The sequence below is a fragment of the Hibiscus syriacus genome, unplaced genomic scaffold (genome assembly GCF_006381635.1).
Source record: "Hibiscus syriacus cultivar Baekdansim isolate YM2019G1 unplaced genomic scaffold, ASM638163v2 tig00006570_pilon, whole genome shotgun sequence".
Lineage (NCBI taxonomy): Eukaryota > Viridiplantae > Streptophyta > Magnoliopsida > Malvales > Malvaceae > Hibiscus > Hibiscus syriacus.
In genome coordinates, this window is record NW_024062102.1 from 142,561 (window position 1) to 214,649 (window position 72,089).

A 72,089-nucleotide genomic window follows, 5' to 3' on the forward strand; every position below is an offset into this window, starting at 1 on the left:
ATTTGACTTTTTCGATCAAAGTGAACGGGTCAAGATGACTCTGTCCGAGTTGACTCAACGGGTTTACTCGACTGACTTGGTCAACTCGACCGAGTTGACTCAACTTTCCAGAAGTATCGAATGGGAAGGAAGCCCCACGCGCATACAGTAATACGTGGTAGTGCGTGGCAACGGTGACGACCTCGGGGTGGTCGGTCGATTACCTCCTGTTCAGGTACTTGACAAAATCAATCCAGACATCATCATCATTAAGCCAAAATCCAACGAAAATAAAAATGAGATGACCGAAACGCTTACCCACACCAGCGGTCGACGAAACCGACGACGTTGACCCGACCCACTAGTCGGGTTTTGAGCAGATGGAGGTGAGGAGTGCATTGATGGCAATCGTGAGCCAAACCAGTGTTTAAACTGACTGGAATCTGGTGTAAACTAGCGACGACGCTAGGGATATGGTGAACTGAGGCGAGCTCCCCATACGACAAACGGCGAAAGCTAACACCGAACGACCTTAGGGCTTTTGGTCGGACGACCACGGTGCTTCAAGTGGAGGTGGCGATGACGCTCACCAGCGGCCAGAGCAAGGCATATCGAAGGAGGGAGACAACGTGGATTTTTAGCAAATTTTCTCCTAATTCACTACAGACGACAACTGCTTTGAGCGATCTCAGGATTAGGTTGAGGTCGTCGGTCGATGGCAAACTCTGAGGGCGTGACGGCGCGCTCCAAAGGCGACCAGACGACGTTAGTTCGACGGAGTGACGGATGCTAGGTTAGGGAAATATTTGGGGATTTTGGTTCTTACCAATATAGGGGAAAAGGTTTTTATTTTTCACCATTAACAAAAAAATGGGCAAATTCAGGACTAAGTCCCTGAATTTCTTGCACTTTCTAAAAATGTTCATAAGTTTCAGGAACTCATAATTTGACCCCTAATTTTGGGGTGTTACAGTGACGAGTTCCATAAAATATATTTAAAAAATAAAACTTGTTATATGGACCAAAAGAAAATTTTATGACACTTGTCATGCTCTCATGACGAATTCTATTTTTTAAATATATTTTATAAAACTCATCACTCCCTCATGATAAGTTCCACGTGCTATGTAGTAAATGACCTTAATCTTATAATAATTCTCAAACACCTGTATTTTTTATTAAAAAAACCGCTTGTATCATTTAACCAATGAAGTCAATAAAATGATATATGTTTTATTCTCCTTTTGTACCATACCATATTAGTTAATTATCACCTTTGATAATAATTTAATAGTTTAATATAAGCTTTCCTTCTTCAATAGACCATCTCTATATCTCATAAAATAATTTCTATTTTCAAAATAGTATTTGACATAAAATATTATAAAATAAAATTACTCACAGCTAAAATTCTTGTTATGTAATTAAATTTAATTGAGATCACTTAGGCGGCAAACTTTAGTTAACTTTAAAAGAACTTTTTTTAATTAAAAAACGAATTAGTATGAAACACAAACTCTTAAATAAATAATATTCATTCAAAAGAGATATGCAGATACAAATCTTTAACTCCTTTTATTTATGACACGATTAAAAGGATTTTTTCTTAAGAAGAGACTAAGAGAATTCTAAAATTTTATATTTAAGTTTCATAAATTTAAAAGAATTTAAAATATTTATTTTATTAAATATATATAATTATTAAATTTCCTAACTTATGATATAATTGTAAAGTAAAAAGAAAGAAACAAGAATACAGTCAGACGATTGGAGTTGAATGGAATTGTAATTATTGAGGGACAAAAGGAAGCAAAGACTTAAACATTCAACCCCCCCGTCTCCATGAAAAAAACAAAAAAGAAGTCTTTCCTTCAATCCCTTTAACCACATCCCTTCACTCGTTAATTACTCAAAGCACCAGAATTGCATGGAAAAACCTTCATTTTATCTCATCTCGCATCGCATGATGTGACTCATATACGTACTATCTATTTGATATTATCAAATTTTAATATAATTAATTCATTTTTTGTTTTTATTTACTAAAATATGAATAAAATAAATTATATCGTACCAATATGAAATCTTAACTTTTATTTTAAAATATAAACTAACATAACAAAAAAATTAAAATATAGTCTTAATAGAAAACGAATGTATTCTCTTTCGAAACACCAAACCACCCACGCAGCTTCGAAACCTCTATCCGGAATGTTGGCTTAGATTGAAAGCTCGGTTGGAGGAGAGGATGATGACAAACAGGGTTCTGACACTTTCTAATCTAAACAATCAGTGTTAGTTAATAAAGACAGGGGATAATCCCAATATCGTCACACCTCAAGCCTTCTTCCTTACCCCTCTTGTTGTTCACCGAATACCCATAGTCAATAATTATCACTAGCAGGGATAGACCAAAGAGATTGACGAGGGTGATATCGTTTTAAAAATTATATTTTTATTAATAATCTATTTTTATTTTTTTAAATTTCTTAAGTTTATCTCCTAAAATTTTATAAATTTATCCTCATAACATAAAATCTTGTATTTGTATCGTTCGAGAGGGAGAGAGGCAAACATAATATAAAAAGAGAAAAAGAGGTTCTTGAAGCCTTATGCTTCTTTTTTCTTTGAGGTTTCTTCCCAAAGACGAAGCATTCTCCTTCTTTCCTCATATCATCTTTTTCTTTATCATCATCGTACAACAACTTTTCACTCACATTAAAAGAATGAACCGTGATTGATCGGTCAACTCGCTATCATCGTCTCATCAAACCACTATCTCACTTGCTATACATCAGCATCGATATGATGAACGTAGACTCATTCTTGACCAAAAGCATCAATAGGAATGACAAGCCTCGAGCAAACCCAGTAGCATCTTTTGCAAGACCAAGTAATTTAGAATTTGTAGCAAAAAACAAACCAAAACCATGATCCACCAAGTATCCTCAACTCCCTTATGACCCTGAACCATCTCCAAATCCTTAATGTGGTACATTTAGCTAGTGATCACGACCAAATGATCTCCTCGGAAACGACATGCCTTTCAAACCTATTCTAAATTCTTTTATGAAATTCATTTGTAACCATTGTCTCAACAAGTGTCCCCCAAAGATCCAACCCTTTCCATCCCACTTCTTTGTAGGAGAAAGTTAGGCAATTACAACAGCAATCCAGGGCCTTCCAACAATAACTATTTGAGCAGCAGTGACGAGGCCATGTAGAAGGTTTTCGATGAGCTCTTTTCAGCCAAGCACAAAAATACTAGAGCCCCAAAAGCTTCGTGAAAATATCTAATTTTGAAATATTGGCCCGAATCCAATCAACATCGTCTTGACTTCAGCACCTCAATCAAATCAACAGCGTCTTGCCCATTAGGAATATCTTATTGCTCCAAGCCCACATCACTAAACTCAATCCTGTGAGATTCAAGCCTGAATTACAACTCGCATCCCCACAAAACTCAGCAAATCCCTTAAACATGGGACACATCCTATCCCAATAGTTGTTCATTTCCACAGTTCAAAGTGGAACATTCATTCCATTTGTTATCCTAAGATTAAAATGTCGGATACAAATACTGTAGTAATTGAATGTCTCCACCACCCACAAATTCACTCTAAACTAAAAAAACATTGATAATTAAAGCCTGCATGGATTTCAATTATTGCTATGATCCCTAAAGCATGACCTCTTCTCATCCTCTACTTGTGTTTCTTTTTCTTACCCCCTTCCTCCTTAACCTACCTCACGCGCGTGGGACCACTTCCACCTCTCTTATCCTTCAAGTTTCTTTTTTTAAAAAATTTATTTTACTTTGATTTTTATTTAATTTAATTTCTATAATATTTTTCAAATAAATAAATAAATATTTTTATATTATTAAACATAAAAAACTATAAAAAAGTAAAAAATAATTATTAAAAAAATATTTTTTATTAGTTTATTTAATTTAATAAAAATTTAAAAGAACAAATAATTTTTAAATGTTGAAGGTTAAAATTCTTGTTCTCTCTTCTAAATAAATCAATAGATTCAAATTCATTAAGTAATTTTAGTGATAAAGAGAGAGTAATTCTTTTCCGAGATCTCAAATTCAAATAGATATAATTATAAAGTGTATACATTCTAAGTGATTAAAAAAAATCTGAATAATTACTATATTGTAATCACTTCATACTATATAAAAATTAAAAAATACAATCATTATTACCTCGTCTCGTACCTTGTGATTTGGAACGTTTTCTCCCCTCTTTGGATACCCAATTTGTGTTTTATTTAATTTTTGCTTAAAAGACCAAAAAAGAAAGAACAGTGGCCCTTGGTTTTTATTATTATTCTGATTGTTACACAAATATTATATGAGGAATAGTGAAAGATGGTCTCCTTGTCTACTTGGATTGATCATAATAGAAAGTTGTTTTTTTTTGGGTATAAAAATTGATGTTTATCTTCTTATCCCATGTCTCAACATCTTTTTTTTATCATTATATCTATTCATTTAATAAACAAGAATTTATAACAAAATCATACATGTTTATATTTAAATAATTATGAATTGTTATCTTATTCTCAGTTAGTCAAATTTTCCAAGTACGATAGTAAAATTTAAAAAATAAATAAATATTGTTTGATAATTCTACTTTGTTGGTTTTCAGTCTGTCTTTTTTTTCAAAAGAGAAAAAGATAATTAATAAATAATGGAAAGAAATTAGCAGGAGAAAGAAGATAATGAAATTAAACAAAACTTCTATAACGCTCGTCAAGCTTGGATGAATACCGTTAAATTAATTTATAAAACTTTAAATTATAAAGTATTAAACGTATAATTATAAATTAATTAAAAATCTAAATATAATTTAATTAAAATATAATATTTATAAAACATTAGTTTTTATAATCTTATTTTAATTATAATTAGATCAAATATTAATTTTGAAAATTTATAAACTCTAATTTATTTTTATAGCTTTGAAGTCACCACCGCCGTCGTCAGTATCATCTTTCGCCGTCGATTTAGTCTTTATCATTCATCGACAGTGAAAGATAATACCGGTGGCAGCGACGGTGGCAACGGTGATGATGAATTCAAACTTATGAAATAAATTAGGGTTTATAAATTTTTCAAATTAATATTTGATCTAATTATAATTAAAATAAGATTATAAAAACTAATGTTTAATAAATATTGTATTTTAATTAAATTACATTTTAATTTTTAACCAATCTATAATTATACGATTAGTACTTTATAATTTAACATTTTATAATTTAATTTAATAGTGCTCATCATTAACCGAGTTCATCCGTACTCGTCGAGCGTAGTAGTATCATCCAAAATTAAAGTACTACATTTTTTTTGGATAAATTAAATTCTTTTATTACCCAAAGAAGCAAATTCTGCTACAAAATCAAATAAATGTGATCAAATCCAATCCGATCCAATAAAATAACCGAAAACCAATCCAAAAAATGATTACCGAAAAAAACTGAAACCGATAAAAAATCGAACTGAACCGATAGATGGCGTGCCCACACCTTAACTGAAGACTTCTTCTGCGATATCTCAGGATGAATAAGCCGTGCTCACGCCTTAACTAAAGACTTCCTCGAGGAATAACCGAATATATTTGTGATAAAATATATTTGAGCTTTTCCAACACAATGGTTAGTTAAAATATTTAGTTTTTAATAACAAAGTATACGGAAATAATCACTAACTATTACTTAGTTGAATGAGATGAAGCACTGCATCTTTATGGAAGATCATGAATTTAAATTTGAATGTTGTAAATGAAGTAGATTAAGTTAAAAATTATCTTGTACTAAATAGAAGTAATAAATATATCAATTATCAATAATTAATTAAAAAATTAATATTAAAAAACCTGATTGATAATGACAATAATAAGTTAAATAATAATTTATGAATGTTTCTTAAACGCATGAAACTTAGGTGAAAAAGTAGGGGTTTTGTGATAATTGGATTCAACCCAAGTGGTCAATGCCACCTTGGATTGGAAGAAAGCGGTAAAAAAAATGATGGTTGGTGAGTCAGCTTCGGGTTCATCGGCGTGACCCATCTACTTTTATTTTGAATTACGTCATTGGAAGAAATGCTAATTGAGTAGTCGGAAACAACAAATCTGGGATTAAATTAATCGGCTATCATTTGAAAACAAACAAGCACTGCCATTACCATATAATTAATTGTATTCGGTGAACAACACATTTTAATCATTATATTTCTTTCATCGTCATCACTATAATAATGCTCGAAATAGTCACTTATTAATTTTTAATTGTTTAAAATTCATTATAAATAAAAATTAAAATATTAGAAAATGAATTTAAAAACAATAAATGAAAACTTTTCTAGAGAAAGAAAGTTGATCCAAAGGGTATAGAAAAAGGAAGATTTGATGATCGCTTTCCCTGCCGTTGGATGAGAAATCATTTTCTCATGGTGGGATGATGATGAAGATGAGGCCCCCTTGTTTGGTGAGAAGACAATAACTCATTAACATCGTGAAGTTTATAGTCGCATTAATTAACAAAATCTTCCCCACCAAACATTTAATAATAGATGGGGCTATGCCCATGGATTACATTACATACATTCTTAATTGAAAACACAATAACAAAACCTGCCGTGTGTTTTCTCATCGCTCATCTCCTTCTTCCACTTTCCTTTTCATTTCTCTAAAAACAATTCAAATTCCATCGTTTTTAATACAAACATCTTTGCTTTATCGTTTACAAAAACAAGATATCTCTCTCTTTCTTGTGTATATATTTATATAGATTCACGTGCGTTTGTCAGCCTGGATTTGTCGGTCAATCTCTCCCACGAAGCCAAAAGCAAATAAAAAGGAGTGTTGTAGAGGAAGAAGAGGGTCGAGGATTGTGAGTTTACATTAAAACAAGATTGAATAAGTCATCTTGTTCTTCTTCAGCTCATCTCTCTCTCTCTCTTTCTTCATCAAATCAAACTAGAGGAAAAAAAGGTTGATGGAGTTAGCTTTGAGCTTGGGTGATCCCCCAAAGCTATCAAGCAATGATCTAGGGTTTTGCATAGAAGCTACTAGAGATGGAGACTACAAAAGGGTTTCTTCAGATCTTCGTCTTCTTCCTTTCTCTCCTCTTCGTCGTGCGCCACCTTCTCAGCTTCGCCTTCCTTGGCACACTGATAATCGTTAGTATATTTTAATTTTATTCCCGTTAGTTTAATCCAAGCTACATGTTAGTTTAATCCAAGCTACATGTTTTCTTCCCTGTTCTTGATAAGGTTTAGGACAAAGAACATTGAAGTCTGAATTTCTTTTACTTCTTTCTTCAACCTTTAATGCTATTTTATGGGATATTTTGATTTATCTGGGTAGCCTTGGATTTTGATTTTATTTTTATTATTATGATATTATCTGACTTGGAGAAAATATTAACTTTTGTACTGTAACATTAGTGCACGAAACGGGTTCATCAGAAGGATTGGTAAGAGGATTAGACGTGAACCGGCTACCGCTGGTGGCGTTAGGGGATGAAACGGAGGAAGGGGCGGCGCAGTCTTCTCCGAACAGCGCGGTGTCGTCCTTTCGGATGGATTTTGGGATTACACACGGAGGCAGAAGAGGCAAGAGAGACAACATGGAAGGTGAAACCGAAAGGGGTAGCTCAAGAGCCAGTGAAGATGAAGAGAACGGTTCAACCCGGAAGAAACTGCGGCTCTCTAAAGAACAGTCGGCTTTTCTGGAAGAAAGTTTCAAAGAACACAACACCCTAAATCCCGTGAGTCAAAACAAAAACCGAACCACTTCTTCTAATTTACCTCCCTAGTTTTAGGGTTCATGTAATAAATATTTTGTTTAATAAAAAAAAAAACGTTGGTACAGAAACAAAAGCTTGCTTTGGCGAAGCAGTTAAATCTCCGCCCTCGACAAGTGGAAGTTTGGTTTCAGAATAGAAGAGCAAGGTATAAATAAAATATTAATTAGTTTCATGGCTGTTAGGTTTAAGAATTGCCAAAAATATGTGAATTTTTTGTTGTTTATTGATTTTGAATAAAATGGTATGAAAACAGGACGAAATTAAAGCAGACGGAGGTAGATTGTGAGTATTTAAAGAGATGGTGCGAAACACTCAGAGATGAAAATAGAAGGTTACAAAAAGAACTGCAGGAGTTAAGAGCTTTAAAGATTTCTGAACCATTTTACATGCACTTACCTGCCACTACCCTAACTATGTGTCCTTCATGTGAGCGTGTCGCCACCGCCGACGGCGGTTCAAAAAATGGAGGGCACCCGTTTTCGCCACCGCAAACACATGTGTCCCAGAGCCAGCCCCCGGCCGACCAGGCTGCTTCGTGAAATCATTAGACGTGACCAGTCAAAAGATGTTATCATCTCTTTTTGGTCGGTTTTTGTACATAATTTTCGCTTCAAAAAATGTTTTTATATTCATTTGTTGATTTTTTTAATTTGTTTCTTATATCTTGCAGTTTTCTTGGTGATAGAAATTTAGAAAGGGTTAAGGAAAACGAGATTTGATTTTTTCGATAGATTTGATTTTGTTTAGAGTGGAACTCTTGAATGGAAGATGTTGAAGAAATGTCGTAAGAACAGCTGCCTGTTGTGTTTGACAAGGGAAAAAAATTAATGGTTCAACTACATGTATAGTCACTTAATTACAACAGTGGATCTAATTTAATCAATTTTTCCTCATGAAGATGGTGGATCCGCCATAGTATTCTTGGGTTGGAAATCAATTTTGAATTAGACTAAAAATCATCACAAAATACTCTACCCAATTCTTCACATATTCTTACAGCATGTTATAAACAAGAGCATCAGCAAATGCTGCAATTACCTCAACATCAACAGCAACTCCATGCTCAGCACACTAGTTTGATGGAATACCAAGGAATTTTCTCTTTTGCAGCTCTTTTTGCAAACAAATCTTGGATAATAGATTATGGAGTCTCAGACGACGATTTGATCTAACTGATACCGTTTAATCGAATATCTCCCTTTCTGGCATCGTATGACCTATATTTCCCGAAGTGGCACCCTTTCGGTTGAGGTGGCGAAAGACGCATCCCCGGGGACGCGCTTTACTCGGGTTAATGCTGAGTTGGCTGCCACGTGTGGAAGGCGCATCCCCGGGGACGCGCCTTTCATTAAATGTCTTAAATGCCCATCCAATTTTTCCCTAACTACCCCTCCTCCTCCCCTATATAAACTCCCTCAACCCCCCTCATTCTTCACACCAAAATCATCTCCTCCTCTCTTATATAACTCAAATTCTCCAAATATTTGAGTTTTAAATTTCTTATTAGTGGTAATAAATTTATTTTTAAGTTAGTATTTTTTAAAAATAGTTATTATATTTTATATTAATATAATTATATAAATATTATTTTTTATTAAATAATATTTATAATAATTATTTTTTAAAATTTTATTAATTATTTTTCGTGCTAATTATTTTTTTGTCTACAGTTATAATGGAAAGTGAAATGCTGATGCGATTGGATGCTGACCATATCTACAGTATAATTAAATGTGTAATTATACTGATTTTATTAAATTATGCATCAATATTTTCGTTAAATATTGATAAGAGGTGACTATATTGATAACATTTAAATAATTAACTGATAAAATTAATAGATCGATAATCACAACAAAAAATAATAATATAACCATATGTGTAATATTATAATTTCATACATTTTTCCTATAACTACAATAAAATCAAAACTGATTTTCATCTATTGTTTTATCAGATTAATGTGGATAATCCACTCCACCTTTAACACACATTAAAAAAATACATTTGATAATTCGTACATTATAATCGAAACACTTTACATAATATATTACTAATTTTTAATAATAATAAAAATTAAATATTTATTATTAAAAAAAATACCAGCGTGGTATCCGAATCAGTAATACCCAATGAAGGCGCATCCCCGGGGATGTACCTTCTACACGTGACAACCAACTCAACATTAACTCGGGTAAAGCGCGTCCCCGAGATACGCCTTTCGCCACCTTAACTGAAAGGGTGCTACTTCGAAAAATATAGATCAAACTGTATCAGAAAATGAGATATTCGGTTAAACGGTATTATGTCAATTCGCCGTCTCAGACCACATGACAGGTGATGTTAGTGTTTCTCAAAGTCAGAACAACATATGACACTCTCTCCAAAGCGAAAAGAATTAGGCAACATCAAATGACCTCACACTAATTTATACTTTTATGTCTCTAGATTAGCTTACAGTATCATTTTTATTAGTAAATTTTGTGATGAATTAAACTGTGTTACTAAATTGATTACAATCTTTGTGAGTTTCAAGCACTGGATTCAGAAAAAAAATATTAGCAGTGCTAATCAAAGGGAAACCTCCAAGACGAGTTCAATCAAGTTACTAGAGTAGAAAAATAGTTCTTTTTTTTAAATTCTAAATCTAATCATAATCCTATTTAGAGTGAGGAAGGAGGCCCACTACAATAAAACTGTACATTTGCGGCGTTTTTTGACATATAGCGGCGTTTTTAAGCGCCGCAGAAAACACCCGCGGCGTTATGACAAATGCCGCAAAAAGCGCCGTTAAAGTTCGCGGCGTTTGGTAACAAAAAACGCCACAATAGGTAACGATATATAGCGACAAACGCCGCAATAAGTGTTGATATTTAGCGGCGTTTTTCCCACAAACGCCGCAATATGTCTTGAGATTTAGCGGCGTTTTTGAAACAAACGCCGCAATAGGTCTTGAGATTTAGCGATGTTTTTCCCACAAACGCCGCAAAAGATCTGGTATATAGCGGCGTTTTTTAGAACAAACGCCGCAAAATGTCATATCTATAGCGGCGTTTTAAGATGCAAACGCCGCTAATTACCTCTCTATAGCTAAGAGAAATTGATTTTGCAAATTAAAACTAATTTGTCAAATGTTGTTTTCTACTCTTTTAATACCCAAATTTAACCTGTAGCATTTTCCAATAAACTTGACATCCATAAACAACAAACTTAAAATCCATAACAAGAAAATTGAAATCCATAATAATAAATCAAAGTTTACATTAACGTAAAATATAATGTAGTTCAACATTATTAACTATAATAAACAATAATAACATCTAAGATATTTTGCTTCTAATCTTACACATTCTTCACTACTCTTCGTCACAATGAGACGCTTAAATTCAAAGAGATAAATCCAGTTTATATGGGAAAACAATGATGCAGAGCTAGTATTGTCCTGTCATTTGTTGCACAGATATGTTGCTTCATGAGGTCTTACTCCAATTTGCAACTCACATTTTCAGCAGTACAAAGATCAAATAAAGATTCAAATAGAGCCTACAGCTACAACATTCTACTACTGATCTGCAACATGGAAATAAATCAATCAGTACAGAAACCATTAACTCTAACTGCCAATATGTTGCCTTAATGGTTGTATAAGATAATGCATTTTCCTGATTCAGAACAAGATTGGGAAAGTAAAATAGAATGTCTAATACTAATACAATGGGAGTAATTGTAAAACCTAATGTGAGTTGGTCAAATGTAATGGCACCAAAAGACAGTAAAAAATGCAAAGCAAAAAATAGGCCACTCTCAAGATAGAGCCACATATGGTGTAGAAATGTAATACTGTGTAAAAAAAACTCTTTCTATATCAGCTTAAATCGCTTGAAATAAGGTAAATCATAGGTTTAAAATCTAGTAATAGAAAGATTAAAGAACATGAGTATGAATTCCAAGAACAATAAAAAATTTGATTGCTTTGGACTAAGTTACAACCGCAAGAGAAAGCTTAAAAGTAACCGAGACACAATGAGATTCAGCAACAACAAACACACTGGAATAGTGCATACGAATGAGATAACAACACAACAAACATAGTAAGAAACAACCTTACTTTTAGTAATAATTGCTTTGTTTGAGCACATAAAGCTCAAATAGATGTCGAGGGTTTGGCCCAAGCACATCACCAATCACCATCCACTGCAATAGGAGTAAGGTAAGCTTATAGCTTGCCAATAAAATTCAAGGTTCTAATAGAAGGTTCTATACATTGTTCAAAAAATAATAATAATAATAATAGAAGGTTATGAAGGGGAAGAACACTCTACAGAGTATTAAGAACTAAACATAAATTTTGATGAAGGTTTGAATTATGGTTTTTCCTTATTTCCTGTTTACGACAAAGTTTCCTAATGTTATGTCTAAACAATGTTATCTTAACAAATAAATACTCACCTCTGAATGGGTGAAGTAATCAGTAACCATGTGTATTTTAGCTTCTTGTAGGGTCCAACCAAATGTCTGCAAAAATCAAACAAATTGTAATGACAGTAAAAATTTGGCATCACTTAATTATATAATATAAAGAGTGAAATGGGTGATCAAAGTTGTTCATAATTTCTAGATTTAAGGTGAAAAGACACTAATTAAATACCAACAGAATGAAACACACAGAACCATCATACATGTGTATATACATTCATAATACAAACCAACATGCTTTAAGGGTGCTTGTTTCAATGTGTTCGTGTGTGTACAAGAATGTGCATGTGACATGAGTATCATAGATAATTTTTTGAATACCTCACCAGAGATGAATATATCTGGAAACCCGAAATCCATGAAAGCTTGATATGAATAGTAGCTGAGAAAATTTGTATTTGATAAAACTAAGAGTTGCATCTCAGTTGTCACTATCTCCACGGATACAAGTATTGTAAAGCACTAAAGTTATAATTATGAAAATTTTAAACATCTCTTGAGTTGTTGCAATACATACCTGAACTACTGAGCTTAACAGAAGTCTAAATCAGATAATTGAGGAAAATTGAAAAGTCTAAACTCGAACTGAAACTTGCACAAAATTGAAACATTTAGCATAGAATAAACAACATGGCTTGATATCTTAACCTATCTAATGTCACAAGTATAAGAGGTAGGCATCGTTCATTTGCTCCTAAAGCAATTATTCTCCAAATCAAACTGTCATGGTACATTGATCCACACACCGTTGTCTCTTCCGTCAAAATTGCATTCTGAAGAATCTCAACATTATTTATGACCATTTTCTGAAAATGGTCCAATGTTCAGTAAGCAACCAAAGATGTATAAAACAGAGAGTCTAAACCAGAAAAATGCAAGAAAAAAATGGAGATACCTACGGCACAACCATTAGCATCACAAGAAAGCTTGTAAATAAGGATGACTGATGCAACCGCACTGTGAGCTGGTTGAAGCATGCTTAATTCTCGTCGAACCAACCTTCAAGCAAAAGAACAAAAAACCAGGGGCATTCGGTTCTGGAAACGAAAAAGGGGACGAAAAAAGAACAAAAAAAGAGAGAATAAAATCGGGGTAGGAGATTTTAGAGAGCAATAAAGAAAAACAACAACAAAATCAGTACACTACTTTCATTCATCAACACAAAACGACCATCACCACTCATCCATGAAAATAAAAAAGAGAGCACCTTTCGAACATCAACCCAGAAAATGAATATTAGCCACAAATAAGAGAGAAAATAGAGAGAAAACCTAAAAAGGACCTACCTTTCGTCGAAGCCACCATCGTTCCTCTTGGACCTAAGCCAAAGCCTTCAAGATTTGAAGGTATTTTCTTTTTTTTTTTTAAAAAAAACCCTTTAGATGTAAAGGTTGCATATAAGCTTCTAGGTTTAGGGGGTTATTTTTGCGTTAAAATGGGAGAGCTTTGGAGGTTACCCCATCATCGGCACCCGATTTACGGTGGCCGTGGGTTGCTTTTCTTCTACCTCATCGAAGAAAAAAAGGAGCTGAAACACTCTGGTAACATATATGCGACAAGGGAAAAAAAAGAAATGGGAAAGTAGGGAAAGTAGGCTTTTGCTTAAATCTCCTTTTCGAGCTGAAGAGATAAATTGTTAAAATTTGCGGCGTTTTTTAACCCAAACGCCACAAACATACCAAACTATTGCGGCTTTTGTATAAAAACGCCGCTAAAGTACTACTTTATTGTGGCGTTTGTTGAAAAAATGCCACTACAGATGAACCCTATTGCGGCGTTTGTATAAAAAGCGCCGCTAAAGTACTACTCTATTGCGGCATTTCTTGAAAATGCCACTAAAGATGAACCCTATTATGGCATTTTTATAAAAATGCCACTAAAGTACTACTCTATTACGGTGTTTGTTGAAAAAAATGCCACTACAGATGAACCCTATTGAGACGTTTGTATAAAAACGCCGCTAAAGTAATACTCTATTGAGGCATTTGTATAAAAACGCCGCTAAAGTACTACTCTGTTGCAGCGTTTGTATAAAAACGCCCCAAAAGTACTACTCTATCGCAGCGTTTGTATAAAAACACCGCTAAGTACTACTCTTTTGCGGCGTTTGTTAAAAAAACGGCACTATAGATTACCCTATTACGGCGTTTTTGTATTAAAGTTACCATTTTGTGGCGTTTGTTATGTAAATGCCGCTACATGTTTAAAGTTAGTGGCGTTTACTCTCAAAACGCCGCTAAAAACGCCGCTGTATAACAATTTTATTGTAGTGAGGAGACTCTAGGAGAAGGAATGTGAGTGCTCCTATTGGGTCTAGAGCCTATGACCTAAAAGAATATAAGGGTACAAAGATGAGCAGTTTGACCAACATGTCAAATGTAAATACTTTCCAAAAACACTAGGTTCTTATCTTAAAGAAAAATACATAATTCATGTAAGTTCATGTATTGATACACCACAACAAAATAAGATAACTGAACCAAAAAAAATAAACATCATCGTTAATGTTTTCCATGAGTGTTCTTAAACATTTGTGGGGGAATCCATTTTATCTACCACTTATCTTATAAACTGAATGCCTAGTAGAATGTTACACTTTAAAAAAAGTCTTGTGAGGTTCTTTTTCAATACTTTCTCCATTTTAAGACTATTTTTTCAATCTCCCTTTAAAAGTATTTAGTTGTTCAGCATTTGTTCACGTTCACCAGCAATTTAAAATCAAATTTGATCCTAAATTCATAAAATATTTTTTACCTTTGAATATATATATACATATAATATGTGTTTGAATATATTTTGTAGTGAAACGCCAGTTTATTTAAAGAAAATATATGGGGACTTTTTTGGTCATAAAACTTCTTTTATAACACAGAAAAAGGAAGAAAGCGTACGATTTTGAAAGACTAGAGATTCCCTAAAACATTGAATTAGAAGGGGATAAAAAAAGGACATATAGAGAAACAATAGATACATATTAAGATCAAATTAAGTGGTAGAAAATTTAAATTTTAAATATTCTCATCAAATCAAGGTTTAAAAAGTTAAAAAATATATAATTAAATAAAATTTAAAAAATTAGATATTAAGATAAGGGAATTTAAATTTAAAATCTATTTTTAAAAGAAATTTGAATTCAAATTTTATAATGAAAACATTACATTTATCAAATATAAACATGGGTGGATCAAGGGGACGAAAAAGAATTCTCCTGAAAATTTAAAATTACTATACATTTTGGATTTTTATTTATTTATTTTTCATTAAAAATCTAATTTCGTCCCTTGACATTTTATAAGTTCATCATTTTTTAAAATTTTAAAAGTTCGTCCCAATATAAAATCTTGATTCCATCCCTAAAAAAATAGATTAAATGTATTTTATAATTTAAATTTCAACTTCAATATCCTCATATCATGATATCATAAAATAAAAAGATTTTTAACCATGTAAACACCTCGAAATTATGATTTTATTTAAAATTAATTTTTAAATATTTTATATACAAATTTCTAAATTATGGCTAGATACTAAATCAACCTTAAAATTTTAAACATTTTATATAAATCTTTAAATTGTCCTAATTCTAATCTTTTGAAAATTTAGAAAATTGTCATGACATTTTGAAACTATTAATTAATTTATTTTAAAAATTATTGAAAATCCAACGCATAACGTTTTAAAGTATATATATTATTTCTAAATGTGTTAAAATTGAATTTATGACCCAGAAAATAATATATTTATAAAAGATCACAAATTTAATTTTTAATATTTTTTGAATTAAACTTTTTAATCAATAAAATTAATAACATATAATAAGATGATCAAAATAAATGAGATTGATAATTTACGAAGTGATATAAAATATTTTAAATTGTAAAAATCAATTTATTTTAAAGATTGATATAAAAAATTTTAAAATTTAGAAAATACTTTTAGAATAAAATATAAATATAAATTAAGAATATCATGTGCAATTATCTAACAAAAAAACTGCCGGTAGCATACTATCATTGAGAGGAGAGAGAATAACCTACCAAACGAGAACAAAAAAATTTAGGAGTATTTTAAAGAGGAAAAGGCTTAATAACTTGAAATATTAGTTCTTAAATGTTACATGAATAGGTTAAATATTTTTTCTAAAATAATAATTATTGCATTCATTCTAAAACTATTTCTATTAGAAATTATTCAAAATGTCAGATTTATTGGCTTATTTTTTTGCAATAATGCAATTGAAAAAAAAATTGTTCGCACCTTTAATAGCTTATTTATATATTAAAAGTATAAACTTGCGTAATACTAAAACAGAATCCATCCACTATATTACCTCATCCGAGTAGTTATGCAGTACGACAACTACCTAAAACACTACCGAAAATATTATTATTTTTTAAATATTTTCGATAAAACGTTATTTAAAATTTTATTTTACTATCAGAAATATTAATTTTGCTATTTAAAAATCGATAAAAAAATAATATTTTAAGTAACACCCCATATTAACATTTTAAGTAGAAAAATAATGTTTTAAGTAATGGTTTACCGAAAATGTTAAAAAAATAATAACATTTCTAATAACGTTTTTCCTTACTCGTATATTAAGATTGTCGTACCTAAGACATTGACAACACACGGCAACACTCACCCCGCATCCCAGACAGCTACTTGAACACAGGACTTTTAAAGAGAATACATTTTTTTTTTACTACTGAAATCATAGTAATCGAGGAGTTCCACTATATTTATTTTTTTAAAATTAAAAGAATATATCATTACAACCCACAAAGAAATTTTGAGACTTCAGAAAAGTGCTTGATTCACCTCCAAATCTTACCAATCAAAATCATATTCTCAATTTTCTATAAACAAGGAAAATTTATTACCATGAAAAGAGCTCAATGTAATCTACAATCTTCCTTTTTTTCAGATTTTAATCTACTCTCTTACTTCTCTTTCTTTGTTTCTACTATTTCAAAGTGTAAGGGAAACAATAAATAAAATAACCTAAGTTCGTAAGTTTTAATTTTTTACCTAGCTCTCCTTTTATGTTGTCGCATCTTGTTTTCTTTTACGAGGAGCTCGGCATAGAGAAGCTCGTTCCACGAATCCGGTACGCCAGGAAGGCACCAATGGCTGCAGTCTTGGTATTTTAGAGGTGCTTTTCTTTCGTCCTCACTCAGTTTCTGCTTTGGGTGCTTTCGGTAAACTGATGGGTGGCCATCCTTTCGGAAATCAGTCAACCGAGTAATGTTGAGATAGCTGACATGCGTTTTCATCCCCTTCAGCACCGACTCTAACACCAACATCTTCGACGAATATGCCGTTAAATATGTCTCGTTCTTGATCGGCTCGGTTTCACTATCACATGCTCCTCCTGAATTCCACTGCCCCCCACTGAAGAAAGATTCAAGCAACCATAAAACCTTTAGTAAATGCCTGCATAATTCTCAATGTGCTACAAGGTAGTAACTTGTTACCCTGCTGGTTTATTCAATTTCAAAACCAGATGGCATATGAAGGAACAGATAGTATCGACATCCAAAAACGACGACAAAATCTGTCCCCTTTACCTGAAATGAGAAGCAGAATAACCCCGGAAGAACACCATAGTCTTCATTGGATTTACATTGGCATCAATCCATCTAGCCCACGTTGTCAATGCTTTCCTAAACGCCTCAAGAACATTGAGTTCATCATAAACATGACTACCTTCTTGGTAATAATCTTTCCTATTGTTTGAGAACGGAAATATCGTTAAAACCAATTGATTACAATAACAGCAATGAAAGTAAAAAGGAAAAAAATATAATCAACCAACCCTTTGGAAGTTTTCTCATGAGTCCACCAATGCCCCGTATTGAAGATGAGGATATAAGCCGATTTATATTGATTAGACGATTTTCCAACAAGATCAAGCCGCAATGTCTCCTTCTTTGCTCCATTTTTGTCCGGCATTTCCCATTCTCGGACCAAGAATGGAGATACAAAGAACTCCAAAGTGCAGTTATAATCCTATTCATCATCAAAGCCAGACCCAAAAAGGTAAACAAATCAAGTTCCATTAGATCTCAAGGATACAATTGATCAATTTTAATGAATGCCGTCAACAGGAAATATGAAAACCTACTTTGAATATGAACGAATACGAAGCTTCCCCTCGAAAGTAGCTTCTTCCATGAGCTTCATAAACATTTTGTGGTGTTTTTGCGGCATTTCTCAGAATGCAAACTAGAGATTCCCACATGTTCCTATTCAGTGAGTCGCCGACAAAAACGAGACGCTTCCCCCTCAATAACTCCAACATGTGAACACCATTCAATCTTCAAAAACAACCAATTCTTATAAGTTAGCTTAATAAAAAAGTAAACAAATTCCATGTAGCTTCTGAATGCAGGATCAATTCCAATGTAAATTCCCTATAAGCTAAAATCAAAGATCAAGATATACCCAAAAATTGCTAAATTAATCTAATCAACAGTTGAACTGAAGAAAACCTCAAAAATACCTTGGCAAAGTGCAGCCTTTAGGCTTCCATTTCAGTTTCTGATAATCTTTATCAGGCCTTCCATTGATAATACAATTAAACTGTTCATCAATAAATGAACAAGAGCCTGGTTTGTAAAGCGGATACGAATTATCCCTCACCCATCCTCCATCAAACAAATCGCAATTCATCAAAGATTCAATCAAACTCTCAATCCCCTGTTTAGCTGACAGCTCTGAACCACTCCCGTCACCCTCTTTTTTCTCGTTCCACTGTTTCTTCGTCGGTGAAGCCGTGATATTTGTCGCCACTCCTTTTTTAGCTGCACTTTTCTCAGATTTGGCCGGAGAATTACTGCTCACGTTAGCGAGCACCGGAGTTTTTTTAGTCACTGTTACAGTCTGATTAATCTTGTCGGACGAATCAGATTTGGCCGGAGAATTTCTACTCCGGTTAGCTACAGCTACCGCCGGCGTTTTTTCATTGACTGTTGTAGTCTGATTCACCTGCAAAACTTGATGTTTATCGGAATTCTCTTTCTTCTCAGCCTGGTTGCTTGTGATAGGTGGATTTCCATTAAGATTGGGAGAAGCAGCTTTGGTCTGATTTGCATGCAAAACTGAACTTTGGGTTTTGTTTGAACTTGTGTTGGGAGGCAAAAAAGTTGTGTTTCTCGAACTAGGGAGTAGATTGTTTTCGCTGAAAGACCGGGTTTCATTAAAAGATTTGGTATGGTTATTAGAAGTGAAGTTAATGCTTTGTTGTTGAAGTGGAGAAGAAGTGTTGGGAGAAAAGAAATTAAAGAGGGAAGGAAATTGAGATCTATGAGAGCCGGCAGTTGTAGAAGTGGATGAACTAGCAGAAAAGATGCTGGAAACCCAAGGAGAAGAAGAGTTTGAAGAAGGGCAAAAGGCTAAGAAAACAGTGAAACCGACAAAGGCAAACATGAAGAAAGCCACGGTTTTTCTCGTTTTGATGATCGAAAAGAGGTTCTTACAGTCAGTAGCGACGGCTGTTCCGCCATTGATGGGCATGTACTTTGCTATATCCGCCATAGGATTGAAAGGCCAATGCCTGATGGCAACTCACAAGCAGATGGAAAAGTCTGGAAAGGGAAGGGAAAATGGCGTTTGGGGAGAGAGAAAATGTGGGAAGTGGGATACGAGCTTTCAAAAGTGAAAAAGGAATGTGCAGGAGGAAGAGAAAGCTGTGAATGCAGAGACTGAGAGGACTCCTTTATGACTTGTGAGAGAAGAAGCCCAAAGACATAGAGAAAAGAAAATTGAAAAAAAAAAGTTAAAAGAAAAGGAAGAATATATGGTTAAAGGAAAAACCAAAGGTCTCCGTTTCTCTGCAATTAACATTTCTGCCATTGAAGAAGTTATTTTCGTCCATAACCCTATCTTTTCTATCTTGGGTAAACTACCTAAATGGTCACTTTAGTTTCATAAATATTCATTTTTATCCATCAAGTTTAGAAAACACATAAATTCAGATAAAATATTAAGTTCATCTTTAAATATTATATAAAATATCAATTTAACTCTTAAATTTTAAATAAAATATTAAAATTATATTCAACTGCCAACAACTTTAAAATTATTATAACATTCATTATATTTTCTAAATAATTCTACATGACTATATGTTCTTTCTAATTTTATTTTCTCAATCACAACAGTCTCTAAATTTAATCCATATTTGACTGAGTCTAATAGCATATAATACTATAAAATTAAATTATTATAAGTAATAGGTAATACGATAAGAGTATTCAAATCCTTCTATTTTTAATTCTTATCTTTTAACTTTACACTTTTATTAATATATTTTTCTTGTTAGTTTTGCATTTTCTTTTGATCTTTTTCATGTTCAATCTGTAATTTATTTTCAAAAAATTATAATTATTACCCTCAATAGAAGTAAAACATGACTTACCGCCAACCTCTTTTAAGATACCTATATAAATTTATTTGTCAACCAAATCTATGTTTTTCCTTTCTCTTTTATTATAAAAATATTTTAATTCATTTTTTATGAAGTAGAAAATAAGAATAAGCTACATTACATAGCCACCGTCATGGGAAAACGACCGAATTCAAATCATCATGAAGAGTCCAAAGGACCTCAATGTAACGATCTTTTAGAAAAATTTAAAAAATATTAATATAAAATTCTTATGACGAAAATAAATTATTAATAAAAATATAAAAAAAAAATTAAATTTTTTTTCATAAATAATTATTCTTATGATCTCTCTCGATCCATTCTTATTTCATTAGACTTGTTGAACTCTAACCAGCCAGGAGCGCCTCAAAAGTTGGATGATATTCCGAAGCTAGGCATTATGGATAACACAATTCGGCCCCTTTGAGATAACTTGAAACCTTGCATTACTGACCTGCTCTAATCAAAGTAGATACGATTGAGGGAAACTGTAAAATTATTATTATTATTATTATATATATATATATTTATTAAAATTTTAATTTTTTTATCTGAAAATTTATAAATTTGATTATTCTTAAAAATTTAGAAGTTCGTCATTAACTTAAAATTTTATATCTGTTCTAAATGAACGTATAAGTTGCATGTAAATTTCTAATAAAAATACAAGTTAAAATATTAAGTAGTTGAGATTCAGGAATTTGAGCTTGTAAGGTCAACTTCGAATCATACTACTGTCACTCTGGGTGAGTAATCTGTAAATTCCTATATAAATTTTAATTGAGTCTTAGGTATGCTATTATCTTGAAAAAAATAAAAAATAGATTTGGTTAGTTAAATTTTATGAATATATACAGTTTAATTATGAAAATAAATCAATATCTTACGTAATTCGTTTCCAAATTAATCAACCGATTGAATGCTTTACTGTTTTATAGTGGACTTTAATTAGTGTTTTTCAATTGAACTGACGTTGCATGCATGGCTGTGTAGACTTTACATGTGGAAGTATAGTATATTATATTATCTATTGAATCTTTTATTTAAATTATTTTTAAACGTAGTATAAGAAGACTTGCGACAATCTCTTACCAAATTAAGAGTATCAGAAAATTTTATTTATTCGATTTCAAATGATTAAATTTGCTTAATTAATAATGGTTAATATTCTAATAAATCTTTTTAAACTTAAATAATTCTTCAACTTTAATTGCTATTCAAATATGTAATGTTTAATTGTCTATGATGGTTAAATTTTCTTGATTGAGTAATAAAAGTTTTCCAATGGAACTTAAAAAATAAATCAATTTATCAAAAATCAGTTGATCTAGTAAGATGAAGTACTGAATTTTCTAGTTTAAGTCAAGAGTTCGAACCCTAATATTTTTGAATGAAACAAATTAAGTTGAAAGGTCGTCATCTTAATCATTGGTGGATCTTCTTGGGGGCCAAGTCCCTATCAATTTTTTAATTATTAACTAATATTGAAAATTTATATTTTTGAAAAATAAATAAAGAAAAATTTATCCGCCCTCAATTAAAAAAATTTATATTTATGAAAAATAAAAAATATTTTAAACTCCGCCTTAATAAATTTCTGATTCTACTCCTACTCTTAGTGGACCTCTCTAAAACTCAGGCTGAATCAATCGATTAATAGATTGAATATTTATGATTAATTAAAATAACCAATCAACTTAGAAAATACTAATAATGGCAGAAGTTGTAATATTGATCACTATCCCTTAAATAAACGTGTATGTACTCTTTAGATTCAATTATTTTGAAAATTAAAAATCAACTTACCTAAAAAAAATAATTATTGTTCTTATGGATCATGAGTATCAACGACGGCAAAAGTGATTGGTCTTTTATTGTTAAATAGTTAAAAATATTTAAAATATATATTATTTTATAATCATCTTAATTTAATAAAAAATTAAAGAAAAAAAACGATTTTAATAAGATTTTTCAACTCTTATCCGTTTTAAAAAAAATAAGCATCAAAGTTTAATAAAATAATAATAATAAGCATCAAAGTGGGACCCTTTATAACTGTTTCCTTTATTTATTTATATCTTTTATGTTATTTTTAAGGTTATTTATTTTTGGGTAAACTAACAACTTAATCACTTAATTATTACTGCATTTCTATTTTTCAAATAAATACTAAAATTTTTATTTGTAATCACTAACGTCATGTTTCCATTCTCTCTGTTTGAAATTTATTACGGATAATTTTCTAAAGAAATTGGATTACCCTCAAAAATTAAAATTTAATAATTTGGACAAATCAGTAAACACATGTTATGGGTATTATGAGAATAAGTATAAGTACCCTAAACAAGATTCAATGAGAAGGAGTTAATAATGGAAAACGATAATTTTTTAATTGTAAATGAAATGGAAGAGTGATCGAAGGGATTGGACTAAAAAGGAATGTTCCAAAGGAAGAATATAAAATATTATGCGATAAAAATGAGTTACTTTTAAATATATATTTTTAGAATTGGGATTAAATTTGTTAAATTATTTAGATTTAAGATCAAATTAAAATAATGTGAATGCATTGTGGAAAACATATGTTATAATACCGATTAAGAAAATGCCTTGTTAAAGTGGGTAAAATGAAAAGTCGAGTACTTGAGTAACTAAAACAAAAATTACAGCAGTGGTTGGTTGGATGAGTAAAGAAGTTCCTTTTTCTGTTAAAAACTTAGTGAGAAGAACAATGTTTTAACCGTACGTGTAAAAACATGTACGGCCGCTAGATGGGAAAAAATATATTACTAATAGAAACATGGGGTTGAGATGGAAAGGAGAACCGACGGCCGAAGCTCAGGGCGACTAGATGAGGGTGTGACGCGTTTCCATCGGAGGAGGGCCCATGTCACAGATAAAGAGGGTCTACATCTTTCAAATAATTAATGGTCACCGTCCAAAACCAGATGTGCTTGCACTTGCACCACTGCCTTTGTCGTTTTGGGGGTGAAGGATGCAATTGTTTTCAAGTTTGAGCCATTGGAACCAAGTAAGCAGCTACTATTTTTCAATTAAAAGAAGTGATTTTTTTTTTGCGAAAGCTTCTCATGAAATTCTTCCACCATCACGGGTAGGCATGAAGGGTGTAGTTGATGATGAAAGAAACGCTTGGGTTAATGGAAAAGTAAGTAATTGATGCGAGAGTGAACAATTCTTCTCCTGATTGGAGCCTCACAAGATCCATAATCTTCAATCATTAATAATATTTTTTTTATACTATTAAACATATTTTTTTATAAATTCATGTGATATGTTAGAATTGTATCTACTATCAGATGATCATGTCTATATGTCCTATCAATCTACAAATACTTATTATTATTTTGAGTCTTACATCAACATTAACTATATTATAAAACCCCTCATATAAGTATGGGGAGCTTTATGGAACACCTCTTGGATGAACTCTCGTTCTCATTAAGTCTTGGATGATCACCACCCTCGACACATTACTCTTCTTAAAATCATTGACTAACTTTTCATTAAATCAAAATGAATGAACTGTTCATAGTTATCATAACCTAAATCTTATCATCAACAAATTGTACAATCAACAAATTGTACAATGAACATGAATCATTTTCTCAATTGAGAGAATCAATCAAAATGAAATCTCAAGAATGAAATAACTAAGGCTATCTCTCCATTTTTATTATAAATTAATTAATTTAAAAATAGATATAATTGAAGTAATTTAAATTTTTATAAATTTTAAAACATCAAATCTTGTTAATTAATTATTAAAACATTAAAATTGAATTTTATAAATAAAACACCGCTTTAAATTTGCGCCTTCTCAAATTTAAAAGTTTTAAATTTGAATATATACTTTCAAAACGGCGTTTTTTTTATATTTTTAATTTTTTAATCGAACACATTATTTTGATATAGCATTCTCGCATCCGTATTATATATATGACGAAGATGCTTTTACGTGACAGTGTTTTTGTCTTATATGATATAAATATGTGTAATTTTGATATTAATGTTTTTTAATGTTATTTTGATAAAAGAATTAAAAATATTATTTTAATAATTTAGCTTTGAATTCGAGTTTGGAGATAAAACGAGGAAATTAATGAGGTGAGATAGTGATTTAAATATTTTAGTTTTTAGGTTACCTTCTTTTTAGAAAACGTACTCTTTATTATGTACTATTTTATGAAATATATTATGTACTTTTGAATATACAAATATAATAATATTTAATATTTTTTTCCAAAATCTAAGATCTCGATATATGTTTTTCTAATATGATATAATTATTAATTTATCGTATATGTAAATTAATTGTCGATTCGGCTACAATCCCAGCGTGGAGTGGGTCAACTGCTGTGCTTACGCGTAACTCCGAAATTCTATGCTCAATGTCTGTCGGTGCTGTACTTTCTACTTTCTACTTTCTTTGTTTTAAGATTTATTATTTCTAAGGAAAAAATGCATGAGAGGTCACTAAACTATTATCCCATTTTATTTTGATCACTTATGTTTCAATTTCATCAATCAGACCATCCAACTATTTAAATGCTTCAATCCAACCAGTAACTGGATGGTCTGATTGACAAAATTGAAACGTCAACGATTAAAATAAAAATGGAAATAATTAAGTGGTCACTTGTGGAGTTTGCCCTATTTCTAATCACCAACTAATTATTATTTTCTCCTTTCAGAATATATTAATTAATGTATTAATTAAGTAATGTTTAAACTAACACTAAATTAGGATCAATAAAGGATATAGATTAAAAATGACAAAGTTAGCATAATACACACCTAAGTGCATATATTTTCTTAGTAATTCTTAATAAACTGAGAAAACGTTTAAATACATCGTTAGATAATATCTTATAATTATCACAAACTATTATATTTACGTTATTTTTAATTGAATAATAATTTGTTATATAAATGATATAAGGTCTAATTAAAGCATAATAATTGAAAATTTTATAGTAAACAATCATTGAATTTGATAAAGGCCTCAAAATAATTAAGGAGGAAAAGTAGGAAAATGACAAATAAGGATTGAGGGTGATTTAATCCGCTCTCAATTATCCAACTCAACTACCAAAGAAATACAACTCTCCACCGACACCCATAACAATTAGCACACATTTTTTGGAGATTGCAACCACACAAATATGGTTCCATACTCTGATTTCTCTCTCCTTAATCTGTAGGGTTCAAAAATCTAAATCCAAATCCCAATTTTTGGTGGGATTTTCTCTCTAAATCTTTTTCCGGCGTTTTTTTTTAAAAAAATTATCTTTTTAATTTAATATTCCCGATCAGACAACGGTCAGACTATATTTCTTGATCTAACACCCTTTGCAATAAGACGCCCCTCTTATACTGTGTTATACGCTGAGTTGGCGTCACGTGGGGTAAGGCGCGCCTCCTGAGACGTGCCTTATGCTAACATGGATACACGTGTAAACGGACGAGTGTAGGTTGGTAATAAAGGGTATGGTGCGGCGCAGGGCCGCGCCTTACTTGTGATTTTGACACACGTCAGAAAGGCGCGAGCTCTGCTTTGCGCTATACCCTTAATTATCAAATTACCCCCGCCCGTTCACACCCATTATGACATTAAAATCATTACACATTACTGTAGTCTGGCTGTCAACTTAATCAACTTGTTCAGCCAACCCATAGTGTGAGCTTAATGGCTGACCCCGAACAGCACGCACTTAAACAAACTTTGCATACATCTCAATATCGCCGTCTGAATAATTATTTTGAGAATCAGCCATCATTTCAACATCATCATTGTTCGATAGTTCGAACGCTGTATAAATTAATGGCAACAATGATGTTGGAAATTTGTACTGCAACGACGAGATTCTTCTACTACTTCCAACATGAACCTTCATCGAAATCTTCGTTATTAGCTCCTCAAGAGTTATGTTTATCTTGAATGATATTTTAACACGCTCATTTGATATGAATACAACGTCGGTTTCATCTTCTCGAATTTCTCTATCATAATAAACAATTGTTGAAAGTCACGTCATTCTTAGAGTTTAAAAGTCCAATAATATTATATCTGCAAAAAAAACAACTAAAACAAACCTGATTAAATAAATAATATATGACTAAAATATAACAGAATAAATTTTTTACACATAAACGTAAATAATTTAAATAATATAATTTTATATTATTACATGTACCGCAAAAATATTTAGACGTATGCTTCCACTTTCTAATTCTACAAACACATAAATTAATTGAAAACAATTAGTATAATATTTTTTTAAATAATCATATATAACTATAAAATAAATATTATAACAAAATTACCTTATAACGAAAGATCGAGCAAACTTCTGAATCAAATATATGATGATTGTCGGATGTTATTTACTTATTCAAAGGATTGTTGGTGAGAGAGTTTACAGGAGACGGCTATTTATAGCCGAGAGAGGACGCCTTAAAGCCGAGAAGTTTGGGAAAATAATGCAAGGCACGGTATATCTTACGTGGCGTAAGGCGCAGCCCCTGCTCCGTGTCATACACACGTGTATCCATGTCAGCATAAGGCGCGCCTTACCCCACGTGACGCTAAATCAGCGTATAACGCGGTGCAGAGGCGCGCCTTACTGCAAAAGGTGTTAGATCAAAAAATATAGTCTGACCGACACCTGATCAAAAAAATTAAATTAAAAAGATGATTTTCCGGAAGAAAAAAAAACCTCTTTTTCCACACTTATTTTGATTTGTGGGATGCACCTACATCTACAACACTGGCTTTGCCATGTGAGACCTCTTTACTGCCAGCAATACATGATTTGTCACTTGTCTTTTTGATAGGGAAGCGGTGGCGGATTGTTGAACGTTGCTCTTGTTGAAGAATCAAACCTAGAAAAGCTCTAGACTCGATGAAGAACAATAAGGAATGAATGAGGAAGGTGGCGGCAATAGATAGGGTTCTTTAGGGTTTCTTTTAGTGCTAGAAACAAGAAAAGAAACAAGATTAAAAATAAGATAAACAAAAGATAAAGGAATTAAGAATAGAGAAAATAACCAAGAAATCAAAGATCTCCCTTATGAAAGTGAACGGTAAAGATGATTGATGGCATGGATGGATGTGGAAAATCGATGGATAATGTCCTATCGAGCCCTCCTAGTCGCAATGAAAAGGCAAACACGATAATATGGCTCTAACCAACCCTCCTAGTCGCGATGAAAAGGCAAATTGGAGTGTGAAGATTAATCTCCCTCTCAAGAACTTGAAAGAACTCCAGGAGAAGAAGCTTCGAAGGCACAAGGCAATCAGCACTTGCAAAAACAAACTCTTGTTGTATTATTGATCAAAGAAATCTGATTTACAAAGTTGAATGAAGCCTCCTTTATATAGGGGCTGGATTCTAAAGGTCCTAAATAACTAAATAATAAAATATTAATAAACTAAACATGTTTTAACTCTAATTCCTAATAAAATAATAATAACTAAAAATATTGTTTTAACCCAACCTTAATTCCTAATAAAATAATAAATCTGATCCTAAAAGATAATTAATCATCATATATTAAATTATATTACAACAACAACAACAACAACAACAACAAAACCCAATTCCCATATGTATGGGGTAAGGGGGAGGTAGGGTAGTAGGCTGCCCCCAACGCCAGGTTGAGAATAGCTTCCGTGAAAGACCTCCGGCAGTCAGAAAATTAAAAATATAGATAAAATGCAATGCATGTATAAATAATTACATAAATACATAGCTAAATAGTATTCATATGCAGTCATTAATATCATATGTGCTTCTGTAATGGGGAGTAATTCCTGCAAAATAATCCCTGCGAAAGAAACTCTGCATATAGACAGAAATCTAAGACCCAGCTAAAATTAACAGAGGAAACATGATGAGAATGATACACATGAGACAACGATAGCAAGCCCAGTTCTAATCTTTCATAAATACCAATAACAGAAAAGTATAAAAAGTAAAAGTCATGGAAATTACTACAAATGCATTTAAAAGAAGACAAAGATGATACACCCTATAGATGTGACCCACACTACTCGACTACCCTAGTCTTAAGCCTCCATAATTTCCTATCATAGGTCATGTCTTTGGTAAGGCCTAAATCCATCAAATCAGATCTCAAGCAGTCATCCCACTTCCACCTTGGTCGTCCTTTCCTTCTGGCACCGTCGACTGTAATTGACTCTACCCTCCTGACCGCATCCGACGGTAGTCGCCTAAGGACATGCCCAAACCACCGTAGTCTTCCCTCCCTCATTTTTTCGGAAACAGACACCACCCCTAAGGACATCCTAATAGCAGAGTTTGTCGTCATATCCCACAAAGTCCTACCACATGTCCATATCTTGAGTTCCCGATATCAGATTAATGCGATTCAAGAACCATTGGAAAGATAAGAGACAGACGGTTGTATCTCCAGAAGACATGTCGACCAGATAACAACTGGATCCCCTTCAAAAAGTTGTTGCAAATCTGCTGCTATTAGACCCTTCCGGATGAATGCTTGAACCGCGATTTGAAGCTTGTCTTTAAGAAGTTTGGTCCGGCCTCGTGTGATAGGGCCAAGTGGTATAGTAAATTTATCATCCTTAGCTTTAGGGCATGTGGTACATGTATCATCTCCCCCTTCCTTAAAAGGATTCGTCCTCGAATCTGAAATATCAAAAGGAGATAAGTCAGAAACATTAAAGGATGCACTCACGTTATACTCACCGGGAAGATCAATGCGGTAGGCGTTGTCATTGATTCGTTCAAGAACTTAGAATGGGCCATCGCCTCGTGGGTCTAGCTTGGATTTCCTTTGTGTCGGGAACCTTTCTTTTCTCATGTGAACCCATACCCAATCTCCTGGTTCAAAGGTGACATGTCGTCGGCCCTTGTTAACTCGGTTTGCGATTGCCTCGTAGGTTTTCTCCATCTTGAGTTTGGCTTTGGCGTGAATGTCTTTGACAAGGGCAGCCTTCTTTTCACCATCTAAACTGGCAACCTGATCTAAAGGTAAGGGAATAAGATCCAAAGTAGTTAGTGGGTTAAAACCATAAACTATTTCGAATGGAGAATAACCTGTTGTGGAGTGAATGGATCGATTATAAGCAAACTCAACAAAAGGTAAACATTCTTCCCAATTACGGGTATTCTTACCTACCACAGTTCTTAGCAAAGATCCTAGAATCCGATTTATTACTTCGGTTTGTCCATCGGTTTGAGGATGACAAGAAGTGGAATAGAGAAGTTTTGTGCCAATCTTACCCCATAATACCTTCCAAAAGTGGCTTATGAACTTAGTGTCACGATCGGACACAATGGTGCGAGGAATGCCATGAAGGCGGACTATTTCTCGAAAGAATAAATTAGCAATATGTGTGTCATCGTCCGTTTTATGGCAAGGAATGAAGTGTGCCATCTTTGAGAATCTGTCCACAACCACAAAAATACTATCTTGTCCTTTCTTAGTGCGGGGTAAGCCAAGTATAAAATCCATCGATAAATCGATCCAAGGAGAAGAAGAAATTGGTAAAGGCGTATACAAACCATTAGGATTTACCTTTGACTTTGCTTGTTTGCACGTGATGCATGATGCACAAATCTTTTCCACTGTTTTACGCATGTGCGGCCAAAAGAAGTGTTCCATGACCATATCAAGTGTTTTGTGAATACCGAAGTGTCCCATAAGTCCTCCGGCATGTGACTCGTGAACCAAGAATTCTCGCAAAGAGCTTTGTGGTATACACAACCTGTTCATGCGAAAAAAAAAGCCATCTACAAGATAAAACTTGTTAAAAGCACCTTTTACACATTGTTTATAAATATCAGAAAAATCTGGATCGTTAGGATAAAGTTCTTTGATATGTGCAAAACCCAGAACAGTAGCATGCATTCGAGTGATAAGTGTGTATCGTTGGGATAATGCATCAGCTACGATGTTATCTTTCCCTTGTTTGTATTTGATGATGTAAGGAAAAGATTCAATGAACTCAACCCATCGAGCATGTCGTTTGTTTAACTTACCTTGTCAATTTAACCATTTGAGTGATTCATGGTCCGTGTGAATGACAAACTCTTTAGGGAGAAGATAGTGTTGCCACACTTTGAGTGCTCGGACGAGTGCAAGAAGTTCCTTGTCGTAGGTAGAGTAGTTCAATTGTGCACCTTTTAACTTCTCACTAAAGTAAGCGATAGGTTGTCTTTCTTGCATGAGGATAGCACCAATGCCTATGCATGAAGCATCACATTCTAGCTCAAAGGTGTTAGAAAAATTGGGAAGACGAAGAATAGGGGCAGAACATAACTTATCTTTAAGAAGTTCAAAAGCTTTTTGTTGTAGTGGTCCCCATTTGAATTCAACTGACTTTTTGATGATCTCGGTTAATGGTGCAGTAATGGTTGAGAAATCTTTGACAAAGCGACGGTAGAAACTTGCCAAACCATGAAAAGATCTTACCTCGGTGATGGAAGTAGGCGTGGGCCATTCTTGAATTGCCTTAACCTTCTCTTTATCTACATGAATACCCTGTACACTAACTATAAAGCCTAAAAACATAAGCTTATCACTGCAAAACACACACTTATCCATGTTAGCATATAAATGTTCTTGTCGAAGGACTTCGAAAACCATTCGAACGTGAATGACATGAGAATCAAAAGAAGATGAGTATATAAGAATGTCATCAAAGTAAATGACAACAAATTTACCTATAAACTCCTTAAGAACGTGATTCATTAATCTCATGAAGGTGCTTGGAGCGTTTGTGAGTCCAAAGGGCATAACAAGCCATTCATACAAGCCGAACTTTGTCTTGAATGCTGTTTTCCATTCGTCACCTTCTTTCATTCGAATTTGATGGTAACCACTCTTCAAGTCAATTTTGGTGAAGATACTTGCACCATGTAGTTCATCCAACATATCATCTAGGCGTGGAATAGGATGCCTATACTTGATTGTTATCCGATTGATAGGTCGACAATCTACACACATTCGGAATGTGCCATCTTTCTTTGGAACTAGAATGACGGGAACTGCACAAGGACTAAGACTCTCACGGATGTGTCCTTTTTGTAATAATGAATCTATTTATCGTTCCAATTCCTTCGTTTCCTCAGGATTGCATCAGTAAGCGGGGCGGTTTGGTATAGTTGATCCAGGGATGAATTTGATTTGATGTTCGATTCCTCTTGTAGGTGGTAAACCATCCGGTGGGTTGCTTAAGACATCTTGAAACTCCTGTAATAGAGAAGAAAACACACTAGGCAAATCTGTGATGTTAGTGATAGTTGATAAAATGGAGTCCTTGAAACGGACTAGAATGCACGGCCTATTTTGAAAAAGGGTATCTCTCATGTCTTTTGCACTCGCATAAATGTTTTGAGACACTCTTTTATTTTTACATTGAGGTTCACTCACCACCCGTGGGTCATTTGTTTGGTTTTTATCGGTTGTGACCTCTTTTGTCTTTTGTTTCAAATTCCATGTTTCCTTGAGAATTCGTTGTTGATCTATGAGAATCTCTTTGGGGGGTAAGGGGTTAAGTCGGAACGGTTTACCTTTTATTGGAATTGTGTAAATGTTCTTTCGACCATAATATGTGACGTCATTGTCGTATTGCCAAGGTCGTCCTAAGAGAATGTGAGATGCTTGCATCGGAATTACATCACACCATACGTCGTCACAATACTTTCCCATCTTGATATTAATGAGGCATTGTTTAACCACCTTCATCTCGGCACTCTCATTAATCCATTGTAAGCAATAAGGTTTCAGATGCCGTTGGCAAGAAAGTTTGAGTGATTCAACAATATTGGAGCTAATGTCGTTGGCAAGGAAGTTTGAGTGATTCAACAACATTGGAGCTAATGACGTTGACACAACTACCATTATCAATGATGATGGAGAATGGTTGTTCCTTGATTAGGCAGCGTGTGTGGAAGATGTTGGAACGTTGTATGTCAGACTCGTCGGATGCTTGGATGTTCAATGTATGACAGATCACCAAGATTGTGCCATTGTACTCATCGCTTCCATAGTCATCACTGTCTTCTTTGGCTTCAGCATGTGCTGGAATGTCGGCGAGGTCATCATCAGAGTCAGAATTGTAAGATCCATCACCTAGTATGGTTAAGGTCCTCGTGTTTGGACAATTGCGGCTGATATGGCCTCTTCCTAAGCATTTAAAACACTTGATGTCTCTTGCTCGGGTGTCGTTTTTAGGGGCTGGAAGTGTCTCATTCTTCGCTGGTCGTTGTTTTTCTTTGTCGAGTTTGTCATCTCTCGACTTTTTTTGAGAAGATGGAGTAGAAGATGAGGAAGGATTTGAAGTATTACCTTGGTAAGAGAATGAAGTACCTTGGTAATGTTCTCTGAATCGGAATCTCCTTTGTATTTGTGCTTCTATTGTCATTGCTTTCTTTAGTGTATCTTCGAGGTTTTCGTACCCATGGAGATCAAGAAGATCAGTGATGTTTGAGTTTAAGCCAACGACGAATCTTGACATGGTGTCTTCTTCTTCTTCAGTTATGTTAGCCCTATTGAGTAAGGACTGCATCTCCTTGTAGTAATCTTCAACTGAACTTCTACCTTGTCGAAGTCGGTGTAGTCGTTGTTTAACTTCTCGTGTATAATATGTCGGTAGAAATCGGTTCCTCATGGCATGTTTGAGTTCGGTCCAAGACGTGATTGGTTGAATTTGGTAGTTGTCGATCTTTTTCCTTGTTTGCATCCACCAAGTGTGAGCATATCCTTCGAATTCCAAGGTGATGAGGGAACTTGTTCAGCTTGGGGGCAGTCATGGTATACGAACAAGAGATCAACTTTTCCTTCCCAATCGATGTACTTGTCTGGGTCGTAGTCTCCTTTAAAAGACGGGATCGTGAACTTTGGTTTTGCAAAGAGTTTGGGTGTTTGAAAACGTGGTTGTGCTCGCCTGGGGGCCAAAAGTTCAGCATTGTTTGGCCTTGGATTCTGGTTTGGTTGATCCAGTTGTAGTTCTTGCCGTTCTCTCAAGGCATTGTTAAGTTGATCAAATTGAGTTATGAGTCGTTCAAGTGCGGCTAAGATAGCCGTAAGTGTCTCATTGTTATTGTCGCCCATCCTGCAATTATAACACTCAAAAGAAGATTTTAAAGTAGAATAAAATAAAATAAATTCAACAAAGCAAGAAACCTCACAAGTCACTCCAAGAAAGTAACACAACGAGAGGCAAGTAAGCCGATCTTGTACTCTTTAAAACTCACTTTACCAAGTAGTCTTTCACAGTTCGTATCGGAGTTTGATTACTAGCAAAGGCGATAAGAAAAACCTAAAAGCTCTAAGAGGCCAAACAAAGGTTAGACTCCAAGAGAACGAGAATGCAAAGAAGGAAGAAGTACGCAAACTCTTTAGTCCTATTAACACAAAGAAGATAATGTGTTAGATAATGCAAAAGAACAATAACAAGGAAAAACAAAAGAACCTAAAGCACTAAGAGTCAAAGAAAAAGGGACCAAACTAGAAAACCTAGAAAACGTTGGATCAACTTGAGAAACGTTTTTGAGGGGGTTACCGGTTTCCAAAAATTCTGAAAAATTTCTTGAATGTCTTTCGATGCGTCAAGAAATCACCTGTAAAATTTCAGAACCAAATACATTCAGTAGTATCCAGTAGACTCTGTTGAACGGTGAGTCCTCAAACAATCTGTTTTTCTTGATCACTTTTTTTCGAAGTTGTTCTTGATCTCCAAAAATTCTGATATTTTGTGTGAATGATCTCCAATATATGAAGTTTCAATCTGGAAATTTTCACCACGAGATTCCTCCTGTAATATTTTCAAGAAATTCGACAAGATTCTAAACCGAATCTGCCGATGAAACTTGAATGATGTATTTGAAGGCTCCAATGAACTCCGATTGGGGTGAAATTTGGACTGGGGATTACTATTAGAACGAATATAATATATGGATAAAATAAACCCTAAATACCTTCGTTTGCAATTTTTTTTTGAAATTTTGGCTTTTTTTTTTGTTTTTTTGCCTTTTTTTTGTTTTTTTGAAAAAATAGCAAACTAACAAGAAGGATTTAAATCTAAATTAAAATTAAATAAAAAGAACCTGAAACGCTGAATCGTTTGTGAACTAGCTCCGTTGGGGTACCTTGACGGTTTTGTGTGCAAGAACAAGCAAGATTGCTTGTTTCTCTCCAAGAATCGGCCCAAATCTGATACCAATTGATAAGGAAGCGGTGGCGGATTGTTGAACGTTGCTCTTGTTGAAGAATCAAACCTAGAAAAGCTCTAGACTCGATGAAGAACAATAAGGAATGAATGAGGAAGGTGGCGGCAATAGCTAGGGTTCTTTAGGGTTTCTTTTAGTGCTAGAAACAAGAAAAGAAACAAGATTAAAAATAAGATAAACAAAAGATAAAGGAATTAAGAATAGAGAAAATAACCAAGAAATCAAAGATCTCCCTTATGAAAGTGAACGGTAAAGATGATTGATGGCGTGGATGGATGTGGAAAATCGATGGATAATGTCCTATCGAGCCCTCCTAGTCGCAATGAAAAGGCAAACACGATAATATGGCTCTAACCAACCCTCCTAGTCGCGATGAAAAGGCAAATTGGAGTGTGAAGATTAATCTCCCTCTCAAGAACTTGAAAGAACTCCAGGAGAAGAAGCTTCGAAGGCACAAGGCAATCAGCACTTGCAAAAACAAACTCTTGTTGTATTATTGATCAAAGAAATCTGATTTACAAAGTTGAATGAAGCCTACTTTATATAGGGGCTGAATTCTAAAGGTCCTAAATAACTAAAGAATAAAATATTAATAAACTAAACATGTTTTAACTCTAATTCCTAATAAAATAATAATAACTAAAAATATTGTTTTAGCCCAACCTTAATTCCTAATAAAATAATAAATCTGATCCTAAAAGATAATTAATCATCCTATATTAAATTATATTACAAATAATCAATATAAATATTGAAAATTCGTAATATTTACAAAATAACGTATTAATCCCGTATAGGATTTCCTGCATGCATCGTCTTCAGTAAGATGACCATATCTTGAGTTCCCGATATCGGATTGATGCGATTCAAGAACCGTTGGAAAGATAAGAGACAGGCGGTTGTATCTCCAGAAGACATGTCGACCGGATAACAACTGGATCCCCTTCAAAAAATTGTTGCAAATCTGCTGCTATTAGACCCTTCCGGATGAATGCTTGAACTGCGATTTGAAGCTTGTCTTTAAGAAGTTTGGTTCGGCCTCGTGTGATAGGGCCAAGTGGTATAGTAAATTCATCATCCTTAGCTTTAGGGCATGTGGTGCATGTATCACTTTTTCATAGGAAACAATGCCATAACATTTGTTTGATGACAATTGCAATAAGGAGTTGCATTGAGATATTTTTCTTATATATTCTTCATTAAGCGATTAAAGAGAAAATTTATATATACACGAGAAAATAATTTCAGTGACAAAAAATGTCTTATAATATACGATTTTAACCAACTTTTTTTGGATTTGCCAAAATGACCAACTAAATCGCAATGCGATCGATAATTCACAACGCGATCTCCGGTATCGCAAATCAGTTTCCAGATTCGCAACGCGAACTTCGACTATCGTATTGCATTTTACATATTCGCATTGCGATAGTCCAAGTTCGCGTTGCGATTTTCCAAATTCGTTGCGATAGTCGAAGTTCGCGTTGCGATTTATTCCAAATTCATTGCGATAGTCCAAGTTCGCGTTGCGATTTATTCCAAGTTCGTTGCGATAGTCGAAGTTCGCGTTGCGATTTATTCCAAATTCGTTGCGATAGTCGAAGTTCGCGTTGCGATTTATTCCAAGTTCGTTGCGATAGTCGAAGTTCGCGTTGCGATTTATTCCAAATTCGTTGCGATAGTCCAAAATCGCAACGAATGGTGGTATTGCATTTGTTTCTTAAGAATTTTCTCTAAAAATATAGTATTCGCGCGGACGTGTCGTAGACACGTATTATCACGACCACGACCACGACCCGAGACGAGACTAGACGGCGGCGGCGCGCAAGAGTCCCCTTGTTATCTATCACTAAACAAGGAAATGAGAAAGCCAAGCCTTAAATACCATTCCGAATAGTGTTTCCAATACTATGTGAGATTGAGCATTACCAACACTTGTTCCCAATACTATGTGGGATTGAGCCTTAAATAGTGATATTATTTTTGAATGTTTTGCTTAAAATTACAATAATCGCGATTGATTGTAGATTGACTTTTAATTATGACATATTTAATCGTATAATACTAATGCAATTGGTTGCTAATTCAGTTGTTTTAAGGTGCATGATTGTTAATTGTTTCCTGAATAATCACATTGTATTGGAAACAAGTGTTGGTAATGATCAATCCCACATAGTATTGGAAACACAATTGGGAATGATATTTAAGGCTTGGCTTTCCCACTTCCTTGTTGAGTGATAGAGAATAAGGGAGACTCTCGCGCGGCGCCGCCGCCGCCGTCCGTCTTGTCTCGTCTCAGGTCGTGGTCGTGGTCGTGGTAATGGTAATGGTAATGGTAGTACGTGTCTTCGACACGTTCGCGCGAATACTATCTTTTTAGAGAAAATTCTTAAGAAACAAATGCAATACCACCAGTCGTTGCGAACTTCGACTATCGCAACGAATTTGGAATAAATCGCAACGCGAACTTCGACTATCGCAACGAATTTGGAAAATCGTCGAATATCGCAACGAATTTGGAAAATCGCAACGCGAACTTGGACTATCGCAACGAATTTGGAAAATCGCAACGCGAACTTGGACTATCGCAATGCGAATATGTAAATCGCAATGCGATAGTCGAAGTTCGCGTTGCGAATCTGGAAACTGATTTGCGATACCGGAGATCGCGTTGCGAATTATCGATCGCATTGCGATTTAGTTGGTCATTTTGGCAAATCCAAAAAATTTGGTTAAAATCGTATATTATAAGGCATTTTTGGTCACTGAGATTATTTTCTCTATATACACACCGTTACTATTGTATATAGGGATGAATCTATAAAGAAGAAAGAGCTTAAAGTATTGTAGAAAGAATAATAACAAAGATAATCACCATAATTACATGAAAACTTGGGGATACACCGTAAAAAGTACTTCATATCCCTAAATAAACCCCACCAACTCATTTCACTATTTTAAGTGCAAGATTTTCCTTATTTTGCCTGGTAAAATATTTACGTATATATTAATAAACAAAATTAATGTCCCTTGTTCCCATATGTAATGGGTAAGGGAAGGTAAGATAGTAGGCTGCCCCCAACACTAGGTTGAGAGTAACTTCCGTGAGAGACTTCCAAATTATGAAGTGTCCTCCATAAGACTCTATCCCACGACCTCAAGGTTAAGAACCTTGTGCTCTACCAACTGAGCTAGATGGTCATTTCTACGTATATATTAATAGTTAGTCAAATATATTTATACGAGAATTTATTAAGTGATTTTAGTGATTAAAAGGAATGTTGTTATCTCTTAGAGTTTCAGGTTTGAGCAGTTGTGTCTGCAGAGTATGTGCATTGTCAATGACTAAAAAAATTATAAACAAATATTATCTTGTAATATCTTAAATTATTAAAAAATATTAATATAAATAATTCAAAATAAAAATGATTAATTATATCGACATTATCTATTCTAAGCAATTATCAATAGAACCAATTGATGATAGACGAAGAAATAAAACTTAATATAATGCCACAAGCAATACAAAATTTAATTGTTTTGAAATAGCATAACTAGAAAACTATTTACCTTCCCAAAAAATATATTAATATGTGTAAAACATTTATATTAAATATATATTTTGAAAATTTATTTAATAACGAAACACCTCTCTCAAATGTAAATGGACAGATCCAGTGTTGGGTTAACGAAACAAAAGTGGATCTGAGTAGTTGCACTTAGCAGATCAAACACCTCTCTCAAATGTAAGCTCACTACGGACAGATCCAGTGTTGGGTTAACAAAGCTGGATGCATCTCCCTCAAATCATTGCCCTCTGTCAGCCTTTCTCCTCAACAAGCGGAATGCCTTTTGTGAAGGCACTCGCCTCAGCAATTTCTTCATCATAAATACTTAATAATTTTCGAGCACGACCCGTAACTATCAGACCATTATTTTAAATAGCGTTGGCTGAAGAGAAAAGTAAAATATATCTTAAATTTACAATGGGCTATTTGTTGGAGCAGTTTTTAGTTTAGGGTTTAATATGAAAATACCTAAAACTTTTGAGAATTATTCCTTAATTTAGCCCCAATTTCAATATTGGATGAACAATATTGATACATCAAGAACGAGTATTGATACTCTTTTCTTAAATTATCCAAATTTCCAATATATTTTCATATGGCATCAATATTGCATGAATGATATTAATACCAAAGTTTAAAAAGTATAATTTTAACCCCAAAAATTCAATTTATATTGTCTCTAAACACTTGGTTTAAGATTCTAAATGATTCTTAAAATTTCTGGCACTAAAAACGCATCATATAGCATCGTTTTAAAACCTTCTAATGTAAAATATAATTCAAATTATCATGCTTCCCCCCCCCCCAAACCAAACCAGTAAACATCCATTTGACACGCAAGGGATTACATTTATGACTTTCATGAAATATTTCAGAATTATAGGTGTGATTCCTTAATGCAAAACACCAAAGAAATTTGCTTAATTTCCTCCAATTTCCTCTTTCCCTTATTTTAGAGGGCTTACCAACCTATTTTACTAATCAAACAAGCATGTACACGATTTTCTAACCAACACAATCTAAACTCGTAAAAATACAATGAATGAAGATTGGAACATCCTTCATAATATAAATCCTCTCAACACACCAAAATAGCTTTACACATGAAGGTGATGAGCTTTTCTTGAAACTTTTGGGATGATGGTGATAATTTTTACCTTTTTCAATGTTGAATGTTTATTAAAGCTCAAAAAGATTGGTCCTTTCTGTAGTAAAAGATTTAGATCTTAGTAGAGAATATAAAATAAATGAAAAAGAGAGACATAGAAAAGATGAGCTCATCCTTCAACTATAGTCCCTCTTTTTCCATGTAAAGACAAATAAAATTGAATGGGTTCCAACCCTATTTTTCTTGAATGAGTAAAATATCCCTTAGTTCTTCCTCTTTCATTCTCAATTCAAAGATAACCTTTTATGACCAGATGAACTCAATTCTTATTCAATTAGGTCTATACTTTATTTAAATTAAATATTATGTACTAATTGATCCATCTGTCAATTAGATTAACAGTCACATTTTGATTCAGAAATTCAGGTCGTTATATATTAAATAAGAATTACAATAATCTTAAATTATTGATGAAAGTGACTCTTTCTCACTCAATATGTTAAAATTGAGGTGTCTGACTAAATTCAAATGTAACATTATTTAGATATTGATTTTTTTTAAGTGTTTGAATATAACATTTTAAACATATACGTGTTGAGTGATTGAAAACAAGACACATACAAATGTGTCGTTCTTGTCGTTCAATTTGGCCTAACTCGTATAGTATGCTTTTCTTTTTTTAGACAAAATTTGTATAATTCTTTATATTTTTAATGAACTATTTTTTTTTATTTTGACCCTCATGGATACCATCTTTAAATTTTTTTCCTAAATTCCTACGTACAATTTGAAAAACAATATTAACATGATATGCTTTTATTTTATGTGACACAATTAGATACTATTTTTATAAATATTTTAAAAATATTATTTGATTAAATAATTGAAAATAAGATATTATTTAGGCAAAAGAGCACCCTCATAACCGATTTTTTAAGGTACCAAATAACGGAATGACTTGGTGGGAAATGTGAATGAAGGGAAATGCAGCGAATTAATATTAGAGCGTGGGAGACATTTACTGGCGCCATTTGTATGATATTTTCGTGTGGAGATTTTAGAAGCAGAGGAACAATTTTGTTTTTTAAGGATAAATTTGGTCAGCTCATTAAATCAGCCTGGGTTTGAGCCAAATCAATTAATCATGGCAAAAATGGTGGAACTTGTCTAAGCCGCTATCAATCTATGAGACAAAGATAGGAAGCATCGAAGGATAATTTTACAAAGTTGAACGTTGGTGGTTTGGTTAATCAGGCAACAATGGAAGCAGCTAGTGGGGGCATTTTACGCGATAACAATGGAAGCTGGGTTGCTGGTTACTGTCGTAAAATCAGTCATTGTCCCGTTTTTCATGCTGAATTGTGGGCAGTGTTTGATGATTTGAATATCGCGTGGAGCCATGGTCTCAGAAGGATTATCGTAGAGCTTGATAATAGTGAAGTTGTGAGGAGATTAAACTTACCTGGACAGCCTAATTACGATGCTATAACACGGCAAATCTGTAGCCTGCTTGAGCAGAGGTGGTGCATCAAAGTCATCTATATAAAACGAGAAGCAAATGAGTTAGATGATGCTTTAGCCAAGATTGGAAGGAATGACCCTCCTGGTCTCTTGTGTTTTCAGCAGCCTCCAAGCGAGATACAAACCTTGCTCAGGAGGATAAAGTGTATTCGGACACTGGCATAACCCTGATTTCTTAGTAGTTTTATTTGTAACCCAAAAAAAATAATATTAGATGTGGGAGAAACAAATCCACACTGTACACGCACGCATCGTGCCTCGTCCTATGTCGCGTCCTTTTGCCTGCTAAACGATCCCTCTCACTGCCACTTTCACAAATCTCACCCATTTATTAAACAAAACCCTCCCTTTCCGCATTCCTTTTGTCTTCTTCCTTACAAAAACACTCAAGCTATGAGGATCAGAAACAGTCAGAATCACCCTCAACGCTCCCTTTCACCTCCACAACCGCCATCCTCTCCTCCGCCTTCCAACCCACCGTCTGATCAACAGCAGCCGCAGCATGTCATGGTCAGTAGAATCAACGCTCGACTTTCCTCCATTGACAATGGCTCTGATTCCAAAGATACCATTGATAGTTGCTCCATGTCAACTAATGAGAGGTAATAACAAAAAAAAAGTTTAATAATCCCATCTTTTTAGGTTCTTCTCGGCCATATGAATCGTTAGGATGAGATTGTTTTTGGCGTGTTTCTACAGTCTTGGGCATACCATTTTTGTGCAGAGATCAACTTCAAGCAACTCCGTTTCGTCTTTCCTATCCTTCAATGGTATGTTTGTTTTATGTAAAAATTCGAACTTTTAAATGAAAATAATATACTTTTTTTTTCTGCAAATGGGGGTTTCATTTGGCGTGAATATTAGGGCAGTGGTGCGAGGAAGAAAATACAAAATCATTGAAGAAAAGGAGAGTAGTGACGGATGCATTAATGGAGGAGAGGAATCAAAGCCAGAGGTGCAATAGGGAGAACGGGAAAGGATGGAGGTGTAACAAAATGAGGGTGAAAGGTCGTAGCTTGTTCAATCACCATTTGGAGATGCAAAGGATGAGAAATACCCGCTGCCCCATCACCGGAAATGAAGAAGAAGAAGAGGAAGGAGGGACGACGCCATTTGCTGTTAGTGGAAACCAGATGAGGGAAAACAAGAGGGTTAAGGTGGTGAAGAAGGCTCGTTGCATTAGTAGCTTGCTTAGAGACACTGTTCCATTGTCTTAGCAGTGATGTAGCTTAGCTCTAACAGCAAACTAGTAGGGAAGAAAATGGTGTATAGAGTGACAGAAATAGCAAGTTTTCTTCTTCTTATTGCTTTTAACAGATGGAAATGATGTATATGTTTGACAGAAAACAGCAATGAGAGAGACATGCTTGTTATTTCTTCTATAGCTCTTTTAGTTTACATATATATATATATATATATATATATATATATATATATATATATATATATCGTTTGATAAGTGAAAATAGATGTCTAAGATTGATTCCTTGTTTTTTCCCCAATGAATATATTCTCATTTCCTAATTTTAATCTTAGTCATCTATTTTCACTCATCCAACGTACCAAAATCTGTGTAAAACTAAAAGAGTTTTATATTATGTAACAGGATCTTATCCGTGTAAGGGTTACAATCCACTTACACAATGTAAAACTCTTTAGTTTTACACAAATTTAACATTGTAGGATGTGTGAAAATATATGAGTGGGATTGACTCTTTATTTTTTTTGTCCAGTGAATATATTCTTATTTCCTATGTTAATCTCGACCATCTATTTTCAGTCATCCAAAGGTCCTAAATTTTTATAAAACTAAAATAGTTTTACATTGTGTAATAAGATACTATCCCATAAAAAAAAAGAAACGATTATTCAAAATTGATATAATTTCAATTAAAATTTTATGGTACACGGTTGATTAAAGTATATATTATGGACTATGAATTCAATTATATAAAATTAAATTCATAATAAAATAAAGCAAATAAAAATTGATGTATCGAAACACACAATAAGTGAATTTGTCCTTATTATATAAATATTAAAAATATAAGGATTTATTTAAAACTAATCAATTATTAAAATTTAATTATAATTTTAATAGAATTCTAATTAAATTATAAATTTTTAGGGTAAACTACATGTTTAGTACTTAAACTATCACGTTTGTTCTGATTTAGTACCTCAACTTTCATTTTTTTTAAAACTATACCTAACATTTATTTGTTTTTTCATTTTAGTAATCCACCGTTAAAAAATTAACGACACAAGCTGGTGTGGTTGATTTTATTTTGGTAAATTATACAATTCATCACTCAACTATCTTCTCACTTTTATTTTGGTCACTAAATTTTAAAACTTTCAATTTAATCACTAAACTTTCAAATTACTTGTATTTTGATCTCTCGTTGATGATGTGAATTATTTTATATTATTTTTAGTATGACATGACAAATTTATTATTATTAATTTCAAATAAAATTTAAAATCAAAATCCTTAATCTTAATCTTAAATCTCCAAACCCCAACATTGATATAAACTCATCCTTAACTTCATGAAACAAAGAATACCTACAAACCCATACTAGCCCTTGTTTTTCCTTTCATTTCCTTCTCTTCTCTCGCATGAGGCAATGCTATGATTGAGTGAAACTACACAAAAAAATAAAAAATAACCTTGTAGTCCATACTTATGTTCATCAAGTTCTTTTTTTTATTCTTTTCATTTTGATTTTATGATTAGGCCCGTGAAAGTAAAAAGGGCGTAATGCTGCTTTTGCTTGGTTGGTGATCTAGTGATTGAATTATCATTATATTGCCTGAAAAATGAGGGAAAGTGCAAGAAAATAAGTATAAGCATAAACCTAGATTTTTTTGTTTTGTTTTTGTTTCATACTCTTTATCTATTCTTTATTTTAGTTTTAATTTTTCTGGAACTGCAACATTTTAATAGAAAATGAGGAAGCATGGATGGCAGCTTCCTTCTCATCCACTTCATGTGTTTTCCCTTTTATTGTTGCTGCTTTTGTTTTTATATAAAAAATTATGAGCTTTTTGTTGTTTCAATTATGGGTATTGAGCAATGTTTACATTTTTCTTAACTTGTCTTTGTGAAGGGATGGTGGTTGATGTATTCTTGATGCTTAAATTTGTTTCTCTGTGTTCATTTGTTTCCAGTTCACAAATGATTTTTCAAGGGATTCTTATGTGGTGGTCGGAGAGTGATGTTGGTGGGGTTGAGGTTTGGATTGATGATTGGGGTTTAGGGATTAAGGGTTGGATTAAAATTATATATATTTTATTTTAAATCTTATTTGATATTACATATTAATTAATTTATCATGTCATACTAAAAAATAATAATATAGTCCACATCATTAGAGATGATTAAATAGAAGCAATTCAAAGTTTAATGATTAAATTCAAAAAATTTAAATTTTAGTGACCAAAATAGTAGTGAGAATATAGTTGAGTGATGAACTATGTAGTTTTCCCGAATAAAAAATAACACGTCAGTTGTGCTATTAAGTTTTTAACGGCGAGTACTAGAATGAAACAAAATGTAAACGTTATGTATATTTTGAAAAAAAATGAAAGTTGAAGTACTAAAACGATATAAAGTAATAGTTTAGGTACTAAACGTGTAGTTTACTCATTGTTTTATTAAAAATAATCGGGCGATGGCGAACTGGGCGACGAAAAACGAAAGCGCTGGATGTTGTAGCAGTTGATTTTTTGGCTAGTTACGGTGGTCGCCGATAGTGATTGATACTGATGACCGGTTCTAACTTATATAACTTAAAAATCCTAATTCTAAACAAATTAATTATTATTTTTAACAAAAAATATAATATAATTATAATTCTATTAAAATTATAATTAAATTTTAATAAATGATTAATTTTAAATAAATCCTGATACTTTTTAATATTTACATAATAAAATAAATTTACTTGTGATATGTTTCAATACATTATTTTAGTGTTACATTACGATATGTGACGTGCGTCGTAGACTTATTTGTTATTCTTGTCTATATTTTTTTTATTAAATTATCTTTTTCAAACGAAATGTCAACTCCTTCTCATAAGGCTATCTAATAATGGAACCTAACTTACATGTAGGGCATGTGACTTCAATAGCAAAGGGTAGTTATGCATTTTTATTTATGTTATACTTTTTTCAGATTTCTCCAAAATTATATTTTCATTTATATTTCTTCGTCTTGTTTTCATCTGTTGAATATTAAATTTTTAAAATTCTTCGAAGCTTTCATAATTTTATATTTATGAGTAATTAACATACTCTCAATATGACCTCGGACAAATTTATATAATATGTCAGAGTCAAATGTACTAACAACAATTAAATTTATTTAACTTGTCAACCTATAAATAGTTGAATATTAAATTTTTAAAATTCTTCGAAGCTTTCATAATTTTATATTTATGAGTAATTAACATACTCTCAATATGACCTCGGACAAATTTATATAATATGTCAGAGTCAAATGTACTAACAACAATTAAATTTATTTAACTTGTCAACCTATAAATAATTATCATCATCTTAGATCTAACACCAATATTAAAGGTCAATATATATATGACTGTATAATATTCAAAAAAGTTTTTTCTTTCTTTTTGGGGATCCCTCTCCTTGTTGCATGTCTAACCACTCTACTATTCATCATCTTCGTTAGTTTATACAGTTATGTACTGTAATTCTATGTCCAAATTTAAAACGAATCACCTATAACGGTTGTAACCCAAAATTAATCCATCAATATTTTTTAAATAAATAATCTGCCTGTGATTTACTTTTTATTGAAAAAAAACGCAAATGATAAATGATTTTTTTCTTTCCATTTTATGGTTAAGGGAAAAATGCATTTATAACTTAATTAACCCATTCATTTTTATTTGCAAATAATCTTTTAAACATGTTGAAATAAATGGTAACCAAGAGTAAATTTCATAAAATAATTTCTAATTTGATAAATCTTTGCTGATACATTATATCATGAATTTTAATTACCGATTTATTTTAGAAAAGGAAACAAACATCGTTTGATTAATATTTTTCATATTCTTCTTCCCGTTATATTTATTGTGAGTGATGTTTATTTGGAAAGAGGATGAGATCCAAAAATAATCCTGAGATTTTTTTTTTCTGACTAACTGAGATTTGTGTATTATAACTAATAAATGTTTAGATATTAGTTTCCAATCATATTAATGACAATGACAGTTAAATCAATTATAATATGAACTATAAACAGAATATATTATTTAATAATATTAATGTAACACCCTCATACCGATATAGGTGATCCGATCCGATATGAAGTGTCACATTAGGGTCACCGGAACAATCAAGATTGAAAATCCTGAAAAATTTAATTTTTTTAATCCATTTAAAATTGTAAAATAATTTATAGATAAAATACAAGTTCAGAAAATCATTTATATATTAAAAATAGAATTCAACATTATCCAGTAATAAAACAAGTTTCAGACTCGAATATAAAAATAGAATACAACATTCATGCCCCTTAATTATATGCACCGTACTCCGCAAGCAATATCGATGAAACTCCTTTACTGATATCGATAAAAGCACATGATCAAACTCTTTAACCTGAAATGGTAATTAACATAGTGAACTTTGGAAAGCTCAATAATACATAACTATCAGATGAATGCAATAGGTTATCGGATATATGGTAAAGCATAACTTTCCTTAGATGGAAAGACATCAACATATTCTAGCGGTGAATTCATATTCTATTAGCTAAGTCTTCAGTTACAAACAAGAATTTACCGGTCTGAAGGAAGTATTCAGAGAGACAAATTCAGAAGATTGGATTTGGGAGTCTAGTGTGTTCCAACAAAACTGAGAAATGTGTACATGTCCTTTAAAAACATTTGTAGTTTAAACATATTTTCAAACCATAGTAATACCCTCCAATCGAACACTGATATGCAGTTCCCAAGGGGTGTTCATTTTTCGGTTTAACTGAATTAACCGACCGAACGAATTAGTTCGGTTAATTCGGTCGGCCACCGAATTAGTTCGGCTGGGGAATGATTAATAATTCTTTTAGAATTCAATTAACAGTTAATTCGGTTCGAAATCGGTTAATTAACCAAATTAACCAAAATTAAATTTTAAATATATTATGTATAACATATGGTAATTAATAATTTAGGATCCAATAACTTTTAAACCTAAATCAATATTAACTAATTAAAAATCCATATAAAATTTTTATTTTATAATTATATATTATTTAAATTAATTGTAAATTGTTTTTTGAATTAAAAATATTCAATTTTTATATAATTTAGAAAATTTTAAAAATTTTCAGTTAATTCAAAATTAACCGAATTAACCAAAATTTATTGGGTTCGGTTAATATTTTCAAAAACAAAAGTTCGGTTCGGTTAATGGTTAAAGAAAAAAAAGTTCGCTTAATTCGGTTCGGTCGGCCACCGTTTTAACCGAATGAACACCCCTACAGTTCTCCAGAACTACATCCATAAGGGCTTACCCTAAGCTTATTGGGCATAGGTGCCAACTTAAGGAAATATCTTGGGGCCTGAGAGCATACCCAAGGGAGTACCTTAGGGCCTAAGAGCCTACCCAAAGGAGTACCTTAAGAGCCTACCCGAGAAAGTACCTTGGGGCCTTAGAGCCTACCCAAGGAAATGCCTTGGGGCCTCAGAGCCTACCCAAGGTCACTTTAGGTCTGTAAGGAATTACCAGCTTATCATAGCTAAATCTCCATACTCTAGAATCCTACTCAGATAGTATCCCAATAATCGGTTCATACAGTAAATAGTAGATTCAATGATCCATAAATAAAAAACAATTATATTTTCCAATGAAAATAGGTAACCATAAAGCACATATCATGTAGCCATAGTTCATAAACAGTAAATCAATATATCGATAAATCAAAATATCAAACAGTTAAAAGATTCAATAAATCATTAACTTTGGTAAATTACATTTCAGAACAAATAAAACAATCATATAGCAAATATGTAACACACTAGAAGATCCAATTATTTTCTGGAGGTACTTGGTATTTATTAGTTAGGGAACCACCGAACTTTTGTAAATTGATAGGATTTCATAAAAGAGATCCTTATTAAAAAGGGTTCTATAGCTAACATATTAATCAGTCATTCATAAAACTATACATCAGGATCATTTAGTATTCAGATATATCTTAAGGGTATTTAAGAAATGTTGTATCAGAATTTCTTAAGATTCAGATATTCCATGGGTGATTCCGTCAATAAGATTCATAAGGGAATTTTTAGTCATTTTGGATCTATGAAATGTTGTAGTATTTAACTCAATAAAAGTAAAACAATGATTTACAATATTCCATATTTGTAACGAATTATTGGCTTCCGAGTCCAATCAAGCTAAACATTTCTTATCATTGTAATACTTAGCAAGACTATGGTATAAACACTTCACGAATATTGACTTTTTTTTCATACTGACTGCACTATGTGACTGAACAAATCCACCTTCACAAATCTTCATTGAACAGATCCCGGTGAGGCATAAATATATTCATGCAATAATTATTCTAACTCTCGAATCTTAATAGTAGTAAGCATGACCGATAAGTTTGGGTCGTGCTTCAACCTTCAGGAGCGATACAACTTTTAATTTTATCAATATTCCCAGAATTATCTAAAGATATTCCCTTATTCCAAGTCGTGAGGGCATTTAAATAATTTAGAATCTTAAGGGTATATTAGTTATTATGGAATTCAAGGGTACTTCGGCCATATCAAAGCTCAGAGTATTTTGATCCAATTGAAGTTCAGGGGTATTTTGGTCATTTTAATCAATCAATTCTTTACATTTAATTCACTCAATTCATTTATTTTCTTTATTTTAAACAATTCAGACATAAAAAGTACTTCCATGGTGTTAGTATTTAAGTACTTGCTCATAAATCGGTAATTCTAGGTTTTGATCCCTTACGGAGGTTATGAACTGTTTATCAATGATTCTTCGAACAAATCATGAAATTAACATGCGAATCAGTTATTTTATCAAGTCGAAAACCAATTCTCATGTCAAACCCACTAACAAGAGTAATTTCATGTCATTTTTACATCTCAGGGGCAATTTTTTAATTTTTTATCTGAATATTTTTGGTATTACAACTTTTAACAGGGATAATCAGAATTTACGGTTTATGCGGTTAATCGCCGCACTGATTAATTACTGAACTTGAAATTATTTATTAATAGACTTCTAATTTCTGATAGAGTCATCCGAGTCTTTAGTTTACATACTTTTTACTGTATTCGGATCGAGTTTAGAGATGATTGACTACATACATGTTACAAAATATATTCATCTATGCATTAATCAATACAAACATGTTCCATAATGCATGCAAAAGGTAGTAATATATTTCCTCAATTTTTAAGCCACATCGATTAACCAATTAAACTCCATTTGATCGCCCTAAACTTTAATTTCACATCATAATGTCTCGGATACAAGGAAAAACCAATTACATTAGAAATAAAACTTAAACGTGAAAATTCGTATTAAATAGGAAGATAAAATGCCAAAATACAACTTATCAAGATTGAATTTGGCGAAATAGACTTTGAATTCAGACTCAGGAAGTCGAAAAACATAAAATATGACTTTTTAAAAATTTTAACTTTTTTGTTATAGTCAACGGTCAAACTTGGTCAAAGTTAATGATATATTCAAAGTCAACAGTTCGGTCAAGGTCAACGGGTCAGATCGATTCGAGTTTGTTGAGTTAATTGATCGATAGAATCAGCCAAGAGGGGGGTGAAATTGCAATAAATATTTTGGTGGAAGCTTTTGCAGAAAATTGAAAGTAATTGCACAACGATTTACAGTGGTTCGGCTTTCTCAACCAAAGTCTACTTCCACTACCTTAGTTATCCACACTAAGGATTTTCCAACAAATTCACTAATTTTTTCTTTCTTTTGAGGCCAAAGAGATAACCTTACAACTCCCTCAAGAATATACCCCAATTCTTGAGAACAATCTTTTCTCAAAGAGAAGATTACAAATTTGCAAACTTACAAGAAAAACCTCACAAGACAAATATGTTTGCACAATTCTAGAACAAAGAAAGAACACTCAAGAATAAATACAATTGAGCACAATAAGTGTTCTTGAAAGCAAAATGAATATTGAATGAAAAATAGGCATGAAATGCTCAAACTTGAAGTTTGATGCTTTCTCTTTGATTCTCTCTTGATTCTAGTTGCTTGATGTTTCTTGTTATTGATCAAAAGCTTCTAAGCTTGTTTAAATACACCTTCAAATGATTCTGAACGTTGGGGATGCTTAGTGGAGTCAATATAGCCGTTTAAGTGTGAAAACAATTAATAATATCAGTTGGGAGCGTCAGTGCATCGATGCATACCCATGGTGCGTCAGTGCATCGATGCATACCCATGGTGCGTCAGTGCATCGATGCATACCCATGGTGCATCAGTGTAAAATTCAAATATTTTGACCGTTGGACCCTTAGTGCATCGGTGCACTAAGAGTGCATCGATGCATAAAATGCATTCGATGTTTTGAAAAAGCTTGAGTGCATCGATGCATAGTCATCACTTTGAAAATTTGATTTTAGGCTTGATTTTGGTTCAAAATACTTTGTAAAAATTTGTTTAAAAATAGTTTAAGTATAAAACACAAATTTACACATTTAGTAAGGTTTAAAATTGATCTTGAAAGACTTGGAGTAATAGCTTGATATTCGATTAATTGAATCGAATATACTTAGAAAATCATTTGTAAAATCTTAAAATTCATTTAACTTAATTTGTTATATCGAAACATCAAATTGTTTTCAACAATCTCCCACTTTTTGATATAACAAAACTCTTGAGTAATTTTAAGATTTTCTTTGAAAATAAGTTTTGAAATCAATTTTGAAATTACTCCCCCTTACTATAACACTTCTCCCCTTTAAAACTTTTAACACTTAACACTTCTTCCCCTTTTTGTTAAATCATAAATACTCAAAAACTGAAGGCTTTGAAAAACATAGCCAATGATTAAACATTTTAATTGTATAAGCTGCTAAGATCAAGATCAAAAGAGGTTAGCCATTAGTGTTCATAATCAATATTCAAATCAAATGTGAAATGGTAAATTGGTCATATTTCAACTAAAAAGCAAGATGCGAAAAAACAAACCAAAAAAAAATAATTCAAATATCCATCAAAAAATCCAACAATCAAAGAAAGGCAACCCAAAATGTTTTAACAATTTTAAATTCAAGTTTAAACCCCAAAACAATCAAAACAAGATAAGTCTATTCATCCATCGAAGGATCGGGAGGAGGAGGGTAACGAGCTCTCATCTCAAGCGTGAGTGCATCCAACGATCATTCATATCTTGTTGTCGAGCTCCCAAGGTAGATAGCTGGGACTCAATGAATGAAGCACGAATGGACGCCCGTAAATCAAAGTATCCAATAATGAACGAAAATATGGAGGCATTTGATTTTCTTGTGGAGCTGGATCCGGTGCAGGCTCATCATCGGTACGTGATCATCGATGTCTTGCATAAGTTGCTGAAATTCAGGATCATCGTCAGAAGCCGGAGCCGGAAGAGGAGGAGGAGCACGAGAGGAACTAGGAGCAGCTCGTGAGGAACTAGCTCCCGGAGTTTGTTTACCGGGTTTAAAAGCCCATAACCAGTTACCTCATCCAATTAATATTTTCTTCAAGGATGTTATATGATAGGGTTTTGAGTATAGGATTGTCAAGAGAGATCTAGACCCAGTTTGATAAAGAGATTACTTAGAAGATAACCATAAATTAAGGTTTTGACATGTTTAGATGGGATAATATATGTCCACTAGTTGACTGAATATAATGTGGGCAGATTTTGATTTTATTTTAATACAATACATCCACCATAAATCCCTAGCACGAAGTGTGGAGTACCTACCTCCGGATGGTCTAAACCACCAAGAGATCATCAAATGGAGAAAATCATGTTGAGATCGTAGAGTACTAACACTTGAGTTGGAACATAGGGATATTCCATTTTCACTCTCATTATATACGCCATCATCTAACCCAAAACAGAAAGCTATAGTCTCGGGGTAAATATTAATATATTGGCCTAAAAGATAGGATCTAATGGCTATAGTTCCACATTGAGTTTCATTTTGAACACACACGCATGGATAGAAAATGCGGACCAATTGTGATAGACGATAGGTTTAAGTTTAAACAATTATCAAACTTCCAAGCTTTAAGAATCAAAAGGTATTCGAAATCAATGTCAACCATGGCTTGAAGTGAAGGAATACGCTCTTCACGGATTCTATAAGTTTGGAAAGAGTTTCTGTACCTAGAGTACAATTCGTCTCTACGACGCTCATACATGTTAAAACAAGATCCTAAAAGAGATGAAGATAGAGGAGGAACGGGATTAGGAGGTTGAGGAACGGGACGGTTTTGGTTGACCGAAGATGACCTAGGTCGTTTAGGGTTGACATGATATAGGAAATCGGAATAAGGAATATCACCTACAATTTGAAACACATGTATGCACAATCAATCCCAAAACTCAAATGAGTCCTCAATAATTCAAGGTTCTCTAAACCATATCCTAATGGGCATGTTTTGAAAACTATTTAATAATATTTGATAATCATAATATAGTTTTCATGAAAACAACACAATTAAATAAAAAATATTACTAATTTTTGAAATCAATTTTTTTAATTTCGAAATTCAAAGAAAAATCTTGAAAAATTGTTTGTTTTTGACGAAATTACTATTTAATAATATTTTATAATCATAATATAGTTCTCTATATTTTTTTATTAAATTATCTTTTTCAAACGAAATGTCAACTCCTTCTCATAAGGCTATCTAATAATGGAACCTAACTTACATGTAGGGCATGTGACTTCAATAGCAAAGGGTAGTTACGCGTTTTTATTTATGTTATACTTTTTCCAGATTTCTCCAAAATTATATTTTCATTTATATTTATTCGTCATGTTTTCATATGTTGAATATTAAATTTTTAAAATTCTTCGAAGCTTTCATAATTTTATATTTTTGAGTAATTAACATACTCTAAACATGACCTCTGACAAATTTATATAGTATGTCAGAGTCAAATATACTAACAACAGTTAAATTTGTTTAACCTGTCAACCTTTAAATAATTATCATCATCTTAGGTCTAATACTAATATTGAAGGTCAATATATAAATGACGGTATAATATTCAAAAAAGTTTTTTCTTTCTTTTTGGGGATCCCTCTCTTTATTGCATGTCTAACCATTCTACTATTCATCATCTTCGATAGTTTATCGACTGTAACGAATCACCTATAACGGTTGTAACCCATAATTAATACATCAATATTTTTTAAATAAATAATCTGACTTTTTATTGAAAAAAAAACGCAAATGATAAATGATTTTTTTATTTCCATTTTATGGTTAAGGGAAAAATGCATTTATAACTTAATTAACCCATTTATTTTTATTTGCAATAATCTTTTAAACATGTTGAAATAAATGGTAACCAAGAGTAAATTTCATAAAATAATTTCTAATTTGATAAATCTTTGTTGATACATTATATCATGAATTTAATTACCGATTATTTAGAAAAAACAAACATCGTTTGATTAATATTTTCATATTCTTCTTCCCGTTATATTTATTGTGATGATGTTATTTGGAAAGAGGATGAGATCCAAAAATAATCCTGAGATTTTTTTTTCTGACTAACTGAGATTGTGTATTAAACTAATAAATGTTTAGATATAGTTTCCAATCATATTAATGACAATGACAGTTAAATCAATTATAATATGAACTATAAACAGATATATTATTTAATAATATTAATGTAACACTCTCATACCGATATAGGTGATCCGATCGATATGAAGTGTCATTAGGGTCACCGGAATAATCAAGATTGAAAATCCTGAAAATTTAAATTTTTTGTTAATCCATTTAAATTGTAAAATAATTATAGATAAAATAAAGTTCAGAAAATCATTTATATATAAAAAATAGAATTCAACAATATCAGTAATAAAAACAAGTTTCAGACTCGAATAAAAAATAGAATATAACCTTCATGCCCCTAATTATATGCACCGTACTCCGCAAAGAACATCGATGGAACTCCTTTACTGATGTCGGTAAAAGCACATGATCAAACTCTTTAACCTGAAATGGTAATTAACATAGTGAGTTTTAGAAAGCTCAGTAATACATAACTACCAAATGAATGCAATAGGTTATCGGATATATGGTAAAGCATAACTTTCCTTAGATGGAAAGACATCAACAGATTCTAGCGGTGAATTCATATTCCATTAGCTAAGTCTTCAGTTACAAACAAGAATTTACGGTCTGAAGGAAATATTCAGAGAGATAGATTCATAAGATTTGATTGAGGAGTTTAGTGCGTTCCAACAAAACCAAGAAATGTGTACATGTTCTTTAAAAACATATGTAGTTTAAAACATATTTTCAAACCATAGTAATACCCTCCAATCGAACACTGATATGAAGTTCCCTAGGGGTGTTCATTTTTCGATTTTAACTGAATTAACCGACCGAACGAATTAGTTCGGTTAATTCGGTCGGCCACCGAATTAGTTCGGTCAGGGAATGAATAATAATTTTTTTAGAATTCAATTAATAGTTAATTCGGTTCAAAATCGGTTAATTAACCGAAATTAAATTTTAAATATATATATATAACATATGTGCTCAACCCAAACTATTTAAAACTCTATTAATAATTTAGGATCCAATAACTTTTAAACCTAAATCAATATTAATTAAAAAAATCCATATAAAATTTTTATTTTATAATTATATATTATATAAATTAATTGTAAATTGTTTTTTGAATTAAAAAATATTCAATTTTTATATAATTTAGAAAATTTTAAAAAATTTCAATTAATTCGAAAATTAACCGAATTAATCAAAATTTATTCGGTTCGATTAATATTTTCAAAAAAAAAGTTCGGTTCGGTTAACGGTTAAAGAAAAAAAATTCGGTTAATTCGGTTAATGGTAATTCGGTTCGGTCGGCCACCGTTTTAACCGAATGAACACCCCTACAGTTCTCCAGAACTGCATCCATAAGGACTTACCCTGAGAGCCTACCCAATGGAGTACCTTAGGGCCTAAGAGCCTACCTAAAGGAGTACCTTAAGGCCTAAGAGCCTACCCAATGAAGTACCTTGGGGCCTTAGAGCCTACTCAAGGAAATGCCTGGGGCCTCAGAGCCTACCCAAGGTCACTTAGGTCCTAAAGAATTACTAGCTTATCATACTAAATCTCCATACTCTAGAATCCTACTCAGATAGTATCCCAACAATCGGTTCATACAGTAAATAGTAGATTCAATGATCCATAAATAAAAAACAATTATATTTTCTAATGAAAACAAGTAACCATAAAGCACATATCATGTAGCCATAGTTCATAAAGAGTAAATCAATATATCGATAAAAAAGAATATCAAATAGTTAAAAGATTCAATAAATCAGTAACTTCGGTAAATTACATTTCAGAATAAATAAAACAATCATATAGCACATATGAAACACACTAGAAGATCCAATTATTTTCTGGAGGTACTTGATATTTATTAGTTAGGGAACCACCGAACTTTTGTAAATTGATAGGATTTTATAAAAGAGATCCTTATTAAAAAGGGGTCTATAGCTAACATATTAAACAGTCATTCATAAAGCGATACATCAGGATCATTTAGTATTCAGATATATCTGAAGGGTATTTAAGAACTATTGTATTAGAATTTCTTAAGATTCAGATATTCCATGGGTGATTCCGTCAATCAGATTCATAAGGGAATTTTTAGTCATTTTGGATCTATGAGATGTTATAGTATTTAACTCAATAAAAGTAAAATAATGATTTACAATATTATATATTTGTAACGAATTATTGGCTTCCGAGTCCAATCAAGCTAAACATTTCCTATCATTGTAATACTTAGCAAGACTATGGTATGAACACTTCACGAATATTGACTTTTTTTCATATTGACTGCACTATGTGACTGAACAAATCCACCTTCACAAATCTTCATTGAACAGATCCCGATGAGGCATAAATATATTCATGCAATAATTATTCTAACTCTCGAATCTTAATAGTAGTAAGCATGACCAATAAGTTTGGGCCGTGCTTCAATCTTCAGGAGCGATACAACTTTTAATTTTATCAATATTCCCAGAATTATCTAAAGATATTCCCTCATTCCAAGTCGTGAGGGCATTTAAATAATTTAGAATCTTAAGGGTATATTAGTTATTATGGAACTCAAGGGTACTTTGGCCATATCAAAGCTCAGAGTATTTTGATTCAGTGAAGTCATGGGTATTCTGGTCATTTCAATCAATCCATTCGTTACATTTAATTCAATCAATTCATTTATTTTCTTTTTAAACAATTTAGACATAAAAAGTACTTCCATGGTGTTAATATTTAAGTACTTGCTCAGAAATCGGTAATTCTAGGTTTTGATCCCTTACGGAGGTTATAAACTGTTTATCAATGATTCTCTGAACAAATCATGAAATTAACATGTGAATCAGTAATTTTATCAAGTCGAAAACCAATTCTCATGTCAAACCCACTAACAAGAGCAATTACATGTCCTTTTTACATCTCAGGGGCAATTTTGTAATTTTTTATCCGAATATTTTTGGTATTACAACTTTTAACGGGGATAATCAGAATTTACGGTTTATGCCGTTAATCACTGCATTGATTAATTACTGAACTTGAAATTATTTATTAATAGACTTCTAATTTCTGTTAGAGTCATCCGAGTCTTAGTTTACATACTTTTACGTATTCAGATCGAGTTTAGAGATGATGACTACTACATGTACAAAATATATCATCTATGCATTAATCAATACCAACATGTTCCATAATGCATGCAAAAGGTAGTAATATTACCTCAATTTTGAGCCACATCGATTAACCAATTAAACTCCATTTGATCGCCCTAAACTTAATTTCACGTCATAATGTCTCGGATACAAGCAAAACCAATTACATTAGAAACAAAACTTAAACGTGAAAATTCATATTGAATAGGGAGATAAAATGCCAAAATACAGCTTATCAGGATTGAATTTGGCGAAATAGACTTCGAATTCAGACTCAGGATGTCGAAAAACATAAAATATGACTTTTTAAAAATTTCAACTTTTTTGTCAAAGTCAACGGTCAAACTTGGTCAAAGTTAATGATATGTTCCAAGTCAACAGTTCGGTCAAGGTCGACGGGTCAGATCGATTCGAGTTGACTCGGTTCGATCCGAGTTAACTCGAACCTGTTTCTAGAAGGTTTCATGACCGATGACCATCCCCACCCGCGCAGGCGACGCGTGGCAGTGCATGTTGTGATGAAAACGATGATTGGTGACGACTGATCACTCCCGAACCATCCTCACAACGAAACAATTTTTTTTTTAAAAAAAATTAATATCAGGCCAATATCACCACAAAACTACAAGAAAAACTCTGAACTTATCAAATGGTGACGAACAAAAACGACAATGATAAGGAGCATTACCGGTCGAGTTTTACTCGAAATCACGTGAGGATGATGATGGTGAGGGCAGTGTGGGGAACGAGCCGTCGGTTTAGCTGGAAAAACTCAAAAACTGAACGACGATTTTGTTTCTCAATAAGGCTTTGTAGCTCCCTCCACGACTAACGGTTAGGCTTCACGACAAGAGGGACACCGGGTTTTGATCACGATGGCTAGGCCCTCCCGATGGTGGTTGTCATGAGCCACCGACGAACGATGGTAGAGATGAGCGATGACGACTCGAGCAGTTTTCACAATCCATGCCAAACGGTGGACCAATCTGGGTGGTTCGTCGATCGGTGTTAGGTCACGGGTAACGTCGGAGCTTATGGTAAGAATAAAACACACATTTGATTATTCGGCATAAGATGGTTTCTTGGGTAATAGGCTGGACGAAGAACCTGCTTTTCTATGGAGAGAGGGAAGTCTTCATCAAAACAGTCGCACAAGCACTCCCACAAAAGTAATGACCTACTATCTTCCCTGAATGTTGATCAATGAGAGCTATCGTGATGGAGGTTCTGGTGGGACGAACAAGATATCTGAGCGGGCCTGGTATGTTGATGGCTCACCGTCCTCTGTTAAAAGGCAGTATGCAATATTACCTTCTATAACATAATCTGAGTGCCAATTGAGACATCTTCTCACACGATTTGATTGACGAGTTGTTATGTATCTGAGTAGTCTCTGACTTTTCAGCGCTATCATCGTCTTCTTTTCTTTTTAATTTATCTTCTATAAATATAACATCCCTGCATATGCACTTTGCGGGCAGTGGGATCCCACAGGCGATACCCCTTTACACATCAGCATACCACAAGAATTTGCATTTCTGGATTTTGGATCCAACTTTGAAATTTATTAGGAGTGTACATCACATACACAATACTTCCAAATACATGGAGGTTTGAATAATCAGCTGGTTTACCAGTCCACATCTCTATTGGTGTCTTAAGCTCTATTGCAATTGATGGAGCTCGATTCACCAAATAACAGGCGGTATTGACTACTTCTGCCCAAAATGATTTTTCTAGGCCTGCATCCCTCAATATTGCTCTTGTCTTTCTAACAAGGTTGTTCATCCGCTCTTGCCACTCCATTTTGTTGAGAAGTGTTCGCCACTGTGAACTGTCTTTTGATGCATTTTTTCCTGCAAAAGTCATCAAATTCTTCGCTTGTGTATTCTCCTCTATTATACGTTCTGAAACACTTGATCTTATTTCTAGAATCAAGTTCCACCCGCGCTTTGAAGATTTTGAAATTGGAAAACACATCTGACTTCAAAATTTGATGTGTTGAATTTCAACCGGTGCTGCTTACTTGTTATGCAATGCTCACACAAAGTAAGTGATACCTTTGTTAAGACTGGAAGTAGTTTTTGCTCCGCAAGGACTTTCATTCCTTGTTCTGTCATGTGTCCAAGTTTCTGATGCCATAACATTGCAAAATCTGAACTACATGAGGCAACAGAGGCTTCTGCTTCTAGAAAGTCTCTCTCTTAAGCATGTACAAGTTTGTTGCTATCTTTTTGTCTTTCAGTACATTAAGCGCTCCACGGAACACCTTATGATTCCTTTCCGTGTTTCAATCTTGCTTGCATTATTATCCAACAATCAATAGGATAATAAATTTTTCTTCAGGCCTTTCACGTGTCGCACATCTCGAACAACTTTAATTGTTCCATCATACATCTTCAATTTGATGGTTCTCACACCAACGATTTTTAAGGCATGATCATTGCAACTATACACAGATCCTCCTGAGACAGGTTCATAATGATGGAACTATTTCTCTTCTTGAGGTCATGTGATATGTTGCTCCCGAATCAATGAGCCATATATCTACAAATCTTTTTCTGCCTTCCACGGTGGTTGACGCTTCACAACATAGAGCGTCTCCATCATCTGAAGTGTTTGTGGTATTGCCTTGTGGATTAGTTTTTTATTTAGACTCCAACAGTCCTTCTTCAATTGACCCTTCTTTCCACAGTTGTAGCACTTTAAATTCTTCTTGCTTCTTGACTTCGATCTACCATGTTTGTGATTGCTGCTTTGGCCATGTTCTATTGATCTCTCTCTCATCGTTGTCAACACTTATGCTTGTTGCAGATTTACTTGTCTGTCTTCCTTGTTCTTGTTCCGATTTTCTTCTTGTAGAACAGCAACTGTAACGTCATCGAAGACTAGACTGGTGGCATTACTGTTTTTCAAATTGATGATGATTTAATCATATGAATCAGGTAGACTTTGAAGTATAAGTTCATCACGTTCTTGTTCTCCTATGGTACATCTTAAGGATGTAAGCTGAGAAAATAAAGTGTTCAACGTGTTTAAGTGCTCCGTCACTGAAGTATATTCTAGTATCCGGAGAGTGTACAATTTCCTCTTAAGAAAAATTTTATTGTGCAACGATGTGGCCTCGTACAATTTGGTGAGATGATCCCATATCTCTTTAGTTGTATTCTCCTCCTCGATGCTTGACAATACTTCATCTGCTAATGCTAGATGAAAGTTTGCCATAGCAATTCCCGTCCATTTCGATCCATTTGTTGTCATCTGTGAAATCTACCGGCCTTTCACTGATAGCTGCTAGACAATCGTCTTTCCTCAGGATGACCTTCATCTTCAATTTCCACAATGAGAAATTTCTCCCATTGAATTTTTCAATATCAAATTTTGTTGTCATAGCTTCTATTACTGATAGCTCCCTCTATTTCACTATCGTGAATATTTCTCTATAACCTTCAAAGAATGGGTAATACCTTCTTACTTTCTTATGTTGGAGGATCCACCTTTTGATGGAAACCACAAAGACAATAAGTAGATATTACACACTCTAATCTGGCTCCGATACTAATTGTTGGGGAAGACGACTATTGAATAGAGCAAAATCACAACTGATAATTTGAGAAAATAAAAATGAAGATAAAAGAGACACAAAATTTACGTGGAAAACCCTAATATAGGTAAAAACCACGGCAACAGTAGAAGAATTAAAACCGGGCAACAGTAGAAGAATTTCACTATGAGAAAATAGGAATTACAACTTTTCTCGATCTACCAAGGGGGAAAACAATGATAATTCTCTTGATAAAAAGGAAAAAACAACTCTCAAGAAACTCTCTAAATTCTCTAGTATTGGAAGAAAGTTAGAATGCTTTGGGATGATTTTGAAGCTAAATGAGCTAGGATATTTATAGTTGAGGCTTAAGAACTAACCTTGTAAATACCCTAAAGTACAATGACTAAATTGTGTAAATTATCATCCATTTTTCAACAATGTGGGGTGAAATTGTGGGTGAATTTCTTTTCAAATCTTGGGATAAGGATAAGGTCATGAGTGTTCTCCTTCTAGCTGATGCAAATGTGGTGTTAAGAGTGACTATTTCTCCACGCAGGGAGGATGTTATTGTTTTGGTACACCACGAATCTGGGAGATAATATATTAGGTTTGGTTTGGTTATCAGTGGCTCCAATAACCTATGAATGATAGAAAGACACCATCGAAAGCTTGGAGAGTGATTGCGAAGCTTCGAATTTTGTCTAAAGTGCGTATCTTTGCCTGATGTATAGCGCACAATGCTCTACCTGTGGGAAGCAGATTGCGAGCTGCTGGTACGTGCCCTTTGTGTCATGGAAATAAGGAAACATTATTCATGCTCTCCGTGATTTTGCACAAACACGAGAGGCATTTCAGCTGGCTGACTTGCCTATAGTGGTTATTGGGAGTCAACTCAGTCAAGTACAAACCTCGTTGGATTGGTTTTTAAACTGTTATAAGCAGTCTTGATCTATGGTTTTGTGATGCTTCAAATGGAACCTTGTTGGCTTGTTGTGGCAGAGGCTCGGGTCGTTCATTGGGATTATTTGGCTGCCACCACCACATCTGGGTTCCCCAAAACGTGGCTGAAGACTGCGATTGAACTTATCGGAGATGTTTCTCGCTGGAAAGTACCACCTGAAGGGGTGGTAAAAGTCATTGTAGATGGGGCATTTGATCCAAACAGTAGCACTGCAGTACTGGGCGTACTTGCACGTGATCATGTTGACTTTTACTTGGCGGTTTGGCACAATCCTCACCTTGCTGTAGTGAGGCAGGCTTGGCAGAGATTCATGAGGTGTTGGCTGGTTTCCGATTGACCCATGATTATGGGTGGTCGAAGGTTTGCTTTGAAACTGACTCGGCTTTGATTTTTAACAAGCTTGGCCGTGCTGAGGGAGACAAATCGGTCTTGGACTTTCATCTTCGAGAAGCTAGTGAATTATTGTATGCTTACGTGGACTTCTCTACCCTTTTTGTCTGTCGGGCAACAAACGCGATTGCACACTCTCCAGCATCTTGGTCTTTAAGTTTAAATTTTGCTTTATGTTTTGATCAGTTCGTCCCAAGATTATTAGATTTACCTTTGCTATCGGTGTACTTGGACTATGATTTAGCTAATACATTAATTCCATTTTTCAAAATAAATAAATAAATCTTAAGCACATCCATACATACAGATGCTGAACCGGAGGCATTTAAGTCATAACCAAAGAGCAGGGGCAAAGCCAAGATTGTGTTTAGAGGGTCAAAATAAATTTATAATATTTTTGAAATTTTAAGAGACTAAAGGGGGAATTTTCCTCATTAATCCGATTGGCAATACGTAAGGAGTAAACTGTAAGATGAAATTTGAATTATTTACATGTTTTTTTTATGTAGTATTTCAAAATATCACATACTCCCAGGAAAAAGCGAACGTCAACTGTGAAAATAAAAAAGAAAGACCTAAGCTTAAAGATATAAAAAAAAGGGAACAAATCGAATTTTCAAATGTTGTGCGCGCCTAAGGCATCGGTCCACTTACTACTTCCGAAGAACTCCATAAAGAAGAATCCAAAATCCTCAAAATATACCGTAGCGTTGCGGTTGCATTTGCAAAGAAAAACAGGGTCACCATTGATGAAACGATTCTCCTATTTTTTCTCCTTCGTTTTATATGTATTTGGTTTTAAACCCGTAAGTTTCGCTGCTCCTTTGGCATTATGTCTCTTTTGTATTCTTTTCCCTACGTTTTTTACTTTTATTTTTATTTATTTCGTTGTTTTGAGCGCAACCCAGATTTTGTTGTGGCTTTTTTTTTAATGAGGTGTTAATATACTTAGCTTGGAAATCTCAACTGGGTATTTCTTTTTTCTCCTTCTCTTTGGGGTTTGTCTTTTCTTTCGATTGGTAATGTTTGAAACTTGGAAAAATTATGTGTTTTTTCTTTTGTTCCATTGGTGATTATGTTTTGATTAATCCGAGTGGAAAGTTGGATTTCGGACGAACTTAGTTTTACATTACATCGAAAAGGGAGGAAAACTTTGTTGGGATTTGACATTGGGTGTGGAAGGGTTGTTTTCTTTCACTTTTCGCTGTCTCGTTCTCTGGTTCTTTCAAAGATATAAAATTGAAGATTTTGATTTTCTTCATGTGTAATATCAAATTCAAAATTGTGGATTTGATTGTAATTGGAGGAAGTTTTGTTCTTTATGCCATTCTTGTCTCATATTTTGGTTGCTTTTGGGGTTCATTTTGCATAAAAAGACACTTCTTTCCTGCATTACTCATCTTATATTTGATCGAAATTGGTAGTATTTTCATTAAAAATCTGGAATTTGTCTTGCTTTCTTAGATGATCGTGTCATGAGGTAGGTAGTTTTAGGAAACCGGGTTCTATTGATTTGTGGCCCTTCCTTTTGTTTGCTTAAAGATAGCAAATTTCTGCTATAATAGCATTCATCCAAGGAATTATCAAATTGTGTTATAAGAGCATTCTTCAAAGGAATTCGATTTTCAATGCATGTATGTTCTTGTTGTGCGTGGTGTCTGAACTGATTGTTATGAAGAATGATACCTTTTATTATGCATTTGCTTTCTTCTTTTTTTCTGCTGGGTGAACATCTCCAACATGGAAAACATTCAATCTTATTTCCGTATAACATAATTCCCCATGTTGGAATTCCGGACTGGAAAGATTGAAAACGTTATTCGGTATTAGGATGTTGCTTTTCAACTGTTCTGACTGTTTATATATTAGTTTCACCGACCACAGTTTCAAAAGAATTTAAACTTTTTTTTTCATCTTTGGAAATTTGAGAACAAGAGGTAATGAATAGAGGAAGAAGGCTTTACATTAATATTGAGGTGTTCTAGGTGGAACATTTATAAACGATCATCGCCATGGATATTGAGTTCCCCTGGCAGAATGTAATAAGATTGTAATTTGTAGCGAGATTTTTGGTTAAAAAGGTTGAGTACATTTAGAAATGCTTCCTGGTAACTTTTTGGTTTTTATTGCAATATGATGAACGATGACAGGAACTCTCATGAAGTTTAGCCACTGATAAAAGAATCTGGTTACCAAAACAGTTCTCGTTTTAATGCATTGTATGTCTTATTTACTCGTGGATGTTCTGCATATGATTGAGTAATATGCTTCCAGAGTGGTATGTTTAAAATATGTTGTTCTTCCTGTTGACATCTAACGTTTATCCTCTATTGTAGGGAAATAGAGAGCGAAGCCTCTCAAAGTAGATAAATATAAAATAATTGCAGTAGTTCCATTTCGAGTAGCAATGGCTCCGGGAGGCAGTGCTTGCAAAGAATTTGTTGAATCTCATTCCCCTGTTGCATTATGACATTGCTTCAACAAAACTGATAGTAATACTACAACAATGAAAAATGCTGTTAGTTTTGTTCGAAAGCATGGAATTCATTCAAACAACGGTGTTTACGAGCTCCTTGAGTGTCCTGTATGTACAAATTTGATGTATCCACCAATTCACCAGGTGTGTTCTCCATGAATACACTTCTTTCGTGTCTTCCATACAGATATAGTTCTGCTGTAGCATTTTGTGTTTTACCTCTTTTTTCATTGTGATTCGTATTATTGAATTTTCTTAATTACTTCATTCAATCTTCTATTTCAGTGCCCCAATGGACACACTTTGTGTTCCAACTGCAAGATTAGAGTGCACAACTGTTGCCCAACATGCCGCTATGATCTTGGAAATATAAGGTGCTTAGCTTTGGAGAAAGTTGCAGAATCGTTGGAACTCCCTTGTAAATATCAGAATCTAGGTTGCCACGATATCTTCCCCTATTACAGCAAGCTTAAGCACGGCAACACTGTCGCTTCCGTCCCTACAATTGCCTTATGCTGGTCTGAGTGCTCCGTCACAGGTGACATACCTACCCTCGTTGCTCATCTCAAGGATGATCACAAGGTTGACATGCATGATGGATGTACCTTCAACCATCGATATGTCAAATCAAATCCGCATGAAGTTGAAAATGCCACATGGATGCTTACTGTAAGTTCATTTTATGCTACAACACATATTTAAGTCACTTGAAACTGCAAATCTTGTGCTTAAAAAGGGTTTCTTGACATTTTCTTTTCAAAATCTGGACATTTTGTGCAGGTTTCAATTGTTTTGGAAGACAGTTCTGCTTGCATTTCGAGGCTTTCCAGCTTGGGATGGCACCTGTATACATGGCATTTTTACGTTTTATGGGCGATGATAATGAAGCAAAAAAGTTCAGTTATAGTCTGGAAGTTGGTGCCAATGGCCGTAAGCTAATATGGCAGGGGATTCCCAGGAGCATCCGCGACAGTCATAGGAAAGTTCGTGACAGTCGGATGGTCTAGTGATCCAAAGGAACCTAGCTCTATACTTTTCAGGTGGCGATAGGCAAGAGCTGAAGTTGAGGGTAACTGGCCGTATATGGAGAGAAGAATGAATTAAAATAAAGCATGGCGAATCGAGGTAATTTCTTGTACAGTTTCTGAAAATGTGAGTGAGTCTGATTTTGGCTAACAAATGAAAGCTTCCGTTTAAATGGGGGCTTTCTTCCTTGTTGTATTTGTTACTGGTATATGTCCTCTGCTGACCGCCCGGCCGTTGCCTTCTGCTGAAGTTTAGTGTAGAAAATGATGTATATGAGTCTACCTGGAATTTGAATCCTTAGAACTCCGTTTTTGGCATCGTATCGATGCAATCGCCGTTGGCTTCCTGTGAATCCATGTTCATTATAATCTATTTTGCTCATTTTGTCTTCAAATGTTGTACTACTTTGACAGCTGAGAAGATACTATTAGAGTGATATAATTCCAATTAAATTATTTTTTAAAAAATTTCAGTGATTAGAATAGGAGTATGAGTAAAGTTAGGTGATGAAATGATGAAATTTATAATTTATCCTAAATTAAAAATATATATACACAAGCTTTAATGAAAAAAAGGAAAAATAGAAAATTAAAATTCTAAAAAGGAAAGATGATGTGATTAGCTCGTGCATCATTTGTGGCCCGGCTTTCCTCGGCAGTGGACACAACTGCATCGACGGTTACAGTATAAATAAGCTCAAAATTATTAACGGAGGGAGTTTTCATCAGAAAAATATCTACATTTCATCAATCTATTCCCCCCCTTTTCTATAATTCTACTAGGCTTTCAAGTTTGATTTTTATACATACATAAATAAAACAAACAACTTAACTTAATTTTGCTATTGCAATTTCAAATTTGGTATATGATTAGGATTGCACGGTAATCAATACTGTATAAAAGATTGTACGGTATTTAATACTGTATAAAAATAATAAGAAAACTCAATCATGGTTACATTCTTGCTTATCCCATTAACTAATAATGTACATGCTCTAGGTTGAGCTTTTGCTCTTAATGAATTCATAATCTAACTTTTGGGTGATCTCAATGAGAAAGTCTTGATAAATTTACTAACATAAAGAATGAACAACTACTCTTAATGAATTCACATTTTTCATTATTTGAGTATTTTAATGAAAAAGACTTGTTGAATTCATCGTTTCGAAAATTGAGTTCTTATCACATAATTTGGATGTAGATATAGAGAATGACTTAATAAACCTAAGGTTGAGTCTTTATTCTTAATAGATTTAGATCTCACAGTTTTATAGGTTCTTTATAAAAGATCTGGATGAATTTATCTTATCTACTTGAGAGGATGAGCTTATAGAAACGCTCTTAATAATTTTATATCACTGATTCGGGTGATCTATGTTGAGACAAATTTGATGAAATTACATACGTAAGTGTGAATTATTAGTCACCTTTTTTAGGGACATTGAGTTGTTTCTCTAAAGCACTTACCAACATCTTGAGATATTTTGCCTATTCTATTGATTTATCAAGGATTTTAGTGAATGAATGAAGTTAGTCGTATGTCATAAGTTTGCTCATATTTTAACAATTTAATATTTATTCACTTGTTTAACAGAATAATCACTCATTTTACAATGCTTATTTCTAGATACATTACTAGTACTTAAGCGATTGATTTCATTAATGTTCTCCCATTTATCTATATTTTTCTCTAAAATATGTTTATTAAATTCTTATGCTTTATGGAAGAATGTTAGAAATGTTAAGAATACAAAGAATCTAATATGAGAGAAGAAAAAGACTTTGATGTTGGTTTATATATTATTATTTTATTCCTTCTGTGTTGAGTATTGGTGGATATATCTTTTGCATGCGCATCACCTCCGTCGTCGGCCAGTCCGTGATGTGGTTCATGGTTTATGGTAATTACATGCCTTTTGACACATACCACATATTTATAATAAAATTCAAAGTGTTTTTCCTAAAAGTTTTAAACTCAAAATGGGAGAATTTATGTGATATTTATATATTATTTTTAGTATGAACGTTTCGGTGTTTGTTATAGAAATTATAAGAACATTTGTTGACTACTAATTTTCAATTGTTGTCTGAGTTGACTTGTAATTTCACAATGACTAATTTTCGACCGTGTATGGATTGTTATTATAATTTTGTAGTGATTGATTTGACTTTAAAAACAACTAATTCAGAGCTGATTGGAGGCAACTCATTAATCGCATTTGTTGGGATGTTTTTATCTCGTCCTCCCAACCTATAATAGAGAAATTTTGTTCTAATTTCAATATATCAAAATACAATTCTTTCTACACACTTCTCTCAAAAGTGCACTCTTTTTAAGTTTCTCTATCCTTTTCGAGAAGAGTAGTGCCACATATTTTCACTCACTACAGTAAAACTGTACATTTGTGGTGTTTTTTTTTACCTATAACGACGTTTTTAAGCGCCGCAAAAAATACCTGCGGCACTATGACAAACGCCGCAAAAAGCGTCGCTGCAAATAGCGTCGCTAAAGTTCGCGGCGTTTGGTAACAAAAAACGCCGCAATAGGTAACGATATATAGCGGCGTTTGTTGCCGCAATAGGTGTTGATATTTGGCGGCATTTTTCCAACAAACGCCGCAATAGGTGTTGAGATTTAGCGGCGTTTTTCCCACAAATGCCGCAATAGGTGTTGAGATTTAGCGGCGTTTTTCCCACAAACGCCGCAATAGGTGTTGAGATTTAGCGGCCTTTTTTCCACAAACGCCGCAATAGGTCTTGAGATTTAGCGGCGTTTTCCCATAAACACCGCAAAAGATCTGGTATATAGCGGCATTTTTAGAACAAACGCCGCAAAATGTCATATCTATAGCGGCGTTTTAAGATACAAACGCCGCTAATTACCTCTCTATAGCTAAAAGAAATTGATTTTGCAAATTAAAACTAATTTGTCAAATGTTGTTTTCTACTCTTTTATTACCCAAATTTAACCTGTAGCATTTTCCAATAAACTTGATCCTAAACAAACTTAAAATCCATACAAGAAAAATGAAATCCATAATAATAAATCAAAGTTTACATTACGTAAAATAATGTAGTTCAACATTATTAACTATAATAAACAATAATATCTAAGATATTTTGTTTCTAATCTTACACATTCTTCAAAACTCTTCGTCACAATGAGGCGCTTAAATTCAAAGAGATAAATCCAGTTTATATGGGAAAACAATGATGCAGAGCTAGTATCGTCCTGTCATTTCTTGCACAGATATTTTGCTTTATGAGGTCTTACTCCAATTGGCATGCCACTTGAAAAGGCCCCATCCATGGCAATGCAAACCTTATCTCTAGTTTCATATCCAAATAAATCATCAGTTTATATGAAAATTCATTATATCTTACGTTAAAAAAGTTAACAACACATTTCTGCATGGTCAGTCCAGCAGTCAACAACTCTATGGCATGAGCAACCTTCATGATGATAAGCAAAATATAGAGATAGATCTTAATAATTGTCCAGAAACATCCAAGCTTGAATTTCATGATAACTTCTAACAGCTTATCGGACCAAACATATTTTAAATCAATAGCACCCAGAAAAAGGCTCCAAAACTGCATTCCTAACAAACAGAAAGATATAAAGATGGAAATATGACAGCTTACCAAGGACCAAATCCTTTCAAGCATTCTGCTAAAACAACCTGAGAACAGACAAAGCACAATCTAACTTAAAGATAAGGAAGCAAAAAGAGAATTTAACGGAGATTGTAAATTAATATTTTATCCCCATTTGTCACCTCAGTATTTTCCCCAAGAATTTTAATTATAAGCCCCATCAACTTATGTGCAGAGGCCATTGGTTTCAATTGAATGCTTTTATGTGCCAAACTGTACATGCTTTCTAACCCCTAACAGAAGAAAATAAATAAACGAGATATGTAATACAAGGAAAGTACATACCACTGTGAATGGTCTGATGTATAACAAGTGAAAAATATACAATTCTATCCAATGGCATGTTGCAGAGCAGAGACTATTAGCATTACCCAACATTATTTGTAACATACTTCTCAAACCCTGATGAGTCTACTGGTGAGCACACTGAAACCAGAACACCTTCAGAAAAGTGAATAGGTGAAAAGCTTGATGGATGGAAATGCAAAGAATATATGGAACTACTTAGTTGAAACAACCAAACACAGAACTAGCATAATAACAACAATCGTTTCCAAGTTAAAACACATTTTAGTCAAATAACTGAACAAAGACTTGCACGAACCTTTTAACTATTAAAATGTTTCAATGAAACTAAAGGTAAATAGAGCTACATCTTTTGGATGCAGTCAGAGTCTTTAATAATAGTGCAAAGCCTAGATATTAAGCTAGTAGATTTACACAGTAAGTGATATCAAGTCATTTAAAAGAAGAAAGTTACTTCATCAAGGAGTTCACTCCGACCCTGACCAGCCTCAACTGCTGCTAAAGCTTTTTCATGGCACCCATGTTGAAGAAGCCATATAATGTGATCCTCAGCATCCCTAAAGTATCAAAATTGTAAAGGTTGAAAATCAAGCAGTATTTGCATATATATATATATATTATATATATATATAATATATATTATATATATATATATTATATATATATAGAAAAGTACCACATAAAATATTGACCATTATTTTAATAAGCTGCACAAATCCAGAGATTATTATAAGACGTCAAAGTCCATATTAGGAGAATCTTGACAACAAAATTCAAACACAACACATCATTTGCTGTAAAACACCCCACGTGCGATTAATGGTAATGTACATCACTTCTTTGCTATTATAAACCTTTTGCATGTCTTATGAGAATGTGAAACATAATTTTTCATCTGAAGATAACTTAAAATGTATTTTTTGGATCATTATAGCTGTTTTGCCAAGGTGCAAATCTTAAGGTACTGCAGATACCTCAAATCATGTCCAATGGAAGCTTGTACAGTTAACTATCAGGTTAAATCTGGGAGGAGAGTTATTCCAAAAATCCAAATTCCTTTAGGGAAGATAAGCAACCAGCACCAAATAGATGCTGCTAACATTTCATAACAATCAACTATATACTGCATAGTACTACAGAAACCATAATCTTTTTCCTACTCTACTATTTTTCTCAATGAAAGACAAGTTTAATCTTCAAGAAGAAACAAAAATATAAAGAATCGGAAGTAACCTAGGTTTCGCTATGACAACATCCTTTGGTGATACAATATAGTATATTGGTTCCTCACCGGCAGCCCACTGTCCACCGGCATAACTGCTGCCTACATTCATATGAGAAGAGCACTATAACTATTCACTGAAATTCTGTCTAATAACCAATAACTTCAAGAATGGAGATATCAACCTGAGAAGGGAGCATGTGCCAAGGAATAATCCATTGCTTTGTAGTGCTCAAAGCCATGTACTGGTAGGGAATCAGTTGCCAATTCATCATTGTTCCAAGACACAATGCGAACCTCTGGTCTCTGTGCATTTCCCTGCTACAGTAGATTATGCATAGGCAATGAGAATTATAAGTTTATAACAACAGCGGTTTATCAAAATCCTGAGAAAACATTATTAGCTAATGCATTCGATTCTACAATCCACTCCACCAACTATTAAACTCAGGATCAATAGAACGTATATAGAAGCATAAGCAGCCTATTGAAAAAGAATTCCAAATTAGATTTCTTCATATAAGTACAACCTAAAAGTTCAAAGCAGAGCAACAATGTAGAGTAGTTACAGCCACTAAATTCCTGTCTCAATTAGAGTTCAACATGAATACACTTTATAAAATGATCTTAAGGAACAGTTCCATATTAATTAGTTCTAGATGAAGATTAAGACCCTTTAGTTAGATGGATCACTTGACAATTATGCATCCAAACTTGAACCTAAATTGTAGGCACTTTAACTGTGATAAATCTAATTTTGAATAGAATTTCAGGAACTGAGCTTGCAAATGCACTACTTGTACAGAATTAAAGAAATTGAAATATCAATTGCTTTAATGTTAAATTTTTGGACCTTGGATTTCAAAGTAATCATTACTTCAATAAACCCCAATTCTGTAGACATCATAAAATTTTCAACGACAATTTTATTCACTCGGCTAAAAATGTAAGAAAGCATCTCAATTTCACAGTTCATGGCACCATCACATAGTAACAGATAAGTGATTTCTTAACTTTCCAATCATAGGCAAACGACAACAAATTTAGCCAAAATTAGTTATGTTAAGCATAATCCTAAGTAAACAAGTGTAGTAAACAGACTCAACGGATTAAACCTGAGTAAACTCATGTAGTATGTCTCTATGTCTTGCAAGTTTCTGGGTTACCGAAGTAGTCGGTGCAGAAGATGCAGTACATCTACTCATACGATCAGTCCAACAGTTTCTCAAGCAATGATTGAATTTCAATTTCCATAGACTTCCATGATCTGCTTGACCCGGCCGGTGGCGACCCAATATCTACATAATCTAAATGTAAGTAAATATTATCACAAAGAAGAAGAAGAAACGAAAGAGCACTAGATTCCTAAGGCTTTGGATTCC

At 33.3% G+C, this 72,089-nt stretch overlaps 3 protein-coding genes and 1 pseudogene across 4 annotated transcripts; 3 read left to right on the forward strand and 1 right to left on the reverse strand.

The window, feature by feature from the left end:
* Positions 1 to 536: 536 nt before the first annotated feature.
* On the reverse strand, positions 537 to 19,935 carry LOC120200802 (protein trichome birefringence-like). 2 transcript variants are annotated; one of them, XM_039201553.1, is made up of 6 exons: positions 18,788 to 19,935; positions 18,410 to 18,602; positions 18,101 to 18,294; positions 17,853 to 18,011; positions 17,272 to 17,676; positions 537 to 540 (listed from the first exon to the last, which is right to left on the reverse strand). In XM_039201553.1, exons 1-5 carry the CDS (start codon positions 19,819 to 19,821, stop codon positions 17,310 to 17,312), a joined length of 1,947 nt encoding a protein of 648 aa, XP_039057484.1. In that variant the 5' UTR covers positions 19,822 to 19,935; the 3' UTR covers positions 537 to 540; positions 17,272 to 17,309. The 2 variants fall into 2 exon arrangements, with proteins under 2 accessions (XP_039057484.1, XP_039057483.1); XM_039201552.1 differs by lacking the exon at positions 537 to 540 and having other exon boundaries at positions 17,138 to 17,676.
* On the forward strand, positions 6,991 to 8,342 carry LOC120200803 (homeobox-leucine zipper protein HOX11-like). The gene is made up of 4 exons (XM_039201554.1): positions 6,991 to 7,174; positions 7,442 to 7,764; positions 7,869 to 7,948; positions 8,057 to 8,342. Exons 1-4 carry the CDS (start codon positions 6,991 to 6,993, stop codon positions 8,340 to 8,342), a joined length of 873 nt encoding a protein of 290 aa, XP_039057485.1.
* Positions 19,936 to 41,544: 21,609 nt separating the features above from the next.
* On the forward strand, positions 41,545 to 42,368 carry LOC120200746. Its single transcript, XM_039201506.1, has 3 exons — positions 41,545 to 41,753; positions 41,851 to 41,921; positions 42,016 to 42,368. Exons 1-3 carry the CDS (start codon positions 41,545 to 41,547, stop codon positions 42,366 to 42,368), a joined length of 633 nt encoding a protein of 210 aa, XP_039057437.1.
* Positions 42,369 to 64,412: 22,044 nt separating this feature from the next.
* LOC120200804 lies at positions 64,413 to 65,596 on the forward strand (annotated as a pseudogene).
* Positions 65,597 to 72,089: the final 6,493 nt, after the last annotated feature.

What these genes read in the sequence shown, in the direction of transcription:
- LOC120200803 (XM_039201554.1), top strand. Translation starts at nt 6,991, where the DNA reads ATGGAGTTAGCTTTGAGCTTGGGTGATCCCCCAAAGCTATCAAGCAAT. An exon ending in AACACAACACCCTAAATCCC is followed by an intron (nt 7,765 to 7,868) that starts GTGAGTCAAAAC and finishes ACGTTGGTACAG; the next exon opens with AAACAAAAGCTTGCTTTGGC. An exon ending in TTTCAGAATAGAAGAGCAAG is followed by an intron (nt 7,949 to 8,056) that starts GTATAAATAAAA and finishes GTATGAAAACAG; the next exon opens with GACGAAATTAAAGCAGACGG.
- LOC120200802 (XM_039201553.1), bottom strand. Translation starts at nt 19,821, where the DNA reads ATGGCGGATATAGCAAAGTACATGCCCATCAATGGCGGAACAGCCGTC. An exon ending in CGTATTCGTTCATATTCAAA is followed by an intron (nt 18,295 to 18,409) that starts GTAGGTTTTCAT and finishes GATGATGAATAG; the next exon opens with GATTATAACTGCACTTTGGA. An exon ending in CATGAGAAAACTTCCAAAGG is followed by an intron (nt 18,012 to 18,100) that starts GTTGGTTGATTA and finishes CTCAAACAATAG; the next exon opens with GAAAGATTATTACCAAGAAG.
- LOC120200746 (XM_039201506.1), top strand. Translation starts at nt 41,545, where the DNA reads ATGAGGATCAGAAACAGTCAGAATCACCCTCAACGCTCCCTTTCACCT. An exon ending in TCCATGTCAACTAATGAGAG is followed by an intron (nt 41,754 to 41,850) that starts GTAATAACAAAA and finishes GTGTTTCTACAG; the next exon opens with TCTTGGGCATACCATTTTTG. An exon ending in GTCTTTCCTATCCTTCAATG is followed by an intron (nt 41,922 to 42,015) that starts GTATGTTTGTTT and finishes CGTGAATATTAG; the next exon opens with GGCAGTGGTGCGAGGAAGAA.